This window comes from Heteronotia binoei, chromosome 15, assembly GCF_032191835.1.
Source record: "Heteronotia binoei isolate CCM8104 ecotype False Entrance Well chromosome 15, APGP_CSIRO_Hbin_v1, whole genome shotgun sequence".
In the NCBI taxonomy this organism is placed as follows: domain Eukaryota; kingdom Metazoa; phylum Chordata; class Lepidosauria; order Squamata; family Gekkonidae; genus Heteronotia; species Heteronotia binoei.
The window spans coordinates 56,018,102-56,089,082 of NC_083237.1; the positions used below are offsets into that span (position 1 = coordinate 56,018,102).

The window sequence follows — 70,981 nt, forward strand, 5'->3', positions numbered from 1 at the left end:
CACAGCAAATAAGGAAAGACAAATATATGAGAAAGCTTATCAAGGCCCTGGGCTTTTTATTACCATTACGGCATATTAATAGGCAGTCAGTCTCAAAAGTCACACACACAGGACAGTCTTTTGACGAAGTGCAGCTTGAGCACCTCTTACGAAACATGGAGGCAGCTCATTTAAAAATCAATTCCAACCCTGTGCTGCTGAATTGCCAATCTTTTTTGCAGCGGCATACTGGCCAAATATTTGAAGAGGCATCCCTGAGTCACCTCTGTTCTTGGAATTCATAAGATGCTGTCTGCATGCCTTGTAGGCAATTACAAATGGGTATTTAGAGCCCCACTATCAGCCCTTGTGTGAACAAAACAGGATGTAACATTATGTGGTGGCGGTTCACCCATTCACGCAGTAGCAGTGTTTTCTCTAGTTTACTAGGTATACAAGGAAGCAAGTGGTGAAATAACAACCCCTTGATCAAGACAATTTACACAAAATCAGGGCTTTTGAAGAAAAAGCCCAGCAGGAACTCATTTGTATCTTAGGCCACACCCCCTGACATCACCATTGCTTCACACAGGGCCTTTTTGTCGAAAAAGCTCAGCAGGAACTGATTTGCATATTAGACCACACCCCCTGATGCCGAGCCAGCTGGAACTGCGTTCTTGTGCATTCCTGCTCAAAAAAACCCTTGCACAAAGGTCTTGACAAAGTAGATTTCTCAGCAACTTGAGCCATAATGTACTCTTATTTCGCTCCTGATCTGCTGTACTAGCACAACAGAAGCAATTTAAATTCTTATTTAAGGAATATTAGTATTTCCAAGACATTATGAAAACAGTTTCCATACCAAATGCCAGCTTTATCTTCCTTTCTTCTGAGAGTAAACCATAAGATATCCGGTTAACCAAAAAGAGGTTGGGTCCAGCACTGAAATGCCAGCTTATTTCCAAGGGCCTGAGAAAGATCCACTTAGGGAAAGGCAAACACCCAATGAGAAAATTCATTCCCATATTGTGCAACTGCTCCTATAGATCTTCTCCCCATTTCCTACTAAAGGCATTTTTTTAGTGCCCAAAAGTACAGCTAAGAACAATATGTGCCCCGGTACTGGCTGAGGACCCCCATGGCAAAGTGGTAAGTTGCAGTCCTGCAGTCCAAGCTCTGCTCCTGAGTCTGACCCGAGTTCAATCCTGGCAGAAGTTGGGTTCAGGTAGCCAGCTCAAGGTTGACTCAGCCTTCCATCCTTCTGAGGGCATTAAAATGAGTACCCAGCTTGCTGGGGGTAAAATGTAGATGACTGGGGAAGGCAATGGCAAACCACCCTGCAAAGAGTCTGCTGTGAAAACGTGAAAGCAACTTCACCCCAGAGTTGGAAACAACTGGTGCTTGCACAGGGGACTACCTTTACTTTTTAAGTATTGGCCAGTTGCTTTGAAGCCACCTGAAGTCTTTTAACTAGTCATGAGAAACTTTCCAGACCTCAGGAAGCCTTCTGCCACCAGTGATCCCTCTGAGTTGGCGTGAGCTAGCTCACATTTTTGTCTTAGCTCAGGAAGGATTGCCCCAGAGCACACTAATTTATGCAGTAGCTCACAAAGTATAATTTTTGCTTATAAGACTCAGCAGCTTAGAGGGAACATTGGCCACCACATCCATGCCAAACCTGCAAGCTTTATACCAATTTTGCTTCCATGCTTCACCCACCTCTAGGAATTATCACTAAGGATTTCTGTGAGGATGAACTAGTTTTTAAGGACAGTAAGGTTCTAAATAGTTTTGCATCATTTGCCTCCCTTTTTTGAAGACAAGAAGCTAGCAGGCAAGAAGTGTATACCCCTTGTTGCATGGCTGGTCAATGTATTATATTGTATGCATTCCCAACTGGGAAAGATATACACCAGAAGATATTGGATTTATACCCTGCCCATCACTCTGAATCTGATTCCGAGCAGCTTACAATCTCCTTTACTTTCCTTCCACACAACAAACACCCTGTGAGGTAGGTGGGGCTGAGAGCTCTCACAGCAGCTGTCCTTTCAAAGACAGCTGTGAGATCTATGGCTGACCCACAGCCATTCCAGCAGCTGCAAGTGGAAGAGCGGGGAATCAAACCCAGTTCTCCCAGATAAGAGTTTGCACACTACACCAAACTGGCTCTCCCAGGGTCCCCAGCGTTTTGAGGCTGTAGGCATTTTCAGATTTGGCACACGTTGGTATTGCCACAATGGGTGGAGGTGGGAAAAAAAGGTAAAGGTAGTCCCCTGTGCAAGCACCAGTCATTTTCCACTCTGGGGTGACGTTGCTTTCCCGTTTTCGCGGCAGACTTTTTACGGGGTGGTTTGCCATTGCCTTCCCCAGTCATCTACAAACCAGCCACCAAATGGCTGCTGCAGCTTATCTTCAATTGCAAGATGAAAATTGTTTTGCTGTGGTGCTAGCTACTGCCAAAGCTCTCTAAAGAAACTGCACAGCCAATCAAATCTCCAGTAGCCAATAATTGCACATGGCTCCACCTATGTTCTCAAACATTTGGCTGGCACCAGGAAAGGTGTCCAAAAGCACCACGATATCCATGAACACTGAGAACTCAATGTACCCAGCCTTGTGTAGAAAGAACAAAGCTGGGTGTTTCTCCCTCATGTAATACAAGCCTGCTCTAAGTAGCACTCCCAATTTGTCAAAAGATAAACAAGTTTTTCAAGATGAATGCATTTTAGCTGCAAATTACAGAAAAAAAGGCCTAATGGTCTATTTTGGATCTGATTAAAATGGATATAAAAATTCCTTTCTAGCTCAATTTAGCAAGCCGATTTCTATTTTAATGTGGAGCATTGAGGCTAGCCTGTTGGCACAAGGGTTTCAGCTTCTGCCAGGCCAGTGTGATCCTTAGCTTCAAATAGGCATTTTGCCTTCAGAGGTCTGCAGGTATGCAGCCAGGTACACATCAAGCAGAAAACGTAAGCTTAACATGGTTAGCCTTGTTAAGTCTACCTGTAGCAGAAATGAGAGTCCAGTATCACCTTAAAAACTAACAAAATGTGTGATAGGGTATGAGCTTCCATGAGTCACTGCTCACCCCCTGCCACAAATTATGCTACTGGACTCATACTCTACTTCCACAAGCTTGTTTTGCAAGCCATGTTAGGATAATACAGTACACCATCAAGGTCATCTTCACAATTATGATGCAACCACAAGGTCATCCAGCTAATTGTGTCCCTGGGAGCAGAGACACCACCGTTGCACTCTTACCCCTGGTCTTTTTAAGCAGCTGTTATATTCCGCCATCCAATGCGGCTCTAAAATTTGCATGCCAAGAGCGCGGTGTGTTAATGTCTAGCTTTCACTGCCACAGGGTGTTAGGATGGCTAATAACTCGTCCAAAAGAGGACTAAATAAATTCACAGGCACCAGATCATCAATGACCACTAGCCACAATAGAAGATGATGATATTGGATTTATATCCCGCCCTCCACTCCGAAGAGTCTCGGAGCGGCTCACAATCTCCTTTCCCTTCCTCCCCCACAACAGACACCCTGTGAGGTGGGTGGGGCTGGAGAGGACTCTCACAGCAGCTGCCCTTTCAAGGACAATCTCTGCCAGAGCTATGGCTGACCCAAGGCCATGCTAGCAGGTCAAGTGGAGGAGTGGGGAATCAAACCCGGTTCTCCCAGATAAGAGTCTGCACACTTAACCACTACACCAAACTGGCTCAATGAATAAACGGAACTTCCATGCTCAGATGCAGTAACCTCTCATGGCAGGGGATAACAGGGGATCTTTGGCTTTTTACTCTGGTTGTAGGGCTACCAAAATTGTTTGGCCATTATGTGAAGTAGGATACTGAGCCGTAGATGCACACCAAGCAGTGCTGGTTTTATTACTATCTCCTTCCAAACGGCCACTTTTAAGAAGGTGTATCTGATACACTAAGAATCTTAACAAAGATGAAATCAAGTACCTCTGTATGCAATCTGAAAAGGTTGCTTCCAGGATATTATTTTGATGCCCTCTGCAAAAAAGACTATCCTTTAGAAAAGTAGGGTTTTGGTGGGCTCTTCCCTTTATGAACTGCTACCTGAACTGACCAAAGAACTATAAAGCTATAAGTACCCCTTTCAACAAGGGACTGAAAGCACAAGCCGAGAGTTTCTGAAAATTTTTTTTATTTAAATAAGTGTTTAAATACATTACACAGAACATCAGGATTCAAACCAAGAACTTGCTTCACAGCACTGTTAGTTGCTAAAGCAGCGCTGTGTGGTGACAGCGCTAGCTTAATACATCTCCTTCCTCTTAACTCTGAGCTGCAGATCCCAAGCCTGCTAACTGCTGTGTCTTTGGGTTTGGTCACTTCAGTGCCCGTCTCTGTATAAAGGGGGGGTTTGGTTTCTGCATCCCCAATGACTTTTCTCCAGCTAGGTGGTGGTATAATTCAGACCCAAGTCCTGACCTCTGCCATTTAGTGTCACAGTTCACTAAGGACAATGACAGGAATCTCTAGGTATCAGTCTCAGTTGCTTATGAAATAAGGCGGGGTCTGAATATTTGGGGCAGCTCCGGACACAGCCAGAACATCCATTGCGCCTTACTAGGAATTTCTTGTGTCGAATAAGCTTCTGGGCTGGACACCACCACAACAGGGCTGTGTTTAAATGAGGGACAGCCAAGACGAAACAACATGGGCTCTTGTCAGTTTATTACATTGCTAAGTTACACTGGACTAAAAAGGGTACCTGATGTGATTACATTATGCAAACAGGCTCGTTTTTAAACTAGTGACATGGGACACAAAGGTTTCTCATCAGAGGGAAGCCTTCTCCCTCGAGACTTCAGTGACCCGCTGGCATTTAAAACCCATGGACCTTCAGCTGGTCGTCTTTAGCCAGTCCGATCTGTAAAATGAAAACATGAAAGGGGTTTCACAAAATAAATCCAAGAACGCAGAATGAGCAACACGCTAAGTGTTTTAAGCACTTATCACAGACAGCTTCAGCTTTACAGGAATGTGTGGCTTTTTGCTTGTATTTCAAAAAGAGGGTGGGTTTTGAATAGTAACAGTACAGAGAATACAGTACTAATTCAAGGAACTGGGGAATTTAAAGTGCTCCTTACCTCAATGAGAAACTGACATATGTTTTTACGCTGGTCCCCCTGAAGCTGAATCACTTCTCCATACTCTGGGTGCTCAATCACAGTACCATTACAGGCAAACTTCTACAAGGATTAAAAAAAAAACAGATTTAAGGAACTGCAACCACCTCAAGCTCAAAAGACTTGCTAGCTGCCTTTCTAGAAATTTGGTTGCCACAAGTCGCTAAGGCAGAGACTTACCTTTATACAGGGCTTTTTGTAGCATGAATTCCTTTGCATATTAGTCCACATACCCCTGATGTAGCCAATCCTCCCAGAGCTTACAGTAGGCCCTGTAAGCTCTTGGAGGACTGGCTACATCAGGGGTGTGTGGCTTAATATGAAAAGGAATTCCTGCTACAAAAAAAGCCATGCTTTTACACCACACATCACTGGTCACTCCCCATGCTCGATCAGACTCTTTTTAAATAAAATGTGAGTGCATTGCCCTTCTCAATCCCACTCACCTTCTTGAAGGCCTTCACCAGTTTCTTTTTATCATAATCATCGGCTATGCCCTGGACAGTGGTGAGGGTTTTTCTGCCGTTTCGCTGCTGGATCCTTATATGGATGTAGTCCTCAGTCCCAGCAGGAAGTAAGTCATCACCCTTACTTGCATCAGCAAAGGGGTCTGAGAAAAACAAGAGGAAACATTTAAGCAACAGAGCTCAATGCTGAATGAGGCACACATCTTGCAGTACCAGATGTCTCCTGCAGGTCAGAGAGGGAGGCAGCTCTCACCCTACATCACATAAGGAAAGGGGGCTACATCTTTAAACTGGAGATAAATCTATAAAACAACTTTCCAAGGAGACTTTATACAAAGAATTTTGCAATTCTAACGTTCCCATCCATGAGCTTAAACTGACCTCAAGCTGGCACCTACAACACACCATATCAAGCAAAGTGCTTCTTCCCAGCTTCCCCCACAAGGTTATGAAAGAAAAACTGTCCTTTAGCAAAATTACACAATTTTATAATGCTGTTTGCTTAGAAATGGACTCTTGTACCCTAGGAGCTGGCAGAATAATTAGAAGCTTTAGAAGCTGTTTCAGCTGTCTGAGTGCAGCTTCTTATCAGCAGCTAAGACCCAAGAATGTGGAAAAATCCTTCTAGACTTGGCCAGTATGCTACAGCGACACTAGCAAACATCTGCAGATTGAATAGGTCTATCAAACTGTTGAACTATATAATCAGTAGGAACGGAGGCAATGTGGAATTATACGAGTGTAAACATGGTATTACAGAGAAGGAATTTTTTTGTAACTTTTTGCAGCTAGGCAAAAAGCATAGGAAAGTCTTTCCTAACTATCCCAAATTATTTTAGAGCCATCTATGGAATTTCACAGCTCACTCTGGTTACAACGAGATCAAGACTCCTTATTACTCAGACTTTGTTTTTATTCTCAGGGGGAAACTGCTGATTTAATACAGTATCTTATTGGAGAGTCCTTCAGAGATAGATTTCTAACACAGCACCTAGATAATTTTTCATCTTCGTTCAACACAAACTGGTTTCGCTCCTTTTGATCTGACAGACTCCCTAACCTTATCCTTGCTAGATTTCCCCACTGACAGCCTCAAGTCTAGACGCTGCTTTGAAAGGAAAAAAAAAAAAAGAAGAATTTTGGACTCCAAGACTTTTAGTCAAGGAGCTTTAATCAAACGAAACGAGAAAAGAATGCTTTTGTAACTTTTGTGGTTTGGCAGGATTCTTTGACCATGGCACAATAACAACGCCATAGAAACCGGCTACTGGATTAAGAACCCCTGGTTAGGACCCAAACACACCACCGTCATTTCAACCCTCCCGCCGGCCAGCACATCTGTAAGCAGCTGGAGCTCCCGCTCTCCTTCCTGAAACCACCCTTTCTCCATCGGCCCACGTGACTCCCCACGGCCGCCCCTCCCTGTCCCAAAGCCCCGCCTCTTCTCGGGCTGACGCAACAACCAGGAATTAGCAACTGCGTCACCGAAGGAGGGGAAAAGAGAGAAAAAGAAGGGAGGGGGGAGCTGGAGAGGAAACCAGCCGAGGGCCTCGACCGAGGCCTTTTCAGCCGCACAAAGGCCCAGCGCTCAGCCGCAAACCAGACTCTATTTGGTTCCTCCCAGCTCCTTCCCTCCCCCGCCATCGTTTCACTACTTCCTCAACGCCCCCCCCCCCATCCTCCACGTTGCCTCTTATGCGACATCTACGCCTCCCATCTAAAACATTTAGAGCTGCTATACTGCCAAGGCCGTACTTCGACTGAGCCCCCCCTTTTCCATTTGTAACCATTTGGCCTTCGCTCTATTGGCGTCTTCCTCCTCTCCTGCACTGGCTCCCCCTCGGGGCTCCGCACATGCTCCCCCCTCCCCTCCAGGGAAGCTCTCCCCCCGCCGCGGGGAATCAGGCCCCGCCTCCTCAGAATGCTGAGAGCCCGCAAGGCCCCGCCCCTCGCTCAACGTTCGAAGGCCGCCGCCCGACTTGGCCCCGCCCCTTTTGCCTCAGTCGCCCCCCCCTCCTTCCCCTCACCGTTTCCTTTCTCCCGCCTTTTTAAGCCCCCCTCCCCACTGTCTCCTCACCGAAGGAGTGGAGGTTCTGGATAGCGGACATACGACGCGCTTCGCTTCCCTTCCTGTGTCGGAGGCGGCGGCGGGGGCGACGGCAGAAGGCAGTGGCGGCGAGGGAGGCGACGAGGGAGCTCTTCAGCCTCCGAAAGAGGGGACGCCAAAAAATGGAAAGACGGCAGGAAGGGCGGGGTTTAAACGGCCGTCGGTTTATATAGCGGGGCCGCTTTTGTGACGTCAACGCGCACCGAGAGACGAGAGAAGGGATTGGCTAAGGGAGGGAAGGGGGGAAAGGGCTGCGGCTGAGCGTCACTCACGCACTGCCTGGCCGAGCCCCAAGGCAACTGACGCGCTTGCGTACTGTGTCATGCAGGCAAACAAGGGTGGCCTTGGTCACGCTCCAGATGATGGTGAAGGGGATTGGCTGTAAAGAAACGGGAGGCGGAGAAAGTTACTGTCGGTCTCTTTCACGTCTTTCGATTCGTGGGTTATAGCGCAGCAGGGAGCGCTTGCGCACTTCGTGATCTCTCACTAGGAGAACGGGAAACTCGCGTTCGGGGGCGGGAAACGACCAATTAGCGCATGCGTATGAGCGAGGGTAAGGAGCCTCTTCGGGGCTGTGCAGCGAGGAAGGTCAGGTCTGCATGTGGTCAGAGGCCCTTATCTCCTTTTCTGTTAACCGTGTTCTGGTACACATGATGAAATGTGTGCATGCACACAAAAACTCATAGCAAATAAATTTTTGCAGATCTTAACTTCATTGCAATACATTTTGTTTTACGATTACAAGGAGAACCAAGGCAAAGGGGCCGGTAGACAAGAACCCAATAGTTCCAGGAAGACTTTTGACTTCCCCGGTAAATGCTCATATTTTAGAACAAGGATGGCCAAACTTGTTGAATAGAAGACCTGCACAGAAATGTCAGATGTCTGAGAGCTGCAAGACAAGAACATCGATGTTTAAGAGAGGAAGGAAGGAAGAAGTAGATAGGAGAGGTGGAAAGAAAGCAGCTTTAACTTAAAATGCATTCTCCAAGCTGCAGGCTGGCTTGACTTTGGAGGTTATTTAAAGAGACAAATGCCTTCTCTGAGCCTGCAACGCCACATGTGGCTTCGGAGCCACAGTTTGGCCACCCTGTCTGTAAATGTAGGGTGGCCAACCTCCAGGTGACATTTGAAGAGCCGCTATTACAATTGATCTCCAGACACCCAAGATCAATTCTCCTGGAGAAAATGGCTGCTGCTTTGAAAGGTAGACTGTGCGGCATTCTACCCTGCCAAGGTCGCTCCCCTCACCAAATCCTGCCTGCCTTATTTCCCAACCCAGAGCTGGCATCCCTTGATGAGGTCCAGTTGGCCGCTGAAAGGGAACCATGTAAGGTTACTGCCTTGTATCCATCAGGGTTCTGTTATTTTTAAAAACAGTTGGGGAGCAGTCAGAAATTCTACAAGCGAAGCACTTTATATGCACCTGATGACATTTTTGCTTACAAAAAGTTATGGTGTGATAAATTTTATGGTCCTTTAAGATACAACCGATCTTCTTTCACAGTACTGCATCCTTATGCTGGGTGGGGGGGGGGGGGCTGGGAAGGAATAGCTGAATTGCTACCTGTCGTGGAGATGTTCTTTACAAGGAAGGGAATGCTAACTGCACTTCTGCTCTGACTCAGTAATGTCCTGTTTCTTTGTATATCTGACATGCTTTTGGTGGCAATGTAATAATAATAGTCATAATGCCCTTGAGGATACACTCCAGGGATGTTTCTCTGGGCTGCTAGAACTGCAGGAAAGCAGTGGCAACCTAATCTGTACTTCTTAATGCTGTTATGTAGTGCGGGCCCTTACAATGCCATCCAGAAATAGAAACATCTGAGCCTGTTTCGTCATCCTTTTAATCCAGTTGGTATCTTGGCAGTTTGAGCCAGTTGTGCTTGCAAAACCAACACTGGCCTCAATCCTGTGCCAAAGCTTTCGTGAGCCTTTCACACTGCTGCCCGAACTACCTGGGATCTGGAGAGCGATGATACAAGTAAAGGGGGCAGCCAGTGAGTTCATTGCAGATCAGACTAGATTATCTGGGTACAGCTTGAAATGTATTTCCCTGCTTTTCAGACACCATTTGCATGTGTGGAAGCTGTAAAGGTGTCTGTGGAACCTGAGCCCTGCCTCCAAAGCAGGTCCCAGACTGGTCTTTTGAGTAGGTAACACCTAGGGCTCCCAAGCTCCGGCCAGGGGCGGGGGATCCCCTGACTGGGAGGGCCCCAAGCTGCTGGCAGGGAGCAGGCCGCCGGGGGGGATCCCCACCCCCGAAGAGCCCCGTCAGTGTGTGCCATCCCCGGTGACGTCATCGTGCGGGGATGTCATGACGGGGACACTCTAGGACTTGCGCTAAAAACTCTATGGTACCATAGAGCTTTATGGTACCATAGAGTTTTACTGCAAATCCTAGAGCATTTCTGGTGTGACACAGAGGCAGAGGGGCTCGGCAACCCTAGTAACACCACACCAGGGCCAAGCTGCCTCTACACAATGCAGGTGGACTTTGTAGTTCTCTGAAATACCCAGGGCTGCCCCTAGACTGTCTGGCAGCCTAGACAAGGCTAACTTCTGGCACCCCACCCCCTGCACAGAGTCACCCAGTTCGGGTGCCCTCCGGAAGGCTGATGCCGTAGGCAATTGCCTAGTTTGCCTGGTGGCAGGGATGGCCCTGGAAATAACCCATTGGGGCTTAATACAAACATCCCGTTTGATGATTTTCAGAACTGAATCAGGAGTTTAGAATAGCTCATCAGTACAGCCAAGTATATGAAGGTAGGGGGTGGAATCCAGCCTGTAACCCTCCTCTTTTGCTTTATTTGCCCCTCCAGCAGTCCTGAGGCTTCATGTATGCTATATTGGGGTGGTGGTGGTGCTGTGAGCAGTTATGGAATTCTGAGAATAGTTTCTGGGTGCCACTACAGATCAGGGAGACCATAGCCAACTGCAGGGCTGCCATGGAATCTGGGCATTTCCTAGAGGTACCCTCTGTCACTTTTCTTTTTTTTAGGAGAAGTGATGTGATGCCAGAGCCAATGTTGCCCTCCACTTAAGTGGCAGCAGGAGCAGTGGATTCTCATCCCAACTTGCTTCGCCTATAAAAGATTGCGGATTAGGAGGGCGGATTTTGTGGCGGGACTCCACAAGCCCTGCCCTCCTCAGGCTCCACCCCCAAATTTCCAGAAATTTCTCAGCTAGGATTTGGCAACCCTCCCTGGGGCAGTTGAGCTGGATTTGGCCCTGGGGAGAATACTTGTCTGACCTGTACGTATCGTAATGCAGAGAGACAGAGGTTTTGTGGCCTCCAGTAAGAACTGGAGAAAACCTGTCCAAACCTGGTTTTTGGAGTGTGAAGTATATGAACAGCAAGGTTTTGTTGGTTAACCTTGTGCCGGGCTGTCTATAAGCCCTTCCACGAAGGAATGTGACCCAGTCAGTCTCTATATAGGTTCAAATGTGAGGATGGATTAACTCTTTCCACGATGGCTTTAAGGAGGGTCTAGGCCCTGGAGCTTGCTTTGCTAAGATGTACAGTCCAGGTTAATAGGTGCAAAAGAGGACTAGGTTGTCACTGAATCAGCTGCTGTGGGAATGCAAGCTTGCAGGTTCATCGCGCTTGAGGGCATGGCATTCTCTGTACTCCCCTCCCTACTGCATGGGGAGGAATGAGTTAGATGCTGGTTAAGTGTGAAAGGAAGTGGGTGCTGCTGTAAACAAATTAAATGGAGGATAATGGGTGGGTGGGAAGGAGTTCCTGCAAGATTATACTGATCCACATCTTTGGATTCAGCAAGGAGTTTTCTTGCATTGCTGTTCCTGCCTTTCTCTGCAGTTTGATCCATGAGGTGGGGGAGTAGGGTTGGAAATAAGAACATAAGAAGAGCCCTATGGGATCTACTGGACCAACAGTCCATCTAGTCCAGCATCCTGTCTCACACAGTAGCCAACCAGTTCCTCTGGAGGGCCAACAACAGGACATAGAGACTGAGACCTTCCCCTGATGTTGCCTCCCGACTCTGGGATTCAGAGGTTGTTGACTGCCTTTGAATGTGGAGGTTCCCCTCAATCACCACAGCTAGTGGCCACTGATAGACCTATCCTGCATGCATCTATCGAATCCCATTTTCAAGCTGTTTATTCCTGTGGCCACCACCACATCCTCTGGCAACAAATTCCACATTTTTAATCACTTTCTGTGTAAAGTAGTATTTCAGTTTGTCTGTCCTGAACCTACGGCCCACCAGCTTCATTCCATACCCCATGCATAATTTTACACACCTCTATCATGAACATATGAAGCTGCCTTATACTGAATCAGACCCCTGGTCCATCAAAGTCAGTATTGTCTTCTCAGACTGGCAGCGGCTCTCCAGGGTCTCAAGCTGAGGTTTTTCACACCTATTTGCCTGGACCCTTTTTTGGAGATGCCGGGGATTGAACCTGGGACCTTCTGCTTCCCAAGCAGATGCTCTACCACTGAGCCACCGTCCCTCCCCGAATGTCCCCTTAGCCGTCTCTTTTCTAAACAGAAGTCCCAGACTCTTTAACCTTTCATAGAATCTTAAAGTTGGAAGGTGCCCTAGGGTCATCTAGCCCAACCGCCTGCACAATGCAGGAAATTCACAAATACCTCCCCCTAAGTTCACAAGACCAGCATTGCTGTCAGATGGCTATCTAGCCTCTGTTTAAAAACCTCCAAGGAAGGAGAGCCCACCACCTCCTGAGGAAGCATCGGTTTAAACAATTTTATTGATAACATATGGTAACAATATCTAATTATATCATTACTATCTCTAACCCATATGATATTTTCCAATCCCCCCTCCCTCCGTTACTCGACTCCCTCCGAGGTTATATACTTAAGTTCAGTTATAAAGGTACCCTTAACCAAAGTTCAATATCTTTTCTCATATTCATGTTAAAAAATTGTCCAATGTCTTTTTACATTCCACTCTTTCTCTATGTATCCTCTAAATTTCTTCCACACATCCAAATCATAGTCTCTTAAAGTTCTTGTTAATTTGTCCATCTCACTCCACGATAAAACTTTCACAATCCAATCCCATTTCTCTGGTATTTTTTCTTGCTTCCACAACTGCGCATACAATGTCCTAGCAGCTGAGAGCAAATACCAAATTAGAGTTCTATCTTCTTTTGGAAATTTTTCCATTTGTAATCCCAGCAGAAAAGTCTCTGCAACTTTCTTAAAGTCGTATCCCAAAATTTTAGAAATTTCTTGTTGTATCATCTGCCAAAACTTTTTCGCTTTTTCACAAGTCCACCCCATATGAAAAAAAGAACCTTCATGATTTTTATATTTCCAACATCTATCCGACATTTCCGGAGGAAGCATGTTCCACCAAGGAACCGCTTTGTCGGGCATTTCTTCCTAATGTTGAGTTGGACACTTCTGATTTAATTTCAACCCACTGGTTGTGGTCCAGCCTTCTGGGGCAATAGAAAACAATTCCGCACCATCCTGTATATTTTCTCATAGGGATGGTACTCCAACGACCCCTTAATCATCCTGGTAGCCCTTCTCTGTATTTTTTCCAGCCTCTCTCATCCCTGGAGAAAAAAAAAATTGCCCTGTCTCTTTAATTGAGGCTTAACGTGTGGAAATGGTCAGTTGAAGCTTTTAATCAACTGAAGGCAAATAACAGCACCTGATAAATAACATCCCATTAAGTTTCGACTGAGGCACAGGGCATTTTTTTCTCCAGGCAGATGAGAACTTTATTCCCTTCCCTAGCAGTATCTGCCTTTAGAGAACATATGCAAAATATTTGCCTTGGCCGGCCGAATGCCAATGCAAAACAATGACCAAGCAAGCAGGTTTTACTACACGTATAGAAAAGGTACCCTCCCCAAGCCAGAAATGCATGTGCAATAAAGGATGAAAAGGAGACATGTGTGCATAAGACAACCCACTGGGAACATTCAGTTTGGTGAGAACATCTGAGAACTGTTTAGGCTGGAAGACTCTCCTGGTTGATTATCTGCTGAGCTATTCTCTTGTATTAAACGTTAAGAAAAGATGAATTTTGTTTTGCGTTTCCATTGGTAAATACCCAAGTGTAGATCAGTGAGGATCCAATGCTATGGAATATTAGAATCTTCCCCATCTTGGGTTTGGGAGGGAAGGAGGCACCCACCGACGTTCAGATCCTTGGGACTTCACACCTCTGTTTTCAGGTACCCTATGTCCTTGGAAGAGGGGCTGTCTTACAGTTTTTGAGAAATGCTGCTATACTGGAGGGATGTCCTGGATGGTGGTTAACCACAAAGGCATCTAGTCTCTGTTTTATCTTGTCCCCTCGCTCTGGAACAGCCTCGAGGCAAAACATTCCTTCCAACCAGCTTTTCTTCAAGGTTCTTTCCCCTCTTCATCATAACCTCAGCCTTGCTCCCTGGAATGTCTTTGCAACCAGAGATCAGGGTGGGTTAGAGTTGAAGAAACGCTTGGCTCAGTCAACATGAGACTCCATGGACCGTTTCATTCCCTGCCCCTGATAGCTGTGACCTTGAACAGGTCAGAGTGGAGCAAGGCACTGGATTGGTTCCAGCTTGTACTGTTGATTATTCTGGAAGCCGGTCACTTCAGAAGCAGTTGGGTTGGATTGTGAAAGATATAGCACGGGCAAACCGCCTAGAAGAAATGGTGTCTCATTCGAGGATCACTATTTTTTTTTTAAATTCTTTAAACGCCCCCAAACAAACAAAACCGTGAAAAAAACCAGAAGAAATCCATAAGAACTCCCCCCTCAAAATCCAGAAACTAAACACAGTTTAAAGAAAGATACATATACTATAATATAGTGGGTTCTATGCATCGATGAGTTGAGGTAGTAGTGGTAAATAGCTCTTTATTAAGTACAGCGGCATGGTAGATGACTGCATTAGCAAGGCTGGCGAATGGGGCCCACTGGGCCAACTATATACTACACTGGGTTCCCACGCTAGCATGTTATTGGGTCATTCAAGCCAGCAGGGGCCTGTGATTGGAGCAGGGCAGTCTGTACCTGGATCTGACTGCCCATTGCTCCCAAGTCCCCAGCTCAGTCCTTCAGGCTCCTATGAACCAGGCAGGAACACCACTGATACAACATTGGTTTTCATACATAACATATCCATACTGAAAAAATATAACAGTGGTGGCAGATCTACACATACGTTTCTATAAACGGTTTCCAATGATCTAAAAATAATTCCATACTCAATTGTTATCTATATGCCATGTGTTCAAACACTGATGGAGTTGGGCAGCCAAATCCAGACATACGTGGTGGCCGGCTGCTAGGGCTTGGGTGGATCTACGGCGCCGCTTGTTGGCTTCCAAAGGGGAGACGTTATGCCACGCTTGGAGAGGGAAGAGCGGCCCAATGAGCGAGAGAGAACCCGTCACCATGGTGATTCTGCCCAGGCGCACGCCATTGGCCCGCTGCTTAGGTGGGGGTGGGGGAGGCACAGATTCGCACGGGACCACGGGATTGGACAGTCCATTGCATGTGACCGGGCGAGGAGGTGGAAAGCCCGCGCCTGAGAGGCCGTCAGTCCCCCCACTCCGTCCCGCTGTCAGAGACTCTGCCGGTGGCGGGCTGGCGGGCGGAGGCATGCGCGGACGAGCAGGAAGTGCCGAGTGCAGGAGTTCCCTGTCCTAGACAGTGGCTGGAATGTGTACCTTGGAGCGGCCAGACCAAGTCCGAAAGACACCTCCTGGAGCTCCCCCCTCGTGTTGCCCTGCTGCTGCCCCCTGCTATGTGCAAGGAACACCTCCCCTGGGGGCCGCAGAACTCAGAGTGCGAGCCCCTGGGCATGCATCCACTTCAGTGCCCTCCCCAAGTGCCCAGCGCACAACAGCCCTGTGCGGTCGGGTAGGCCATCAGCCCGGGCAGGCTGAGGGGCGGCACTCCCTCTCCCCCATCCAGCCACGCGGGGGGCAGCGTGGTGGCTCATAGCCCATCCCCCCCAAGAACCAAGTCTGCCCACCCTCCCAGGCATTCCCTCGGAGAGGCCACTGACGAAGGGGGGTGGGTTGCCCCGGGAACGTGCAGCAGATGCCAAGCAGGAGAGACAACAGAGGGCATAGCTCAGACTTTATTTTTCTGGAACAGAGTGCAACAGTCTCCCTGGAGCGTGCTAGGCAGTCTCGCCATGGGCGAGGCTCCATTCCTAGCGGCAGGCAGAAGCAGGTGAGGGGTGGTGGTGGTGGAGTAACACACACGGAAGCCTCTGTGTTGGAGTCCCACCTGCAAAACGGAGATAGAGATCAAGAGCACCTGCAGGGGCGGCGGCTGGAAGAGCAGGCTGCATTTCAGCCGGGCACTCTCTTAAAGGGACAGTCTCTGACCCACCTTCCTGCAACGGGGCAGCTGCCACACACACGCACACACACACCCGTGCCCTGGCAGGGGTTGAGAATGCATCAGAGGGCAGCACAGGGGAGCAGGGTCAGCAAATGTCCCCTGACGGAGCCCACTGCCTGGTTCAAGTGCCAGAGACACTCGCACACCAAGCGGTCGAGAGCGAGGAGAGGGGGAGGCTTGTGGGGGGACAGTGGAACTTACCCAGCCATGGGTGACAGTCATCGCATGCAGCGGGAGCCCAGAACCTGTGGAGACCTGGAAACAAGAGCAGTTAGCCCCAGACCTCTCTCTCCCCCTCGTAAGTCAAAGATACTGTCAAAGCAACAGCGTGGTGCAAAACCATCACCAACGTGTCTGCCTGTCCCTCTAAGTCTGTATGGCTGGGAGCTCGCTGGCAGAACTTCCAGGCACGCACTCCTCTTCTTAACAACTGAGTTGTGCGAGGCCAGAGTGGAAGTACTTCTAGGAGGAGGGAGACCGCGATTGGGTGCTGGGGAGGGGGTGAGAGGGTATCGGTGAGGCAACCACGCCGCTCCCTAAGGGGTTTGCAAGCTTCCGCAGCGGTGGAGGTGACCTTTGTTTTTGGTTTCAACGAGTGCCTATGGGACACGCCGCTGTTTTTGCAGGCATAAAGTTCTGCCTCTTGGGGGGGGGGGGGCATGTCATGGGCCAAACTGCTCAGGAAGCTGCCTAAGCCTGGCCACGCTCCCAACTCCACCCCCTCCGCTGCCTGAACGCCACGCTCCGCCTCACTTCTGCCCACACTCGGGCACAGCTCTCAGGCGCTGCTGCCCTCGGACGGAGCAGCGCTCGGGCAGCCCCCCGCCCATGTAATTCCCCCTCGCTGTGGCGGCGCCAGTCGTATGTTGGTGCAAACCCTTCCTGCACCCACATAGCAGCTCGTCTGCTCCCAAAAGACTTTCTGCCCCCCCCCTCTCTGGATTTTGCTGCTAAGGTCCTCAATCTGTTGATCTACAGAGGTGGGCTTTTATCTTCCCAATGTTTTAAAACGAGTCCTTTAGCTGTAGCAAGGGCATGGAAAATCCATTTTTGTTGACCATCAGTTAGTCTCCAAGAGAAAGATAGTTTAAAAGGACATACTCATCCTCAAAATCAATGAACGTGCTAACGCAAAATTGATATAGGTGGTAATTTCTCCCCAGAAAAACTGAATGACTGGATGTGGCCAAAGCACAGGTTTAAGGGATGAGTCCTGTGAGTTCCAACACCAACAGTTAGTCACTTCACGTAGTCCTTTGGTAAAGAATCACTGTCCAGTTTATCCTAACACAATTTTTTTTTACCTTATGATCCATGGAGAAAGCATATATAAGGCAATATCCCATTGCTTTGGCAAAATAGAGCGATCTAGCTTCTTATTCCATTCATTCCTGAGATTCTGCGTATCATATTTTTAAATCAACGCCAAATATTTATAAATACTGTAGGTTTTTTATTCTGTATCAATTCAATTACAGTTTCTTGGAGCAAAGGGGACTCTGAAACATTTAATGCCAATGGGCCATATTTAGATATGAACATAGCTCACAGCAGGGCTTTTTTTGTAGAAAGAGCCAGCAGGAACTCATATGCATATTAGGCCACACCCCCTGATGTCGCCATTGTTTCACACAGCTTTTGTGTAGAAAAGGCCCAGCAGGAACTATTTGCATTTTAGGCCACACCCCCTGATGCCAAGCCAGCTGGAACTGCATTCCTGTGTGTTCCTGCTCAAAAAAACCCCTGCCTTATACAGCATTGTTCTGAAGATGACATGGAAGCAGGGAAAATCTTGTATGCCTTCTGTGTCTTTTCTTACTTCCATTACACTCAAAATGACTATTATTCCTAATATTATTTTATATTTTACATGCATTTCCATTCTATATACCTTGCAGAGAGGGCTTTTTTTGAGCAGGAACGCAGTTCTGGCTGGCTTGGCGTCAGGGGGTGTGGCCTAATATGCAAATGAGTTCCCGCTGAGTTTTTTTTCTACAAAAAAAGCTCTGCTTGCAGATAAATTCATAAAAATTAATACTTTGTTTTGGAAATGTATGTGAGGTCCCTCGCCACTCCAAATTTCTGTAATGAATAATACAGTCCAAAGAAGAAGAGTTTGCAAATTAGAGTAGCGGAGTATGGCTAACTGGGATGAATGAATTAGAGATGCCAGCCTCCAGGTGAGACCTGGGGACCCCCAGAATTACAGCTCATCTCCAGTCTACAGAGATCAGTTTCCCTGGAGAAAATGGCTGCTTTGGAGGGGGGACTCCATGGCATTGCGTCCCACTGAGGTCCCTCTATGGCATTGCGTCCCATCTTCTCCAGGCTCCATCCCCAAATCTCCAGGGGTTTCCCAACCTGGATCTGGCAGCCCTCCCCCCCCACATCCCCTGCTGGTGGCCAGGGGAATCTGGCAATCTTGGGGGGAGGGGGAACCCAAATTTCAAGGATGCTACTCCGTCATTACAGACGAGTTCAAGATCTGGTGCCTGTTTGAACATTCTTTGAGTTGTTTGAACTCGGGTGTCTCTGATTCAGGTCAAACACTTTATCTACTCAATCCACACCCTGTGATCTGGAACATTTCTGTTCAGTGTTGCAACATTTAACATAGGACTGGCACCCAGAGACATTCCTCATGTGATAGATTGCACTGGAGTAATGTTGCCAAAGTTCGAGGTATACACCAACTATGGTGGTGTCATCACTGTTTTTTATTTACACAAACAACTGAACTGTGGTTTGTGTTGCTGACTCCAGGCTGTGAAATTCCTGGAGATTTGGGGATAAAGCCTGGAGATGTGGGGTTTGAGAAGGGGAAGGACCTTAGCTGGATATTAGGGAAAACATTTTTACAGTCAGAGTTGGCTTGGAGAAGTGAGTTAAAGAGAGAAATGCCTTCTCCAAGCAGGCCGACGGGGGGGGGGGGTCATCAAGAGCCACACAATATGTGTGAAAGAGCCACACAATATGTGTGAAAGAGCCACATGTGTCTCCCAAGCCACAGTTTGGCCACCCTTGCTCTAGGCTGATCCTGCATTGAGCAGAAGTTTGGACTAGATGGTCTGTATGGCCCCTTCCCACTCTGTGATTCTGTCCTACGATTCTACGATTTAAACATCAGCGTTGGGCCGTACCATACATTTAAAGCAATTGCCTGTTTCCTGATATGTCATCCAAGTGTTAAAAAGGGAAAGGAAAGGTCCCCTGTGCAAGCACCAGTTGTTTTCGACTCTGGGTTGACGTTGCTTTCACAACGTTTTCACAGCAGGCTTTTTACAGGGTGGTTTGCCATTGCCTTCCCCAGTCATCTACACTTTCCCCCCAGCAAGCTGGGTACTCGTTTTACCGACCTCGGAAGGATGGAAGGCTGAGTCAACCTGGAGCCGGCTACCTTGCAGCACCACAAAATGGTACAGCACCACGAAATGGTTTTAAATTGTAATTATGTTCTATTAGTTTTAACTTGTAAATATGCATGTTAGCCACCCTGAGTCCGCTTGCGGAGAGGGTGGGATAGAAATTTAAAGAAATAAATACCTGAATCAGCTTTCGCTGGGATCGAACTCAGGTCGTGAGCAGTGGGCTCCAACTGCAGTACTGCAGCTTTACCACTCTGCGCCACGGGGCACCTTCATCCAAGTGTTAAAAGGGTGATTTCCATACCAAATGCTCCTACTCTTCTGCTGTTCCCAAGTGAAGATGAAAAGCTTGGAACGGCACGTTTTGAATTTCAAAGCAATCTGATTTAACGACTCTCAGTGATGAGAAGGGGAATCTTGCTCCTCTTCAAGAATAATCTTTTGGATTGTGTTCTTGATTGGCTTATACTGGCCAAGGGGTCAGGGTTGCAGTTTCTTATAAAGTTAGCCAGATAACCGTCTGACACAAGTTTTCATGCAGGGCTGAATAGTACCATCAGGACCATTGATGGATCAAGAATCACCTTGTTACTTCGCCTACTTGCTGCTTTGTTACTTTTGCTGATTTGAAGACGTCGCAACCTGCTTGTCTTCACGTCTGTTCGGTGGACACTAGGAAGCCAGCATTGTTATTTTATTGAACCTGCTCATTCTTTGATGCTTAAGCCTGAACTAGGCTTCCCAACCCTCCCGCCCTGGCGGGGGATCCTCGAATTTTCAGCCTCCTCCCCCGCTCTTAAAAAATCTGGGGGCAGGGGGAGAGAGAACATACCTGTAGGCATCATGTTGTTTTACAGCCTGGGATCCGTTTTTAAAATGTGTCCCTTTAAGGCTGCACAGGAAACAGGAATGGCCCCTCCCTTTCTTTTCCTGTGCAGTTTGCTTTCGTTTTCACAGCAAGCAAATTCTGCTGGAAGAAAACCAAGTACAGTAAGTATTTGTGTGTGGGGGTGTAAGAGAGAGGGAGGGGGCAGGGAGGGGGGATTCCCTGGTATGGAGGCCCCCCCTTTAGAAAGCGTGGAGGGGGGAGGGAAATGTCTACTAGGCACTCTATTATTCCCTATGAAGAACGATTCCCATAGAGAATAATAGGGAATTGATCCATGGGTATTGGGGGCTCTGGGGGGGCTATTTTTTGAGGTAGAGGCACCAGATTTTTAGTATAGCAGCTAGTGCCTCTCCCCAAAATACCCCCCAAGTTTCAAAAATATCGGACCAGAAGGTCCAATTCTATGAGCCCCAAAAGATGGTGCCCCTATCCTTAATTATTTCCTATGGAAGAAAGGCATTTAAAAAGGCGTGCTGTCCCTTTAAATGTGATGGCCAGAACTCCTTTGGAGTTCAATTATGCTTGTCACATCCTTGTTCCTGGCTCCACCCCAATGTCTCCTGGCTCCACCCCCAAAGTCTCCTGGCTCCGCTCCCAAAGTCCCCAGATTTTTCTTTAATTGGACTTGGCAACCCTAGCCTGAACCTCTTCTTTAATCCTTTCAACAAAACCTGTTGCTTTTATTGGTATATTATGAAACGTGTAGATCCAGGGGGGTAGCCGCGTCAGTCTGAAGCAGCAGAACAGAGTTTGAATCCAGTGGCACCTTTAAGAACCAATTATGTTTTATTCTAGGTATGAACTTTTGAGTGCAATTTGAAGCAGTGTGCATGCACACAAAAGCGTATACTTAGAATAAAACATTGTTGGTCTTAAAGGTGCCACTGGACTTAAGTGTTCGCTTTTACACACAAACTAAGGAATGTCCTTTAATCCACTTTCAGTGCACTTTGCAACTGGAGTTTACTGTGTGAAATGACAGAATCCACTTGCAAAAGGTTGCTGAAGTGGATTGAAACTGCATTATATAGCATGTATATGCTGGAATCCGCCCTGAGCCCTTAGGGGAAAGGGCGGAATATAAATTCACAAATGAATGAATGAATTAATGTGTGAAAGCTAGGGTTGCCAGATCTGTGTTGCAAAGTACTTGGAGACTTTGGGGGTGGATCTGGGAAAGGGGGAGTTGGAGAGGAGAGGGGCCTCAGCATGGTACAATGCCATTGAGTCCACCCTTCAAAGTAGCCATTTTCTCTGGGGAGCTGATCTCTGCTAGCTGAAGATCAGTTGTAAAAGCAGGAGATCCCCAGGCCCCACCTGGAGGCTGGCAACCCTAGAAGTGCCTTTGTTCTGCCGCACATTTAAGAATCCAAACTCAGCCTCAGTCAAACTGCCAGATGGGGATTTATTCCAGGGTTCTAGATTTGGGGACAGGAGAATCGAATCATCCTTACAAAGATGTGGTGGGTTGGGAACCCCCCCCCCCATCTTTGATGACATCATCACTCGGCTGTGGATCTTATTGGGTGATCTTGGGCCAGTCGTTCTCTCTTGGCCTAACCTACCTCACAGGGTTGTTGTGAGCATAAAATGGGGGCCAGGAGAACCCTGAGTGCTGCCCTAAGCAGCTTTCAAGTAGGGCAGAATAAAAAATCTAATAAATATGAAGAGCTCCCTGTGATTCATAGGCTTGCAATTTGAAGATAACTGTGAGACAGAAGACTCAGAGGATGGGAACAAAACTTGATCGGCAAGTCTGAAATCCTATACATTAATTAACCTCGCGATAAGGATCAACAGCATTAAAGCAGAGCAACATCCAGGATGAAATTCAAGAGGGACATTAAATTATTTCATAAAAGCAAGTTCAACAGGCAGTCTGCTGAGCATGTAAAGGCAGGGATGTCCATCACGAAAGCCTTAAGGCGTATTTAAGGTCAGTCTTTATGTTGAAGGAAGAACTCTGTTCTTCCCCGCTCTCTGCTTCTCGGTTTGGAAAAGGAGAATGCCTTTCGTGAAACAAGCTTCATTACTCAGGTGGCACCAGAATCAGGGCCGGCGCGTGGGAGTAGGCAGGGTAGGCGGATGCCTAGGGCACCACCCCACATGGGGTCGCCACCAGGTGCCCCCTTACTCCCCTTGCCCCTTCCCCGGTGCTGCTCGGCCGCTGCGCTCTTTGGAGGATTCCTTAGAAGCCTCCGAAGAACGCTGTGTTTTAGCGCCGCCCAGCTGCTTTCAAGTTGAAAGTGGCCACTGCCCTATTTGGAGGCTTCCAAGGAAGCCTTCCAAAGAGCATGGTGGCCGTTTTCGGCTTGAAAGTGGCGAGGCTCAGTAGGGGGAAAGCCATGGTGCGGCAGCACTCTTGTGCACTGCCCGTCGCCCTGCACAATGACATCACTAGTGCAGTGCGACATGGGAGAGAGAGCGACGGGTGGCGCACAAGAGTGCTGCCGATTTCCCCCTGCTGTGCTTGGCTACTTTCAAGCAGAAAGCGACTGCCATGCTCTTTGCAGGCTTTCGCGCGTGGGGAAAATAGGGGGGAATGGGGGGGGCACGGGCGTCTGCCAGTAGCAGCAGAATCCCTAGCGCTGGGCCTGACCAGAATACTTCATGTTATCATTTGCAACCGTAAACAGAGATGCAAACCTCCAGGTCCACCTTCCAAATCAGTAGGGTTGCCAGGTCTTTTTCCTGGCTCCCGGCAGGTGGAAGTTTCTCAGATCCAGAAGTGACATCATCGCGCTGGGAATGTTGCGTGGGGATGCTCTAGCAGTTTGAGAAAAATATTCTATGGTGCCATAGAGTTTTGACCCAAATTGCTAGAACATCCCCCCTGCGACATGCCTGGTGCAATGACATCACTTCCGGGTGATGTCATTGTGCCGGGCACGTTGGGTGTGATGGAGCTCTTTGGGGGTGGGGATCCCCCCCCACTGGCCAGCTCTGTGCTGGCGGATTGGGGGCCCCAAAATGGGGGGAAACTCTGCCCCACAGTGGGAGGCTGGGAACCCTACAAAGCAGCCATTTTCTCCAGGGGAACGGATCTTGGTCATCTGGAGATCAACTGTAATAGCGGAAGATCCCCTGGAGGTTGGCAACCCTATGTTCTGTTCCTTCCCAGTGCATGCCAGCCCTTTTCTGTTTAAAAGCAGGGCAGGTGGGAAGAAGCACCTTCGCCCTTCCCTCCACATCACTTTCTTATCCTCAGTTGTCCCAAAAAACTGCCATTGGCTTTGTTGTGAAAACTGCATTACTCTCATGGCGACTACACCCAACTTTTGCAATGGAGCCAACAGTGACTCCGCAGTTTTTAACCCTTCCATTCCATAATATATATATATCTGCTTTGCTCCAATATGATTTGACATCCCCCCGCTACCTTGAAGGCTTTTAGAATCAGGACTCTTCAGCCCAGCTGACTACTAATTCTGTTCTAGCCAGTTGCAGAGAGAATTCAGCCTTGGAAGATTTATGACAGGATCCACAGCTATTTCCCTCAACTCCTGCCTTTTTTATGTAAAGGATTTACACTTGAAAAACTTCGGACAGATTTCACACCCTTAGTGGTTACCGGCCTGAGTTGATTCTCACTATCAGTCTGCAAGGATCCAACCACCCCTGTTCTCTGATTCTGATTTGCGGTTTTGAAGAGACTGATAGCTAACCTGCGCTCCCTTAAGCGAAACAGGAATGGAGGATGCTGTTTGATTAAAAACAGCACTGCAGTTACAGTCTGCATCTAGATTCTTACCCTCGGGGAAACAGCATTAAGGGTAGATATTTACAGCTCTACTTAGCTGCACTATCACCAGTCAAATGTAAACGTGCAGGATATATTTTTTTTCTTAAAGGGAAAGTTGGAACCGCATATTGGTACATGATTGCAATTCACATGCACAGCATTCGCCAATAAAGCGCACTCTTGCATGTTCCTTCTGTGTGCACACGTGAATAGTTGCTCAGAGTCATATTCCGTGACGTTTAGCTGCTTTCCCAGAGCGGGAGAAAATCCTCAGCGCTGGGAATTTGACAGCTCTCACGCCAAAGCTTGTTATATTCAAGCCAACGTAAGACAACTTTTGCATGATATGAATTTTGGAACTGTACAAACGTTCCTTTGGAATCACACATCTCCCCTCCGTGCCAATGACATATTTTGTGACTAGTTGCACATTAAAAAAAAAAAAAAGTTATGCAATGTATAATATGGTGGGTTCAACGCAAGGAAGAGGCGAGGTGGTCATGATCATAGCTCTCTTTATTCAGTACAGCATAGCAAGGGCTGAACTCAAGAAACTGGAGAACTGGGCCAATGGGGCCAACTATATACCCATCACGGTTTCTGCGCAAGGACGCCATTGGATCATTCAAACCAGCAGGGGGCTCGTGATTGGAGCAGGGCGGCAGGGATCTGGATCCTACTGCCCATTGTTCCCAAGTCCCCAAGCTCAGTCCTACGGGCTCCAAGCAGCCAGGTGGGAACACCATTACGATTACACAACTTTAGTTCATATACAGTATACACAACACAATGCTACGTTAGAAAAGATATATCCCCGGTGAACTGCACCAACTGAAGAGGAACAAAATTCTTGGAGGGATAAAAACATAATGCAGAAGAGGAAGAGTGTGCTAATGAGTTGCAGCTGTCTCATGGTGACCCCAACCCTGGGGGTCTCAATGGCCTACCTCCACATAGCAACCTCGGTCTTCCGAGGTGGTCTTTCATCCAAGTACTGACTGCGGTTGACCCTGCTTGACTATGGAGAGGCCAATTGAGAGAAGTCACAATCAATACTCCCTGTAAGCTGGGGAGTCTTGTGAGCAAAAAGTCTACTTTGTGAGCTACTGGCATTAAAGTTGTGAGCTGCTGCATCAATTAGTGTGCTCTGGAGCCATGTATATCCTAATGGTAGTCCACCCAATCTACTTATAATATACTTATAATCTGCTTATACGGATAAGTAGATTGGGTGGACTACCACTAGGATATACATGCCCTTTTGTGATTTACCTAGATTCGCAGAAACACCATTTGGCAGGGAACTTTATTACCTTTTATTATTCTGGAGAGCCAGTTTGGTGTAGTGGTGAAGTGTGCGGACTCTTATCTGGGAGAACCAGGTTTGATTCCCCACTCCTCCACTTGCACCTGCTGGAATGGCCTTGGGTCAGCCATAGCCCTGGCAGAGGTTGTCCTTGAAAGGGCAGCTGCTGTGAGAGCCCTCTCCAGCCCCACCCACCTCACAGGGTGTCTGTTGTGGGGGAGGAAGGTAAAGGAGATTGTGAGCTGCTCTGAGATTCTTATCATCATCCAATATCATCATCATCATCATCATCATCATCATCATCATCATCATCATCATCATCATCATCTTCTTCTTCTTCTTCTTCTTCTTCTTCTTCTTCTTCTTCTTCTTCTTCTTCTTCTTCTTCTTCTTCTTCTTCTTCTTCTTCTTCTTCTTCTTCGGCTATCCAGACCAAATGGCCAAGCCACACTGTTTTATGTGACCATGTGACCAGTTAGTTTGCCCTCCTAATCAACAAACTGCATGTATTCCAGCCACAATACCCTCGTCTGATGAAGTGTGCTTAGAGAGCACACAAAAGCTTACGTTCTAAATAAAACTTGGTTGGTCTTAAAGGTGCCACTTGACTCCTGCTTTGTTCATCTGTTCTTCTCACTGGTTCAAACCAGCATGAAAAGGGGAGGGAGGCAGCCCTAACACACCAGAGCTTTTACATCCCCTTTCCATATCTCCTTGGAATGATGTGGGGACTGGATAGGGTGGGAAATGGCATGCTGGACATTTCTTCTGGGCTATCTGGGTATCCATCTGACACTGACAAATCGGCCACGATTCCAATCTGATCAGTGGATGTTGCAACGGCCTTGCAGATTTGGCCGGGGGGGAAAGCAGGGTGGGGGGAGAGAGGGAGAAAGCATTACTTTGAGCTCCATTTCCAAAACAAATGCCTTTCTTGTTGTCTGTCCATACGGAGGAGAACGGGTTGATCCAGCGGGGGAGCAGGCCGGGGTTAGCCCTGCCCCTCGGCTCACCTATATAAGGGGATTCTTCAAGGTTTTGTCTTATTGCCAGCTTCCCTTTCTGCATCGCCTTCAGCTGCGGGAACCATGACTACTTTCTCCAGCCATAGCCAGTCCTTCTTGAGAGGAGGCCAGGGGCCCAGAGGAGGGAGTCTGCTCGCCTTAACCGGATCTCAGCCGACATCCAATGTCTTTGGGGGGAGTGGGGTCGCTAGGAGCTTCTCGTCCCCGACGAAGCGTTATGGGCAGGAGACCAACGTCCTTGATATGAACGAGAAGGGCACGATGCAGAATTTGAATGACCGCCTCGCCACCTACCTGGAAAGGGTGAGTAATGGAATGGCCTGAACCACCAGTAGGGAAGCCAGCCTCCAGAATTACAGCTCCTTTCCAGACTGCAGAGGTTCATTCCCTGGAGAAAATGGCTGCTTTAGAGGGTGGGTTCCGTGGCATTGTACCCTCACTCAGGTCCCTCTCTAGGGATGCCTGTCTCCAGGTGGGGCCCGGGGATCCCCCAAAATTATAGGTCCTTTCCAGATTGCAGAGATCAGCTCCCCTGGAGAAAACGGATGCTTTGGAGCAGAGGTGGCCAAACTTGCTTAATATAAGAGCCACATAAAATAAATGGCAGATGTTTGAGAGTTGCAAGATGGAGGAAGGAAGGAAGGAAGTTGGGGGAGGGAGGGGAGTTGGAAAGAAAGCAACTTTTACCTTTAAATGCATCCTCCAAGCTGTTCGACTTTGAGAGCCACACAGTATGTGTGAAAGAGTCACAGTGTGGCCACCTTTGTCAAAGCCCCTTTAACTAAGCTGCGGGGGAGAGGCAGGAGAGAGGTAAACTTGGTGACAACGCCAGCAGCAGCCACACCAGGCCTCCAAATAGTGCGCCGGCTGCTTTCGACTTGAAAGCAGCTGGGCGGCGCTAAACCACAGCGTTCTTCGGAGGCTTCTAAGGAATCCTCCAAAGAGCGCAGCAGCCGAGCAGCACTGGGGAAGGGGCAAGGGGAGTAAGGGGGCACCTGGTGGCAACCCCACGTGGGGTGGTGCCCTAGGCAGCTGCCTAGCCTGCCTACTCCCACGCGCTGGCCCTGATTCTGGTGCCGCATGAGTAATGAAGCTTGTTTCGCGAAAGGCATTCTCCTTTTCCAAAATGAAAAGCAGAGAGCGGGGAAGAACATGAAGACTGACCTTAAATATGTTTTAAGGCTTTTGTGATGGACAGCCCTGCCTCTACATGCTCAGCAGACTGCCTGTTGAACCTGCTTTTATGAAATAATTTAAATTTATGTCCCTCTTGAATTTCGTCCTGGATGTTGCTCTGCTTCAATGCTGTTGATCCTTATCACGAGGTTAGTTAATGTATAGGATTTCAGACTTGCCGATCAAAATTCTTTTCCACAGCTCATGTTTAGAATCATGTACATACACATAGGATTGTCCACAAGAAGATGATGTCTTGTTTACCTTCTTTACCTTTTCTCTTTTTTTAATTAAACTTTTAAAAACAATATACAAGAAGTGCAGTCAAATATTCACAAAATACTTGGCCCTTTAAATCCCCCTCCCCCCCCAGACAAAAACCTATAATAATACTTATTATTACTTATACCATTATCCTAGGATCAGCTCAAACAGGCAAAGTTCAAGACGTAGATACAACAAGAAGACAATATGCTCAAAAATAAAAAGCTGCGTAATAAACTCCCTGCACAGAGAATACACACTGACGGAGTTCAAAAGAACTCATTTTATAGAATGCGTGGAATGCACAGGGTGAACTAACTTCCCAGAAGAGGAAGGGGAAGGGGAAAGGGGGGAAACAAACAAACAAAACCCCATATATACAACAAAGCCAAAATGCAAAAGTTAAGGCGCGTCACTGCTTTTCGAACAATATCAGATTATGATAAAATTTGTTTTTTTGACAAAATGTTATGGGTCAGAGAGGTACGTAACAATACGAAACCATAGCTCATGAAGGCTTCCTGGGGTTTGGGTGTGCGTGCTGGAGAACTGTAAGAGGATATTTTCCCAAGTATAAAATAATCCCAGAGCTGGATGCTCCAATCATTGACTGAGGGCATCATGCAGTTCTTCCAATGTTTTGCAAGGGCCACCCTTGCCAGTGTTAATAATAGTGCAAACCTTTCCATCATCAGGGAGGGATGGTGGCTCAGTGGTAGAGCATCTGCTTGGTAAGCAGAAGGTCCCAAATTCAATCCCTGGCATCTCCAAAAAAGGGTCCAGGCAAATAGGTGTGAAAAACCTCAGCTTGAGACCCTGGAGAGCCCCTGCCAGTCTGAGAAGACAATACTGACTTTGATGGACCGAGGGTCTGATTCAGTAGAAGGCAGCTTCATATGTTCATATATATGTTCATATGTTCATCACAACCCTGCTATTCCAAGGATGTCTTGCCAGGGCCAGCCACCTTGCTTAACTTCCAAAAGATCAAGGTTGCCCAGGTCAGAGCCCAGGACCATATATTTCCTGTTTACGGAGCAAAAAACTTCACAAGCAGCCCTGCCTCCTTCGGAAACAAGAAGACGAAGACTGCAGATTCATACCTCGCCCTTCTCTCTGAGCAGAGAGCCTCAGAGCAGCTTACAGTCTCCGCTATCAGGGGTGGCCAACCTTGCTCAACGTAAGAGCCGCATAGAATAAACATCATATGTTTAAGAGCCGCGAGACATGAACATCAGATGTTTGAGAACTGCAAGATATGGAGGGAGGGAGAAAGAAAGGCAAATAGATGGGTGGGAGGAAGAGGTGGAAAGAAAGCAACTTTAACTTCAAATGCATTCTCCAAGTTACCAGCTGGCTTGGCTTGCAGAAGTGTTTTAAAGAGACAAATGCATTCTCCAAGCCAGCTGACTGGGTGGGCAGTGGGGGCTTGGAGAGCCACACAATATGTGTGAAAGGGCCACATGTGGCTCCCAAGCCACAGTTTGGTCACCCCTGTCCTATATCTTCTCCCCCCACAACAGACACCCTGTGATGTGGGTGGGGCTGAGAGGGCTCTCACAGCAGCTGCTGTTTCAAGGACAGCTCCTGCAATAGCTACTGCTAACCTCAGACCATTCCAGCTGCTGCAAGTGGAGGAGTGGGAAATCAAACCTGGTTCTCCCAGATAAGAGTCTGCTCACTTAACCACTACACCAAAACTGAGAGGATCTTCTTTTACTCTGGCAAGGGAGCTTATGTACACTGGCAGATGACCGCTGGTTTACTTAGTGTAAACTTAAGACAGTATTTATTATATGGACAGAAGAATTTTCAGAGGTGTGTTTCAGTGCTTGAGATGGAAAAGCCATAAGAGTCCCTCCCAGGCGTTACCACTAGTTAACCATGGGCAGAATTAACACATTGGGGTGTGTGCTGGTGAACTTTCCAGTGGTTTGTGCTCCCATGTGCCGGATGCTCAGTTCATCTCTTAGCCTTCCCGTCTTGTGTGTGAAGTACTGTCTAGTCACAGCTGACTTCTGGCTCTCTGTAGGTTTTTTAGGGTCGCCAGGTCCGACTCAAGAAATATCTGGGGACTTTGGGGGTGGAGCCAGGAGACTTTGCGGGGAGGGGTGGTGGAACCAGGAGCAAGGTTGTGACAAACACAAGTGAACTTCAAAGGGAGTTCTGGCCATCACATTTAAAGGGACTGCACATCTTTTAAATGCCTTCCCTCTTTTGGAAATAAGGAAGGATAGAATTGGACCCCCCGGTCCAATAATGAAGGATAGAATTGGACCCCCTGGTCCAATCTTTTTCAAACTTGGAGGGTGTTTTGAGGAGAGGCACTGGATGCTATGCTGCAAATTTGGTGCCTCTAACTAAAAAAACAGGCCCCCGCAGCCCCAAATACTCACAGATCAATCCTCCATTATACCCTATGGGAATTCATCTCCATAGGGAATAATGAAGTGCCCAGCAGACATTTCCCTCTCCTCCTGCCCTACATTCTTATGACCCTGAAGTGGGAGAAGGGCCTCCAAACTGGAGGATCCCCTGCCCCCACCTGGGGATTATTATTATTGGCAACCGTAAGGTTTTTCGAAGCTGAGATGAATAGAGGTAGTTGGCCATTGCCTGCCTCTGCCGAGCAACCCCGGTATCAGGGCCGGATTAACAATTAGGCCAAGCAGGCACTGGCCTAGGGGCCTCCATGCCTTTAAGGGCCCCAGGCTGGCTTCTCCCCCCGGTTTCCCCCCTGCTTGCAGCCCTCCCAGCCTGCACAGGCAGCCAGCAACTGAGCTGCTCTTTGCCTGACTTGCCTGGTATGGCTGCTGCTGGCATAGGGTTGCAAAGTCCAATTCTAGAAATATCTGGGGACTTTGGGGGTGGAGCCAGGAGACATTGGGGGTACAACCAGAAGCAAGGGTGTGACAAGCAGAAGTGAACTCCAATAAAGTTGCCAAGTCCAATTCAAGAAATATCTGGGGACTTTGGGGGTGGAGCCAGGAGACTTTGGGGGTGGAGCCAGGAGACATTAGGGGCGGAGCCAAGATCAAGGCTGTGACAAGCATAATTGAACTCTAAAGGGAGTTCTGGCCATCACATTTAAAGGGACGGCACACCTTTTCAATTCCTTCCTTCCATAGGAAATAATGAAGGATAGGGGCACCTTCTTTTGGGGCTCATAGAATTGGACCCCCTGGTTCAATCTTTTTGAAACTTGGGGGGTATTTTGGGGAGAGGCAATAGATGCTATACTGAAAATCTGGTGCCTCTACCCCAAATAATAGCCCCCCTCAGAGCCCCAGATACCCGCAAAGCAATTCTCCATGATTTTCTATGGGAATAAATCTCCATAGGGAATAATAGAGTTTCCAGCAGACATTTCCCTCCCCTCCCCCCGCTTTCTGATGACCCTGAAGCGGGGGGAGGGTCTCCAAACCGGGGGATCCCCTGCCCGCACCTGGGGATTGGCAACCCTAAACTCCAAAGAGAGCACTGGCCATCACATTTGATGCTGGCGTCACCACCAAGTTTGCCTCTCTTCCACAGATTTGTCAAAGGGGCTTTTGAGAAGGTGCCTGCAGGCTGCAGCTGGGTGGCAGGCAGTGGGGCGGCAGCTTCAGCCCTGAGGTAATTTGTGAGCCCCCCCCCCCCCCCCGCTGAGATTTTGACTGCCCAGGGGCCTCCACAGGGTTTAATCCGACCCTGCCTGGTATTCCTTGATCATTTGTCATCCAAGCAAATCCTCATCCGGGCTTGCCAGGGGATCTGTTAGCAGCCACCATTTTCCAGCAGCTCCCACCTTTGAAAAGGCATAGATGCAACCTTGTATTAAAAAGGATCGAGGTCTTGGAATGAAAGTTGGACAGTGAAGAAAGCTGATTCGTTTGATATGTGCTTTTGGAGGAGAGTTTTATGGATCTCCCGAAGGACAAAGGAATGGGCTCTAGATCAAATCTCCTCAGGTTGCCAGCCTCCAGGTGGGACCTGGAGATCTCCCACTTTCGCAACTCTCTCCGGCTGACAGAGATCAGCTCCCCGAGAGAAAATGGCTGCTTTGAAGGATGGACTCTGTGGCATTGGACCATGCGGAGGCCTCTCCCCTCTCCAAACTCCGCCCTCTCCTGGATCCGCCCTCAAAGCCTCCAGGTATTTTCCTACACAGACCTGGCACAGGTCCTACAATGACTAAACTGAGGCTACCACACTTTGGTCACATAAGGAGAAGACAAGGGTCACTGGAGAAGATGATGCTGGGAAAATTCGAAGGCAGCAGGAAAGAAGAAGACTGTAGATTTATACCCCACCCTTCTCTCTGAATCAAAGACTCAGAGCGGCTTACAATCTCCTTTATCTTCTTCCCCCACAACAGACACCCTGTGAGGTAGGTGGGGCTAAGAGGGCTCTCACAGCAGCTGCCCTTTCAAGGACAACTGCTACGAGAGCTATGGCTGACCCAAGGCCATTCCAGCAGGTGCAAGTGGAGGCGTGGGGAATCAAAGCTGGTTCTCCCAGATAAGAGTCTGCACACTTAACCACTACACCAAACTGGCTCTCCAGTTGCAAAAGGAGAACTCAGCATGTGATAGATTGATTCAATCAAGGAAGCCAAGGCCCTCCATTTGCAAGACCTGAGAATGGCCATAGGTAATAGGGTCAGTGTTCCCTTTGCAGGGGTGTCAAACTCATTTGTTTATGAGGGCCGAAGCCGACATAAATGAGACCTTGTCAGGCCGGGCCATGTGTGTCAGAAAAGGTAGCAGAGTGTGTCAGCCAGGTAGCAGAGACAGAAATTTTATAAAGGACACAGACAAACACAATTAGAGATTTAAAAAACCTTTAAACTTACTTAAAGGATTAGCACTCTTGCAATATTTTGTTTATTTAAGTTTCTGATAATTGATACCTCTTGCTCTGAATTACTGCATCAAAATCTGGAGATAATGTCTGTGTTGTAGCAATCTTGAGTATGCTGTTCAGGTGTTGTTCTGGTGTGTATCTGTTAAGTTGCAAACCTACTTTTAATTTATTGACATTCATTACAGAAATTTCATGGTCAATGTTTTGAGCCTAAGACCCAGGGGAAAACATGAAATAGCTGGGCATTGTAAATGTATGTCATAAGTTGCTTTAAATGCTGGTTAGCCAATGGAGAAAACAGAGGCTTTGCTCTGTAGCTCCTTTGCTCTGTAGCTCCTGTGTGATTGAGCAAGCCTGGCAAAGCAAACTGTGATGCAGAAGAAAGCAAGAAAGAGAGGGAAGTAAATGGCAGTGAGTTGTTTGTGGACCTGTTAGGAGCCCTCTGGAGGCCTGATCCGGCCCTTGGGCCGCATGGTTGACACCCCTGCCCTAAGGTGTGCACATAAACGACCACTCCTTAACACAAGGAGCCCTGCTCAGCAGCAATCTGGAGCCATGCAGGGTCTTGCACTGCCCTTTGCCCATTTGAAGATTACAGCATTTCTGTTTTGCTCAGGAGGTGAACTGCTCCTAGGGTTGCCAAGTCCAATTTAAGAAATATCTGGGGACTTTGGGGGTGGAGCCAGGAGACATTAGGGGTGGAGCCAAGATTAAGGCTGTGACAAGCATCATTGAACTCCAAAGGGCGTTCTGGGCCTCACATTTAAAGGGACAGCACACCTTTTCAATGCCTTCCTTCCATAGGAAATCATGAAGGATAGGGGCATCTTCTTTGGGGGCTCATAGAATTGGACCCCCTACTCCAATCTTTTTGAAACTTGGGGGGTATTTTGGGGAGAGGCACGAGATGCTGTACTGAAAATTTGATGCCTCTACCTCAAAAAACAGCCCCCCCAGAGCCCCAGATACCCGCAGATCAATTCACTATTTTTTTCTATGGGAATAAATCTCCATAGGGAATAATAGAGTTCCCAGCAGACATTTCCCTCCCCTCCCCCTGCTTTCTGACGACCCTGAAGCGGGGGGAGGCCTCCAAACCGGGGGATCCCCTGCCCCCACCTGGGGATTGGCAACCCTAACTGCTCCATTCAAGGGGGTGGGTGGGGAATTAGAGGGAACATTGCCTAGGCTAAGGTCGCCATAAGCAACTTGAAAGCACTTGATGCATGCACATTAAAAGGGAAACGGGTGAAGTGGTTATGTTTAACAATTGTACTGCAAAGGAAGTCCTTCGCTGTATCAGGGCAACCTTCCTTCTTTTCATCCCCCCACCCAAAAGGGAAACTGGTAGTTCTCAAAAACCTCCCAACTGCTCCCTCTAGTGGTCATGTTTAACAATTGTACTGCAAAGGAAGTCCTTTTGTGTATCGGGGCAACCTTTCTTCTTTTCATCCCCTCACCCAATTTAACTCTCTCTTGCTTTCAATGTCAGGTGAAATCTCTGGAGGAATCCAACAAAGAGCTGGAACGATGCATTCGGGAAACCTACGAAAAGCGATCGTCCGCTGGGCCTTCTGACCTGAGTGGGTATTTCAACACTGCCAGTGAGCTGAGGGCTCAGGTAACCTGGCTTCTTCACCCACTATCTGAGGAAGGGATCTTTGACTCTCAAAAACTTCTACCCTGGAGATCTTGTTGGGCTCTAAGGTGCTACAGGACTTTGATCTTGCTCTTCTACGGCAGACCAACAGGCTACCCACCTGATATTAGAATTATCAGAGGGACTGAACTTCCTATTTGCAGGGGTGACCAAACTTTCTTCATATAAGAGCTACATAGAATAAATGTCAGATGGAGAGCTGCAAGACGTGAAGGTCAGATGTTTGAGAGAAGGAAGGAAGGGAAAGAAGGAAGGCAGGCAAATAGATGGAGGAGGGAGAGAGAGGTGGAAAGAAAGCAACGTTAACTTTAGATGCATTTTCCAAGCTGCTGTCTTGCTTGGCTTCTCCAAGCTGGCCAATGGAGTGGTGGAGGTTTCGAGAGCTGCACAATATGTGCGAAAGAGCCAGGCGTGGCTCCTGAGCTTGTGTAGATTTGTAGGTGTGTTTGTGTTTGTGCAGGTTTGTAGGTGTGCATCTGTTATGCAAAGCCCTCCCCCCCCCATGATGATACCCACCAGCTCCTAAGGTAACTCTAAAGACAGTGGAGTCTTCACCCATCTATAGATAGGGTTTGTCAGCTCTGGGTTGGGAAATTCCTTGGGGATGGGGGTGGGGGAGAAGCCTAGGGGAGGGGGAGGGACCCCACTGGGGTAAAATGCTATGGAGCCCACCCTCCTGAGCAGCCGCTTTCTTTCTCCAGGGGAACTGATCTCTGTTCTCTGAAGTTCAGCTGTAATTTCAGGAGATCTTCAGGCCCCTCATGAAGTCTAGCAACCTTATTAGAAGCTTGTTCTTCAGGAGATGGCGCTATGGCTCATGAGTGGTGCCAGCATGCAGATTTGCCCAACAGAGTTTCTTCTCCTGCTTGGCAACTTCCATATCCTCCTGGCCATTCCATGGCCCCCCCTGGGCAGTAGCTCTTTTGAGACAAGCTGAGCTCTTCTCTCTCTCTCTCTCTCTCTCTCTCTCTCTCTCTGCAGATCCAAGAAGAGGCCTCAAGAAATGTGGGGCTGCTTCTCCAGATTGACAACGCCAAACTGGCTGCGGGTGATTTCAGAGTGAAGTAAGAGCTCTTTGTTAACAGCCCCCCTCACTTCTGGATTATTGATGTAATATTTCAAGAAGGGAACCCGTGAGAACAACAAACCAATCTCATTCTCCCACCAGGCCAGGACACGCACCCCACCCTCTTCTGGTTCCGCTTCTCTCATGGATTCCCATGAAAAATTCTGGAAGGAGCTATGTGAGGTCAAAACAATTGGCAGAGCAGAAGTTTTATCTTCCTTGGTTGGTTAGCAATCTTAACTGGCAACAAGATCTCTGGCCTGCAGGGGCAGACTGGAATGGGGAGGCGGAAGCCCTGGAAAAGGCCCTTCCCTGAAAGAGGGAGGGAGAAAGAACCTGCCCTCCCAGCCTTATGTCATAGGCCTAGAAGGGCTTACTTCTAGGAACAAATCTGAATTATCTAGACACCCTTTTAATTGGAATTAGCTTGCAAAGGAGCTCAGGCTTTACAAAGAGCTGGGTTCTAGTAGCTCAGGTTTTGCAGGTATTCTCCTTAAGTATCCATGACCTCTAGTTAAATTGGATTTTGGGGGTGAGGGAATTCTTGGATCAAGCTCTCTGTTTTGCATCTAAAATGAAAGTCATGAAGCCTGATCCATCAGTAATCAAGAGGGATTTGGATTAATTTCTGGAAGTATTCTTTTCCTGGTTTAATTGCAAATTGGACCAGGGTAGGGTTGCCAAGTCCCCCGTGGGCTCCGGCAGGGACTTTTTTGCATACATGATGCAATGACGTCACCCGCGACATCATCACACCGGCAACATCATGCCTCGGCCGCTCCAGGCATTTCCAGGAAAACTTTACGGTTTTCCCGGACACCTATTGTACCATAGAGTTTTTCCTCCCAAATTGCTAGAGTATCTGGGAAAATCATAGAATTTCCCCAAAAAGGTGTGGAGAGGCCAGCGCACGATGTCGCCGGCACAATGACATCGCTTGCAGGTGACATCATCATGCTGGCGACGTTGGGGGTGGTTTTCTCTGCTGATGCTATGCTGCCTCTATCTAAAAAAAAACAGTCCCCAGAGCCCCAGATACCCCAAGGTCAATTCTCCATTATACCCTATGGGAATCAGTCTCCGTAGGGAATAATGGAGTGCCCAGCAGACATCCCCCCTGCTTTCCGATGACTCAGAAGTGGGGGGAGGACTCCCAAACTGGGGGATCCCCTCCCCCCCACCTGGGAATTGGCAACCCTATAAAGATGAAAGAATGTGTTGGGGCATACCTAACTTTTGTGATCCCCCCCCCTTCATCTGATGCATGAAGTGTTACCTCCAGTTATACCCCAAGCTATCAACTGTAGAAGAGTGGGGAGACTTATTAAAAAGAGAGGCTAGATGGTCCAGTTTCCCAGAACAAGTTGAGTCCATTGGAGAGCTGTGTTGAAAACATGATCTTAGAACTGCTGTGAGCCATTAGCAACTGTTGCTGAATTGCATAGTTGGACGAATTACTGGAATATTGTATTGAGCAACACTGTAAAGAATGATTACTTTTTGTAGTGAATGAAGGCATCGTATTTAACAATGGTTTAATTAAACTAAATTATGGTTAGTGTGGTGGTCTGACCAGTTTGAACTTTGTTTGTTAACCACGGTTACTCTTAAATATGCGTCATGTGCTGTATGAGTTCAGACTTCCCGGCTTAATTCTGGTTTCTTCCCCAGTGTTCTGCTTGTAGCAGGGCTGGGCTGGGCTTCTATAGGGGAGACAGCAAAGGCAATGATCCAGCATTTGAACAGGCAAACCAGGGTTTTAGTGATCATTTGCAAGCCAAATTCTGGTTTCACAAACTAATCCTGGTTAAAACAAGCCATGGGCTTTTCTGCACTCATATCTGCCTCATTTATATGTTCCTGTTTGTTTGTGTTCTGCACATGCTTTGCTCCCTCTAGTGGTCAGTTCAATATTATGCCACTTTATGTCCAGCATATCTCCCTGCTGTTAAGCTGCAAGGTTTTATGCCAGACATAAAAAATGTAATATCAAATCGACCACTAGAGGGAGCAAAACACATATAGAACAGACCTCTCCCCCCACAAAAAAAAAAAAAAAAAAACACACCAGGAACTCACAAGTGAAGAAACTGATAATGCAGAAAAGCTTGATGATTTCACATGCAGTCTGAAATGAGTCCCAATCTGATAATATGAAATCTGCATATAAATTCCCACTCAGCAGCTCCCTCTTGAAGTCGCCACTTGAAATTTTTCTGATGCACAGAAGTGGGCATGGGAAGGGGGCAATGGTTATGATCCTGCTCCTCCCTTCACTGTGTTGATTATCCTCAACTTTTGTGCCATCTGTACAGAAACTAAGAGATGGGGTTTAAAAAAAGGCAGGGAAAACAAAGAGAATACCCCCCCACACACATGTGGATGCTCTTGCCATTGCAAATGCCTCTGAATGCACATCAGAGAATCAATTCCATTGGAAGCAGCCTCAGTCTGTGGGTGCTGCTTCCAATGGAATTGATTCTCTGATGTGCTTCCAATGGAATTGATTCTCTGAAAGTGTTAGCACATTCATTATGGGGGAAGCTTCCATGAACCAAATGGGCTCTGGGCTCCTGAGTGTTTATTTATTTATTTCAATTTGCTAGGCTGCCCTTCTCTACAAGAGGGTTCAGGGTGGTTTACATCTGGTTCCCAGACCTTTGAGAACTCTGTGTGTGTGTGTGTGTGTGTGGAGGAGACATATGTTATCCTGAACCCTTTGTGTCTTCCCTCCTCCACAGGCTAGAATCGGAGCTGGCCATGCGCCTGTCTGTGGAGGGAGACCTTGGCGGCCTGCGCAAGGCATTGGAGGACCTCAAAACAAGCCGAGCTGGTCTGCAGCTGCAAGTAGACAACCTCCAGGAGGAACTGGCTTTTCTCAAGAAAAACCACCAGGAGGTGAGAAGGGTGTATGAAAAAGGCCTTGGCAATATGTGGGTCAGGTGCAGGGGTGGAATTCTAGCAGGAGCTCCTTTGCATATTAGGCCACACACCCCTGATGTAGCCAATCCTCCGAGAGCTTACAGAAAAGAGCCTTGTAAACTCTTGGAGGACTGGCTACATAATGGGGGTGTGGCCTAATATGCAAAGGAGCTCCTGCTAGAATCCCACCCCTGGTCAGGTGGATACTCCTGCTCGCTGCTTTGCTAGCAGTTGCTTGCGGTTGAATTATTTTTTTTCTTGGAGTAGGATTACTAGTTCTCTGGATCTGACCTGACATTTTAGGGACTTAGCTTTCTTTTCAAGGCCTCCCAGAGAAGAAATAAATTATCTGATAGGGAGAGGACACCAACGTCTATGAGGGCAGGTTATTTTGGGTCTGGTCGGAGGACAGGCTTTGCTTTTGGACCTGCCACCATGACATTCGGGCGACACCCCTGAGCTGTCAGACATATCTGTGTTTTGCCCTTTGCCCACCTGCTATGATCCTCTGCCTCCACCAGGTACTGCTAGAATCTGTCCCTGCCTTCATAGGCTTCCCCTCGCAATCTGTTGCGTACTAACCCACACTCCTTGGACTCTTCTGCACTCTCATTTTTGTTGCTTATGTGCCCCTATTGCTTCAGGGTTTTTCCCCTAGCCCGCTAAAATGGCAGGGAGACGGGCTTAACATATAGTGATGTAATACTGAATCAACCACTAGAGGGAGCAAAACGCATGCTGAAAAGGAAACAAAACACAAAGCAAGAGAGGTACACAAGTGAGGAAAATGAGAGTGTGGAAGAGCCGCTTCTCTGTTCTGATGACGTATGGAAATGGGCTGAGAAACATTTAACTTTGCATTTTTATTTGTTTTTGCGATCAAGTCACAGCCAACTTAGGGCAGCCCTTCAGGGTTTTCAAGGCAAGAGATATTCAGAGATGGTCTGCCATTGCCTGTCCCTGCATAGCAACCCTGGACTTCCTTGGTGTTCTCCCATCCAAATACAACCCAAGGATGACCCTACTTAGGCCAGAGATGTTCAGAGGTGGTTTGCCTCCCCATCATGACCCTGGTATTCATGGTGGTCTCCCATCCCAATTTTGTATCCCAGGACGACCTTGCTTATCTTTCAAGATCTGACGAGATTGTGATATTGACCTCTGTATCTATCCAGCCTCTGCCCACCATTCATACATAACCCTCATGCTTTTTGCCCTGTAGGAAGTCGCCTCTCTCCAAGGAAGGCTGGGAGGCACCATCAATGTGGAGGTGGACTCCATGCCCAGCATTGACCTGCAGAAAATCCTGGCTGAGATCCGCGACCAATATGAGCAAATCATGGAGAAGAACCGCCAGGAAGCTGAGGCATTGCACAAGGCCCAGGTTTGGGAAAGGAAGAAGGGGGAGAGGGCCGTTGGTCAGTATTTACAGGATCGTATGCAATGGGGGTTGTGTGGGAGAAGAAAAGAATAATGTTTTAGAAACAGGCTTTAAGTTATCACAAGATTCTTGTGTAGGTATAGACTTCCCCGTTACATCCTTCAGCTGCTCTGTATTGTGGCCTATTTTTACAGGGCATGGAGATCTAGCCGTTTTTAGTTACATCATTAACATACATTTACCCAGAATCCCCTTCTTCTTTTCATTGTTTCTTGCCATTTGCATTCAACTTGTGGACAAAAGCAAGGCATTGTTCTAATTTCTTCATAGAAACAAAGGGCTCCACATATAGCTCATCTTGCTTAAGCAATACTCTGCATCTCAGCTTTCATGTCAAGCCAAACCAAGCCCTTCTTGACTTGCTTCTTCTACGCAGCTCAACCCAACTGGTAGGATTGTCGTTTCCATTCTCCTCAGCCCCTAGCAATATGAATGATGGGGCTATTCCTGCTGGAAGGACTACACATGGTCCCCAGTTCCCTGTCATAGAACAGAGGAAAACCCTGAGATCCAGAATCCTTCTCCTGAATATGGGCCTCATAAGTTGGATAGATGCAGGTAGCTCTTGGTGTGGTTCTGAAATCTGTTCTGGTTGCAGATTCCTGGCAGGGATGCTGACGACTGGCAGGGGGTGCTTTCTGCAAGGATCACAGCACAGAAACCGTATTGAATGCAATGTTGCTAAACAGCAGAGCCCTGTGCCAACCTAATAGTGACCAGTCCAGTGGCACAACCGTACCAACTGCAGTTTTGGGTCCTCTCTCTCAACCCCCCTCCCCCACAGCACCCTACATTATCCTATGTTTTGCCATTGGCTTCAGTGGCACCCTCTTTGGATTTTCCTAGAATTGGACCCCCCGGTCCAATCTTTTTGGAACTTGGGGGTTCTGTGGGGGAGAGGCTCCTGCAGCTGTCCTGCAAATTGGGTCCTCTCCCTCAAACCCCTGCCCCCACCTTTCCTAGATTATACCCTATTTTGCCTTTGACTTCAATGGCTCATAGGGCATAATGGAGCCGAATAGCTGCTGAATTTTGGTGGCTATTCACAACTGCTGTATTCAGCAGCCGAATCTGATTCGGCTGTCTTTGGCTCAAATACAGTTGAATCAGCTGTTTTTCAGGGTTATTATTTGGTTCGGCTGAACTGAATTCACATCCCTAGGAAGAACATAAGAGAAGCCATGTTGGATCAGGCCAATGGCCATCCAGTCCAAAACCCAGTGTCACACAGAGGTCAAAATCCAGGTGCCATCAGGATGTCCACCAGCATGGCCAGAATTCTAGAACCCCTCCTGCTGTTGCTCCCCGCCCCCGCACCAAGAATACAGAGCATCACTGCGTCATAGTGTCTCATCTGGTTAATAGCCACTGATGGACCTCCACTCCATATGTGTATCCAATCCCCCCTTGAAGCTGTCTATGCTTGTAGCTGCCACCACTTCCTGCAACAGTGAATGACATGTGTTCATTACTCTTTGGGTGAAGAAGTACTTCCTTTTATCTGTTCTAAACCTACTGCTCATTAATTGTATTGTGAGAAAGGGAGAAAATTGCCCACAAGGGAGTCAGGAATACTTTGTTTTCAATGCTCCAAGAGTCTCCTTTTGTCTAACACAGGGGTGTCAAGCATGTGACCTGGGGGCCAGATCTGGTCCCTGGAGGGTTCCTATCAGGCCCACGAGCAAGTCTGCTTCCTTCTCTCATCCTGTTGCTTCCTTCTGTGTCACAGATTGCTTTGCCGAGTATGCTCAATCACACAGGAGCTACAGAGCAAAGCCTCTGTTTTTTCCATTGGCTGAGGCTCCTCCCTTGGAGAGGAAGAGGAGCTTGGCTCAGAGCTACTGAGCCAAGCCTCTTTTCCTTCTGTTGGCTGAGACTCCGCCCCCTCCTCATCCCCTGGGGAGAGAGGGAAAGAGCTTTGCCCAGTTCCCTCAGTCATGCAGGAGAGATACAAAATATTTAATTGTGTTTATGTCCTTTATAGCATTTATGTCTCCGCTACTTGGCATTACATTTTATGACACATGGCCTATGTCTGATCTGCCCTCATAACAAATGAGTTCAGCACCCCTGGTCTAACAGATGCATAATAAATGACGGGAATTACCCAAGCAAACAACTTACAAACGCATTTAAATGTGTACAGCCTATTGAGGTTTCAGCAGGATCGACCACAGAAGTGGGTGGTGGGATTGGCACAGACTATGGAATGATGGTGCCAGGGCTGTGGACTGAGGGCTTCCCTCTCTCTCTTGCAGTGTGATGCCATCAGCCAGGAGGTCGCAGTCAGCACGGAAGCCTTCCAGGCAGCTCAGGTGAAGATTGCAGAGCTGAAGCGGCTGGCCCAGGCCTTGGAGATCGAGCTCCAGTCCCTCCACAACACGGTCAGCAGTGGGCAGCAACTCGCTATCTCCGGAGGGGGGTCTAAACCTGGCCCAGTGCTGGGAGTCCTGGGTCTGGAGCCCCCCCCTGCATTTAAGAAGAACAACAACTCAGTTACCAAGTGCATGGGATGGGGGCTACAGCATGATTTGGATCTGGACCAGGGCGTGAGGATGGGGGTGGGACACGGCCCTTTCTTCCCCCACCACTTTCCTAAGGAGCTTCCGTTTCCCAGGAAGCAGCTGTTTGCCTCACTGGGGAGCAGGGCTGTAGCCAGAATTTCGTGTTTGGTGGTGCCCACAGCAGGAATTGTTGGGTGCGGAGGGGCAGGGGCCACCCATTTCGGTGGCCCTGGGCTCTTAGCACTGTAAGCTGCCTTGAGTTCCACAAGCTAACCCCCCTTTGCCTGGGCAGTCACAGCAGCTCTGCTCCCCCACCCCTTTCTTATGTGCCCCTCTCCCGGAGAGACAGAGATCTCTTGACCCCCCCCCCCTGCCTTTTGCTCTGCACACTGTGTTAGGGAAGGGGAGAGAAAAAGTGAAAAGACCAGCAGCAATGATATCACTAGTTCAGAGTGGCAGTGAGCAAAGGAGACAGATTGGGGGCCCTCTGATGGAGGGGCCATACAGTTGGAGGGAGGGGTTTGGAAGGATGGGCCTGGCCCCTCCCAGGCCCCCCTGTACCTCCGGGCCTGCTGGGGAGACACAGGAGTGTCTGCGTGTGTCTCTGCGCGTGAAGTGCCATCAAGTCATAGACAGCTTATGGTGACCCCTTACAGGGTTTTGAAGGCGAGGGAGCTTCAGAGGTGGTATGCCATTGCCTGCCTCCACGTCATGACCCTGGACTTCCCTGGTGGCCTGACCCTGCTCAGCTCTGGAGATCTGACAAGATCAGGCTAGCCTGGGCCTCCCAGGAGCAGTGTCCCTTCTGATTTCCCCCCCTACGGAAAGGAGCTGTCCCGAACAGAATATAACCTCTGTGATCTCCAAATAGGCAAAGGGCAGTGCAAAACTCTGCATGGCTCCAAACTGCTGCTGAGTGGGGCTTCCTGTGCTAAGGCGCGGCCCCTCATGTGCGTGGCTTAGAGGGAGCAGTGCTCAGGAGGACACCTGTTGTAGTGTCTTGTGCTTAACTAAAGCACCGCGCGGCCATGCAGCAGAGGCGACCAGGGGAAGTCCCTTGGTCACTCTGCGCAGCGCGCGAAAAGCCTCCACCAATCAAGATCAGTGGCGGGAAGTTTGACTGGCCAGGATTGGACTGGCCAGCTGGAGGGCTGTTCCGGGTAGAATGTATATAAAGCGGGTCCCAGCCCGCATTGCGCTGTTCTGTGATGTACCATCCAATAAAGCATGTTGCCTTCCACACGTCTCGTCTCTGAGTACATTACATCTGTGAATGCTGGTGTGTTTGCCACGACAAGGCCATTTTAGACTGGGAAGATGGCATGTGTGAGAGGAAGGCTTATCCCCCCCCTCCTTGTGCCAAGGTCCCAATCCAAACTGTGCCCCATGTGCCTGGTAATTAAGTTTAAAAAAAAAACCCAGAGAGTTCTGGAGAGAGGAATGCAAAAATATAATTGGTGTTTTTGGGGTATATTGCACCCCGCCCCAAAAAAACCTTAGTCCCTTTAAATGCCTTTTGCAATCCCTTCAAACACCCTTTAACTTTAGCTGTCTGGCGGTCCCTCCTTCTTTCCAGAAAGCAGCCCTGGAAAGTACCTTGGCGGAGACCGAATCCCACTACGGCATGGAGCTGTCTCGGCTGGGGGACCTCGTCGCTGCCAGGGAGGCTGAGCTGCTGCAGCTGAGAGCCAATGCCCAGAACCAGGCTGAAGACTACCAGCGACTGATGGGCGTCAAGGCCCGGCTGGAGCAGGAGATCGCCACCTACCGGCGTCTGCTTGAAGGGTGAGCTCAGGAAGGGGGCTGGAGGTGGGCACGGTCCGTCCCATGGGGCTGCATGAGAGCTAACAACACCTTGAATAAAACTTTGTTGGTCTTAAAGGTACCCCTGGACCCCCGCTTTGTTCTGCTGTTTCAGACCAACACGGCTGCTCACCTGGATCTAACAATAATGCCCTTATTGGCAATTTAAAATACTTCACATATGTCATTTTAGGAATGCTTAACAACAATCCTGTAAGGTAGATCTCACATTTATCCCCATACTGCAGATGCGGGGGGGGGGGACATAATAATAATAAGATATTGGATTTATATCCCGCCCTCCACTCAAGAGTCTCAGAGCGGCTCACAATCTCCTTTATCTTCCTCCCCCACAACAGCATGTTGGTAGAAAGTGGAACCACACAGTTGTATACCAGTCTGAAAGTGGTTTATGTTTGCAGTATGTATGTGAACCTATATCAGTGTGTGGGAGGGCTTCAGGTCGGGGCGTTTGCACATGTATTTGCACTGTCTATTCAGTTCTTGTTTCAGGAGCTTCTAAAGCATGCAGGCCTTTAATGGGTCCAATGTTATTTCTCTCCCTTTAGATCAGAAGCGGACCCACCAGTCGTCCTAGGTAAGCCTGGCTACTTATACATTTTCTCAGAGCTTTTTTTTTTGTAGCAGGAACTCCTTTGCATTTTAGGCCACATCCACCCCTGATGTAGCCAATCCTCCTGGAGCTCACAGTAGGCCCTGTCCTAAGAGCCCTGTAAGCTCTTGGAGGATTGGCTACATCAGGGGGGTGTGGTCTAATAGGCAAAGGAGTTCCTGCTACAAAAAAAAAATCCCTGCATTTTCTTATATTACAACCATTTTCGTTTTTGATGTAATTTTCACCATTACATCACTCTTGGCTTCTGGCGTCACTGAATTTCTCTGACCAAGCGAGAAAGTTACACAACTGAATTATTTTCATGGGACAGTGTACCTGACCATGGCAGCGAACTATCAAGAATGAGGTTTCTGATTAATATTTTTTGCCTTTCGCCACAGACAAAAATAATTTAAAAACTTCATCTTGGTCAACGGATAAGAAATGATTGCTGCACTGTAATATCAGGAGTAATCCTGCAATATCACTTGCTTGACCACAGAGGGATGCATTGAAAGAAGGTTGCTTGGTGCCCCCCCCCCCCCGGCCACTGGTGGGGAGTGGGGGGATAGGTTTGCTAGCAGTAGTGGAAGGGGCCTAAAAATATCGGTTGCCAGGAGACAAAGAGGGGCCACCCACAACTATACGGCTATCCTTTGATTTGTATGAGAAATAAATAACATTTTGTAAAAAAAAACTAAGTGGGAAAAAGGTACAATTAAAACTTTTGCGAAATAAATGTGTGTGTGTATGTTTTAGTAATTATACTATACATATATAGTACATTTTACTGGCAGTATGCAGCAGATGTTAAATGTAAATACAGATTGCATGTTCTCCAGGGGAGCTGATCTCTGCCAGCTGCAGATCAGTTGGAAAAGCAGATCTCCCAGGCCCCACCTGAAGGGTGGCAACCCTAAATACAATGTCAATTTTAGTTGCATTTCAGTAATAATATTGGAATTTCTATTAAATTTTCAAGCTACTAAAAGGACATTAACATTTTAAACATATCTAATACATGTTTTAAACATGTCTAATGTTTAAGGGGGGCCACCTGCCATTGCGCAAGCTGACACCCTGGCCAGTCTGCCACTGGTTGCCAAATCCAGGCTGGGAAACTCCTGGAGATTTGGGGATGGAGTCTGGAGAGGACAGGTTGCTGTTCCTTTTTGTGGGATTTATCCACTAGGGGGCAGTGTGTCACTGGTACAAACATCCTAGGTGCCATTCCAAGCATCACAGCTGGGGAAAATAATCCAGAGCTGTATAGTTCCTGTAAGTTTTATTCAAGGTATAAACTTTTGTGTGCAAGCACATTACCTCAGGTTCAGGAAGTGTGCTTGCACATGAAAAATTATACCTTGAATCGGGGGTGGAATTCTAGCAGGAGCTCCTTTGCATATTAGGCCACACCCTCCCTGATGTATCCAATCCTCCAAGAGTTTACAAAAAGGAGCCTTGTAAACTAAGAACATAAGAACATAAGAGAAGCCATGTTGGATCAGGCCAATGGCTTATCCATTTCAACACTCTGTGTCACACAGTGGCCAAAAAAATGTGTTTATACACACACACACACACACACACATATACATATATATACACACTGTGGCTAATAGCCACTGATGGACCTCTGCTCCATATTTTTATCTAACCCCCTCTTGAAGCTGGCTATACTTGTAGCCGCCACCACCTCCTGTGGCAGTGAATTCCATATGTTAATCACCCTTTGGGTGAAGAAGTACTTCCTTTTATCCATTTTAACCCGACTGCCCACGAGTTCTTGTATTGTGAGAAAGGGAGAAAAGTACTTCTTTCTCTACTTTCTCCATCCCATGTATAATCTTGTAAACCTCTATCATGTCATCCCGCAGTCGACGTTTCTCCAAGCTAAAGAGCCCCAAGTGTTTTAACCTTTCTTCATAGGGAAAGTGTTCCAAGCCTTTAATCATTCTAGTTGCCCTTTTCTGGACTTTTTCCAATGCTATAATATCCTTTTTGCGGTGCGGTGACCAGAATTGTACACAGTATTCCAAATGAGATCGCACCATTGATTTATACAGGGGCATTATGACACTGGCTGATTTGTTTTCAATTTCCTTCCTAATAATTCCCAGCATGGCGTTGGCCTTTTGTATTGCAATCGCACACTGTCTTGACATTTTCACTGAGTTATCTACCGCGACCCCAAGATCTCTCTCTTGGTCAGTCTCTGCCAGTTCACACCCCATCAACTTGTATTTGTAGCTGGGATTTTTGGCCCCAATGTGCATTACTTTGCACTTGGCCACATTGAACCTCATCTGCCACGTTGATGCCCACTCACCCACCCTCAACAGATCCCTTTGGAGTGCCTCACAATCCTCTCTGGTTCTCACCACCCTGAACAATTTAGTGTCATCTGGATACTTGGCCACTTCACTGCTTACTCCCAACTCCAAATCATTTATGAACAAGTTAAAGAGCATGGGACCCAGTACTGAACCCTGTGGCACCCCACTGCTTACCGTCCTCCATTTCGAAGACTGCCCATTTATACTCACTCTCTGCTTCCTATTAATTAGCCAGTTTTTGATCCACAAGAGGACCTGTCCTTTTACTCCATGACTCTCGAGCTTACTAAGGAACTTTGATGAGGAACTTGATGAGGAACTTTATCAAAAGCTTTCTGGAAGTCAAGGTAAACAACATCTATTGGGTCTCCTTTGTCCACATGTTTGTTCACCTCCTCAAAGAAATGTAACAGGTTAGTGAGGCAAGATCTTCCCTTACAGAACCCATGCTGAGTCTTCCTCAATAACCCATGTTCATCAATGTGCCTACTCATTCTGTCCTTGATAATGGTTTCTACCAACTTTCCCAGTATTGAAGTCAGACTGACTGGCCTGTAATTTCCCAGATCTCCTCTGGAACCCATTTTAAAGATGGGGGTGACATTGGCTACCTTCCAGACCTCAGGAACGGAGGCAGATTTCAATGAAAGGTTACATATTTTTGTCAGAAGATCCACAAGTTCAACTTTGAGTTCTTTTAGAACTCTTGGATGTATGCCATCTAGGCCTGGTGACTTATTAGTTTTTAATTCGTCTATCAGCTGTAGGACCGCCTCTCTTGTCACCTCAATCTGACTCAGGTCTTTCAACACCCCTTCCAAAATAAGTGGTTCTGGAGCAGGCAAACACTTCTCATCTTCCACAGTGAAGACGGAGGCAAAAAATACATTCCGCTTCTCAGCCATTTCCCTATCCTCCCTCACTAATCCTTTTACCCCCTGGTCATCCAAGGGCCCCACTGCCTCCCTAGCTGGTTTCCTGCTTCTAATATATTTGAAGAAATTTTTATTATTGGTCTTTGTTTTTTTGCAATATGCTTCTCATAGTCCCTTTTTGCCTGCCTGATCACAGTCTTGCATTTGATTTGCCACAGCCTGTGCTCTCTTTTATTAATCTCACTTGGACTAACTTTCCACCGCTTAAAGGAGTCCTTCTTACCTTTTACAGCTTCCATTACTTTGTTTGTTAACCATGCAGGCCTTTTCTTATACCTGTTTGTGCCTTTCCTAACTTGTGGTATATATTTTATCTGAACTTCTAGGATTGTAGTTTTAAATAGCCTCCAAGCTTCCCCAAGGATTTTGACTGTATTTACCTTTCCTTTCAGTTTCCTCTTCATATGCCTCCTCATCTCAGAGAATTTACCCCTTTTAAAGTTAAACGTGGTTGTGCTTGTCTTTTGGGGCAACTCTCTATTTATACAAATGGTGAAATCAATAATGTTTATGTTCACTGCTCCCAAGCAGTGCGATCACTTTTACATCTCTCACCAAGTCTTGGGTATTACTTAGGACCAAATCCAGGATCGCCTCACCCCTGGTAGGTTCTGTGACCATCTGCTCCATAGCACAGTCATTGAGAGCATCTAGAAACTCAATCTCTTTCTCTCGACCAGAACACATATTGACCCAATCAATCTGCAGGTAGTTAAAATCACCTATTACAACACAGTTTTTATGTTTAGCCACTATCTTTAAGGACTCTTGGAGGATTGGCTACATCAGGGGTGTGTGGCCTAATATGCAAAGGAGCACCTGCCAGAATTCCACCTCTGCCTTAAATAAAAACTTTGTTGGTTAAAGGGGCCAGTGGACTCCAACTTTGCTCTGTTGCTTCAAACCAACATGGCTACTCACCTGAAGAAGTCTTGGTTTATTAAGTGATAAATATAAACAGGGCTTTTTTTGTAGAAAAAGCCCAGCAGGAACTTATTTGCATATTAGGCCGCATCCCCTGATTCCAAGCCATATGGATATAAACATGCACATATATCAAATTCAATGTATTATAAAAGGAAAAAGTAAAGGTAGTCCCCTGTGCAAGCTCCAGTCGTTTTCGACTCTGGGATGATGTTGCTTTCACAACGTTTTCACGGCAGACTTTTTATGGGGTGCCATTGCCTTCCTCAGTCATCTACACTTCCCCCCCAGCAAGCTGGGTACTCGTTTTACCGACCTCGGAAGGATGGAAGGCTACCTGAACCAGCTTCCGCTGGGATCGAACTCAGGTCATGAGCAGAGGGCTCTGACTGCAGTACCACTCTGTGCATTATAGCCCCATTTTATCCTTACAGTGATCTTGCTGAGAAGGCTGAGAGAGACTGAAAAGCCCAGCGTTTCCCAGTGAGTTTCTTGACAGCACGTGGGATTTGAACCCAAGTCTTAATCCAGCAGTATAACCATGACACCACACTGGCTCTCATGCCACACACTAACTGCTGGGTACCTTATGTTGGTAGGCTGATGATTTCTTAAAGATGGAAAATCAGTAGATTGCATCCTGGAAGTGGAATCTAGTTTAGCAATGAAGAAGAAGAAGATATTGGATTTATATCCCGCCCTCCACTCCGAAGAGTCTCAGAGCGGCTCACAATCTCCTTTACCTTCCTCCCCCACAACAGACACCCTGTGAGGTGGGTGCGGCTGGAGAGAGCTCTCACAGCAGCTGCCCTTTCAAGGACAACCTCTGCCAGAGCTATGGCTGACCCAAGGCCATAATAGCAGGTGCAAGTGGAGGAGTGGGGAACCAAACTTGGTTCTCCCAGATAAGAGTCCGCACACTTAACCACTACACCAAACTGGCTCTCCACACCAAACTGGCTCTCCAATGAGGCGAGTATTCCAGTTCTGTTAGGATGCTGGATTCGGTTCGGTATGTTTGATGGAGAATCAGACATCCCTGAAGTGGAACCAAGCCCCCCAAGATCTCTGTATCTATCTATACCAGAATGACTGGAGGCTCAGGAAGGAACCAGATACCCATTCAGCATCTTGGATATTGCACAGGCGTTTCTGTAGCCTCACCGTCTTGTCTATCTCTTTGCAGAGCCTTCTTCCACCCGCCGGGTGAAGACCCTCATTGAAGAACTGGTGGATGGCAAGGTGGTCTCCTCTCATGTGGAGGAGGTTGAGCAACAGCTCTGAGAGAGGCTGGCTGGAGGTGAGGGTGGTGGGGACTGCACAGTCTATCCCGTGCCTGCAAATAAAGGAACTGCCAGTGAACCATCTTTGTTATCATTTCAGAGAACGGCTTTTCAACGAATCCCTGAGATTTAGACACACCTCTGTGGTCTCCCAGCCTGCTGGCTCAGTGTTCTTCCTCTTACGTCTGGTCTCCACCCAGTCTCCTACAATCAACAGCACAATCTCTTGAATGAATCCTACAGTGTAAAGTTCACACTTTCTTAACCGCTGGAATGAAATCGTTCATCATAGACAGACTCATTATTAATTCTAGGCATCTCTGGTCTTAACTTCTTCTTGCCAGTAGGTGGCAGTAGACACTACATAATCTACCTGCTTCAATTCTGGGCTGATATACACCAGAGATTCCTATACGGTTTGCATGAAACAATCTGGTATGGAAGGATCAAAAGTTGCTTTGCAATATCTTTGAATATCAACAACAGGAGAGAATAAACATCTAGAATAAAAAAAAAATCTGTTCCTTTGTAGGGGAGGCGGCAGGGGGAACTATTGCTTTATCAAAGCCATCGTAAGCAGACTTGACTTCAGTGGATTTAAAAGGTTGAAACTCTGCATAGAATTGCACTGTACCACATCTACAGCAGAGCCAGCTTAAGCGGCAAGAGTATGACTCGCCTCTCGATAGAGTCGACGGTCCCCTACTGTCGCTTCCCTGCTTCTAAACCATCCAGAGTTCAGGCTAGCAAACTTCGACGACACAGATTCACAGTTAACAAGGTGAGACAAAGAAGTAGAGCTGGGAATGTCTGGGTTATTTGAATCGCAGTTTAAAATACAATGTGCAGTACAATGCAAAGTAAAGGGTAGGGTTGCCAAGTCCAATTCAGGAAATATCTGGGGACTTTGGGGGTGGAGCCAGGAGACATTAGGGGCGGAGCCAGGAGCAAGGGTGTGGCAAACATAAATGAACTCCAAGGGAGTTCCAGCTATCACATTTAAAGGGACAGCACACCTTTTCAATGCCTTCCTTCCATAGAAAATAATGAAGGATAGGGGCACCTACTTTTGGGTCTCATAGAATTGGACCCCCTGATCCAATCTTTTTGAAACTTGGGGGGGTATTTTGGGGAGAGGCACTAGATGCTATACTGAAAATTTGGTGCCTCTACCCCAAAAAACAGCCCCCCCAGAGCCCCAGATACCCGCGGATCAATTCTCCATGATTTTCTATGGGAATAAATCTCCATAGGGAACAACAGAGTTCCCAGCAGACATTTCCCTCCCCTCCCCCCCGCTTTCTGACGACCCTGAAGCGGGGGAGGGTCTCCAAACCGGGGGATCCCCTGCCCCCACCTGGGGATTGGCAACCCTAGTAAAGGGGTATGTATGGGGGGGGGTGCAGGACCAGCCCTAGACTGTCTGGCACCCTAGACAAGTCTAACTTCTGGCGCCACCCCCTTGCACGGATAACATCACCGAGTCACACGGGGCACCCAATTCAGTGCCCCAAGAAGGCCAGCACCCTAGGCGATTGCCTAGTTTGCCTCGTGGCAGTGCTGGCCCGGTGTGTGGGGTGGTGGTGGTGGAGAGGATTGTTAATTGCATGATAGCAGCAAGGCCTTGTGCTGTTCCACTTAAGGCCATCGGGTGTCAGTGCAGCCTGCATGTTTGGAAGGCCAAGTGGAGGATGGAAGGCCAAGTTGCTGCCCCACGGACAGCTCACCAGTTAGGGGCGCCCTTGGACAAGGGATGTCTACAGTTAAACCACACCCAGGCAGCTGAAGCAAGGGGTGGAGCTCAAAGATCCTGGTGGGACAGGGGGAATGCCAGTCTGCATTTGAAAAATGCTTCTTGTCTTTGGAAGGGAGTAGGATGGGAAAACACACTTTGCCCCCCCACTCTTTGTATACTATGCTGGAATGCAAGCTCCTGGTTGTGCCACCTCCACATTCACTAGTTGGTGAAGAAAAGGAAATTAACAGAGGAGAAGCAGCTTTCCTATGAGCTTTTCAGGGCACAGTCGGAACCAGCAAAGGGCTCATACCATAGACTCTCTGCATATTGCATGAGAGTCCATTTCCCAGTCTATGAATAATTACTGTGTGTGTCGAGTACCGTCAAGTTGCTTCCAACTTATGGTGACCCTATAAATCAACGTCCTTCGAAGCATCTTCTCATTAACAGCCTTGCTCAGGTCTTGCAAACCGAGGGCCTTTGTGGGTTCCTTGACAGAGTCAAATCAAGACGGGTAGCCGCAGGGAAGATATTGGATCTATATCCCACCCTATACTGTGAATCTCAGAGCATCAGAGCCGTTACAATCTCCTCTACCTCCCCCCCCCCTCCACAACAGACACCCTGTGTGGTAGGTGGGGCTGAGAGAGCTTTTTACAGCAGCTGCCCTTTCAAGGACAACTCCGACAAGAGCTATGGCTGACTCAAGGCCATTCCAGCAGCAGCAAGTGGAGGAGTGGGGAATCAAACCCGGTTCTCCCAGATAAGAGTCCATGCACTTAACCACTACACCAAACTGGCATGAAATTCTAGCAGGACCTCCTTTGCATATTAGGCCACACACCCCGTGTAGTTTCAAGAGCATACAAAAAAGAGCCTTGTAAGCTCTTGGAGGATTGGCTACATCAGGGGTGTGTGGCCTAATATGCAAAGGTGCTCCTGCTAGAATTCCATCCCTGGGTAGCCATGTTAGTTTGTCTGTAGCAGCAGAAAAGAACAAGAGTCCAGGAGCACATTAAAGGCTTAACATAATATGAGCTTTCATGAGTAACTGCACACTTTTTCAGTCCATCTCGTATTGAGTCTTCCTCTTTTTCTGTTGCCTTCCAACTTTGCCTTGCATTATTGTCTTTTCCTCTGACTTTTGTCTTCTCCTAATGTGACCAAAGTACTTTGTTCTATCTTTCCCAATATGCAAAACCATTTTGAGGACTTTCTGATAATTGGAATAGTGCTGTGCTGTGTACATTTCTTAAACAAATGGAATGATTTTTTAAATTGCCACACCCTGGCTTGCTCTCAAAGTGTGGGTCTTAAAGATGCCACTGGGCTCAAACTTTCGTTCCAGTGTTCTGGGTAGCACATCACTTCCTAAACCGTAATTTCTCTCCTGCCAGAAGCAAGCGAAGACACATATGCACGCAGTTGCATGCCTTGCATCTTCCGCTGCTGTTCTGCCCCTCGAGCCTTGTCCTTGAAATCCTATTTCCTCTTTCTGCTTGCCCTCCTGCAGTCAACAGCTCTTCGTCTCCCCTCCTCTTGTTTAATTGCCTGATTCTGCTGCAGATCCAACCCAGTTTAACAAGAGTGAGACTGGTTTACATCTGAAGAGCAAACACCTTGTAAAGATAAACCTCTTGCTTTCCTGCACAAGGGGTTGTTCTTTTGTGTCCAACCACTCACGACATAGGAATAGGATCATTCCAGAGAGGGAATATATTTTCTAAACAGAGGCTAGGCGGCCATCTGACAGCAATGCTGATTCTGTGAACTTGGGCAGATCATGAGAGGGAGGGCAGGAAGGGCTGCATCAGGGCTTAAATTCTCGTGGCCCTTTCTTACATGCCCAGGGAAATGCTGATCAACAGTTTGGGGTCAGGCCGCAATTTTTCTCCAGGCCAGTTTGGCCAGGGATCCTGGAGCTTTTTTGCAATCTTCAAGGCATGGAATAGGAGCCACTGGGTGTGTGTGTGTGTGTGGGGGGGGGGAAGTATTTCTGAATTTCTTGTGTTGTGCAGGGGGTTGGACTAGATGACCCTGGAGGTCCCTTCCAACTCTATGATTCAGTCAAGCCTGGATTTGTGTTTCAAATCAAATGATGCACACTTTAGAAATTTCCCTCTAGGTGCGGGAAACCTGAGAGTTTGCATATTGTTTTGATTTTCCATGCATGTTTTCAGGCTTTTGCCGGCTGACCTGCGTTGCTTCCCCTAAGTCACTGGCAAAACTTGGTACTTAAATCTGACTATGATTGTGGTCATGCAGCCATGAAAGATAGACACTCTGCAGAAGCTTGGAGATACTCCTGCATCCACTCCCCCTTTCTCCCCAAAGCCACTAACTGCAGCCCTGGTGCAAGTCCAAAGCCAGCTTCAAGAGGGGACTGGATAAACATATGGAGCAGAGGTCCATCAGTGGCTAGTAGCGACAGCATCTTGCTGGAACTCTCTGCCTGGGGCAGTGATGCTCTGTATTCTTGGTGCTTGGGAGGGGCAACAGTGTGAGGACTTCTAGTGTTCTGGCCCCACTGATGGATCTCCTGATGGTGCCTGGTTTCTTTGGCCACTGTGTGACACAGAGTGTTGGACTGGATGGGCCATTGGCCTGATCCAACATGGCTTCTCTTATGTTCTTCTATGACACAGAGTGTTGGACTGGATGGGCCATTGGCCTGATCCAACAGGGCTTCTCTTATGTTCTTCTATGACACAGAGTGTTGGACTGGATGGGCCATTGGCCTGATCCAACATGGCTTCTCTTATGTTCTTATGTGACACAGAGTGTTGGACTGGATGGGCCACTGGCCTGATCCAACAGGGCTTCTCTTATGTTCTTATGTGGCACAGAGTGTTGGACTGGAGAGGCCATTGGCCTGATCCAACATGGCTTCTCTTATGTTCTTATGTGACACAGAGTGTTGGACTGGATGGGCCATTGGCCTGATCCAACATGGCTTCTCTTATGTTCTCTTATGTAAACAAACATGAGTGACACCAGACCTCCAAATAAAAATCTTAACCCTGGGATCAAAGAACAGGGAATGGATGCCACCTTCATGCTGTGCTTGCAAGTGTAGAAGCATCTGGCTGATGGACAACTGAACATAAAAATATAACAAGAGTCCTCTTAGACCTTACCAGTGGTTCATCCAGTCCAGCCTCCTGGTCTCACACAGCGGCCGAAAAGTTGCCCTGGAGGGCCAACAAACAAGGCCAAGGCCCTTTTCTCCTAACTATTGGCATTCAGAGGTTGACTGCCTCGGAATGTGGAGGTTCCCTTTCGTCACCGTGGCCAGTAGCCACTGCCAGAGCTATCCTCCAAAAATAAGTCAAATCCCCTTTTAAAGCCATCTATGCCCATAGCTATCACGACACCCACCAACAGTGAATGTCAGAGTTAAATTACATATTAAATGAAGAAGTCTTTCTTTTGCTTGTCCTGGATCTGTTGCTTATGAACTTCAACCGGTGCCCACGAATTCTAGAACTATTCATCTCACTTTGTTAAGAAGCTATTTCCGTGAATCAGCAAATCAGCCCGAAGCAACTTGGCTTGAAATGGTAAAGACACATGCATATTTAACAGTTATGGTTTCCAGAATTCCTGGGGAAAGCTCGCTACGTGTTGGAACCCCACATCCACACTACCTTTTCTTTTCCCTTGACGAGAAAACCTTTTTTTCTTGTAGGATAAATCAACTTAATATAACAAAAGCTCACAAGATATTCTATCCCTGGTCAAGTTGGCACAGTTGTACTGGGTATCTAGACAAGAAAACTATTCCCTTTAAATGAACATATGAAGCTGCCTTATACTGAATCAGACCCTTGGTCCATCAAAGTCAGTATTGTCTTCTCAGACTGGCAGCAGCTCTCCAGGGTCTCAAGCTGAGGTTTTTCACACCTATTTGCCTGGACCCTTTTTTGGAGATGCCAGGGATTGAACCTGGGACCTTCTGCTTCCCAAGCAGATGCTCTACCACTGAGCCACTGTCCCTCCCCAACAAGGATACAGCTCATGCAACCAGTCTTAGCAGTGGCTATCTTTCAAAGATCACAGTGCTGAAAGGGGTAATGGCAAACTGGTATGACTGTCAGTCATAACCAGGGCTTTTTGGATAGAAAAAGTCCAGCAGGAATATTTACATATTAAGCCACATCCCCTGATATCACCATTGTTTTGCATGGGGCTTTTTTTGTTGAAAAAGCCCAGCAGGAACTCATTTGCATACTTTGCCATGCCCCTGACACCAAGCCAGCTGGAACTACATTCCTGTGCGTTCCTGCTAAAAAAACCCCAATGCCTGGTCATAACAATGGGGAAAATGTCCATGTCAGTGTAAAGCACATCTAACCTGAGCTATACTTCTCCTTGGAAAATGGTTACCTTTTTGCTTTTTTTTTTTTGCTGTCAAGTCACAGCTGAGTGTGGTGCGCCCACAGGCAAGAGACATTCAGAGATGGTTTGCCACGGCTTACCTCTGCGTCATGACCCTGGTATTCCTTGGAGGTCTCCCATCCAACTATGAGGCAGAGTTGAGCCCTGCTTGGCTGCTGAGATCTGATGATCAGGCAAGCGTGGGCCACTCAGGTCAGGGTTTTTTTTGCTATATGCACCCTCACCCAGAAAGATCTTATCACAAAGAATGCTTCAGATTTAGCTCTGTTTTCATATACTGAAAAGCCAGACCAAAGTAAATTTCACTTTCTGCTGGGCTTGTGGATCGGTGGTAGAACATCTGCTTTGCATTCAGAAGATCCCAGATTCACTGGAATGTTTTAAAGTTAATGTGATTTTAAACTCTGTATAATTTTATGAAATGTTGTTAGCCGCCCTGAGCCCGCCTCGGCGGGGAGGGTGGGATATAAATAAAATTTTATTATTATTATTATTATTATTACTTGTCACCATTTCTGTTTTTTTTTAAAGGATCAGTTAAAGGTGATATGAAATTCCTTTCCCTGAGAGCCTAGAAAGCTGCTGCCAGTCAGAGTAGACAATATTGACCGATGATTTGGCTCAGCAAGGGCAGTTCCATGTGTCCATTAGTTTAGGGTTAGGGCTGTAGCTCAGGGATAGAGCATCTGCTTTCATATACAGAAGGTCTCAGGCTCACTCCCTGGAATGTACAATTAAACGGAGGTGATATGAAAAACCTCTGAGAGACACTACCAACCAGAATAAGCCATCATGACTTTGACAGCCTCAGCGTAAGGCAGCTTATACTGATACTTCTTGTCAGAAAGGATGCAACACAGATAACTGGATTAGCACAAACTGGTTGACAAAATAAAGTTTGGCACGAATTTTGGCTGGTTCATGGTTTGCAAAGCGATGTTTGTGAACTGAAGAACCGCTATGAGTTTCCACAAATTTTGATACCGTTTGTGGCAATTCATGGCGATTTGTGAAGAGCAGAAATCAGGGGTTTACCCCTGATTCCTGCTCTGCAGCTTTTTGCAGGGAGCAGAAAATGGGGGTTTAAAGAGCCCCAAGCCATGTAAACCAAACAGCTGCTCAGATTATTGGAAACCCCTGCTTTCTGCTCTCTGCAAAAAGCCATGGGGAGCAGAAAGCTGGGTTTCCAATCATCTGAGCTCAGCTCAGCTGTTTTTCATTCATAAACTTTCATTTAGAGTTTAAATGGTTCGCAAACCAATACGAACCAGGTCAATTTGCGAACCATCCTCCAAGTTCATATGGGTTCCTGGTTCAGTGTGTACTTTGTCCACGAACCACAAACTACCCATCCCCCAGTGTACCCTCTAAACTGCAGAGTCTTGTGAGCAAAAATTCTACTTTGTGAGCAACTGGTATTAAAGTTGTGAGCGACTGCATAAATTATTGTGCTCTGGGGTCATCCTTCCTGAGCTAAGACAAAAATGCGTGAGCGGGAGGTTAAAAATCTGTGAGCTAGCTCACGCTAACTCAGCTTAGAGGGAACACTGGTCCCTACATAGAACTGTAATGTGTCCCCCCTCCCTGCGTATCTTCAGACCAATATGACAATCCGTGTACACAGCCAATAAACTTTGTATCTCTCAAGACCGTTTCTTGTTATAAATACATTGTGAACCTGTAGAAAAAAGCAAGAGTCCAGCAGCACCTTAAAGACTAGCAAAATCTGTGGCAGGGTGTGAGCTTCCGTGAGCCACTGTTCGTTTCTTCAGATCTGGTGAGCGTGAAAAATGTAAATCAAAGTGTTTTAAAAATACACAGACGTTGGGAGATGGACAGCAGAGACACCTTGGAGATCTTCCAGGGTCTAAAGCTCTTGAAATGGCTTTTCAGAAGAGAGGCAGGCTTCATTCATCCGGGAAGACAAGAGTCTCTCGCAGGCGCCAGGTGGGGCGATTGTTTGCACACGTCTTGCAAAAGGGAGTGACTGGCAGGCTGCCCTCCTTGGCCCCGAGAGGAAGCTCAGTGTGGGTGGGAGCCCTGCCCGTCCGCCTGCCTGCTCTCCCCCTTTGTGTGGCCCGGCTGGAATTCAGCCAAGGAGGCAGGTCGAGGCTGGAAGTGTAGCTGAAGGAGGGCCAGCCATGGCATGATTCTCCCTCCTGTAAGAAGGAAAGCCCCCGGTCGAAGCCTCATGATACTACGTCCAACCAGCTTGTCCCAAGGAGTCAAATGGGGTTGAATACGCCAAGAGGTCAAAGAAGACCTCTGACCATCTTTAGCATTCTGTCCAGGGCTTTTTTTTTTGGTAGCAGGAACTCCTTTGCATATTAGGCTACACCCCTCTGACATAGCCGATCCCTCCAAGAGCTGACAGGGCTCTTCTTACAGGGCCTACTGTAAGCTCTTGGAGGATTGGCTACATCAGGGGTGTGTGGCCTAATATGCAAAGGAGGTCCTGCTAGAATTCCTTACAGGGCTCTTAGTACAGGGCCTACTGTAAGCTCCAGATGGATTGGCTACATCAGGGGTGTGTGGCCTAATATGCAAAGGAGGTCCTGCTAGAATTCCTTACAGGGCTCTTAGTACAGGGCCTGCTGTAAGCTCTTGGAGGATTGGCTACATCAGGGGGTGTGGCCTAATATGCAAAGGAGGTCTTGCTAGAATTCCTTACAGGGCTCTTAGTACAGGGCCTGCTGTAAGCTCCTGGAGGATTGGCTACATCAGGGGGTGTGGCCTAATATGCAAAGGAGGTCTTGCTAGAATTCCTTACAGGGCTCTTAGTACAGGGCCTGCTGTAAGCTCTTGGAGGATTGGCTACATCAGGGGGGTGTAGCCTAATATGCAAAGGAGTTCCTGCTACAAAAAAAGCCTTGGTTGTGTCTCATCCCAGCTCCACAACAGTATCCGTTAGGATGCCAGCCTCCAAGTGGGACCTGCAGATCCTCTTCCAAGAATTACAGCTTATCTCCAGGCTTCAGAGATCAGTTCCCCATGGCTTCTCTTAGGTCCTTATGAAAACCCTACTGCGTTGCTGTGAATCGGCTATGACTTGATGGCACTTTACACACACATACAGACACACGCACTCAGTTATAAGATGGCTCCTTGCCTTATTTGGCTCCCGTTTTCTCTTACTCAGTTTGGGCCTTTTGTATTCTACAATGTTACCTACATGTTATGCTTTCCTCAGTTCTTTTCCACAGGTCCTTGTGTCTTTCCCACCGTGACTGCTGTGAGTTTTGCACTCAGAACTCAATTCCCGGGCAGCCCACAGGGGCAGATCTCTCGCTATTACAACTGTTCTCCAGACAATAGAGATCAGTTCCCCTAGAGAAAATGGCTGCTGCCAAGTGTGGACTCTATGGCATTGTACCATGCTATGGTTGCCAGCCTCCAGGTGGGGCCTGGCGATCTCCTGCTTTTGCAACTGATCTCCAGCTGGCAGAGATCAGCTCCCCTGGAGAAAATGGCTGCTTTGAAGGGTGGACTTTATGGCATTGTACCCTCCCCTCCCCAAGTCCACCCTCTCCTGGATCCACCCCCCCAAATCCCCAGGTATTTTCCAACGCAGAGCTGGTAGCCTTACTTACAGAGTGGAAATGGGCAGTCGAAGCTTTTGATAGCACGGAGGTCAACAACCTCATCTTGGAAACAGCATCCCATTAGCCTCTATTAAAGGGACAAGCCTTTGTTCTCTCTCCAGGCAGTTGGCAACATGAGAAGAGAAGCCACAGAACCCAGAGAGGAGCTTTGCCTGCAGGAACTCTGGGCCCCAGGCCTTCTCAGGGCTGAGTCGAGCCTGGGCTATCCCATTTCTGATTGCAAAAAGGGCGTCTCTTGACTGACTGCTCCTCCATTTTAAAAAGGGCCTAGGGAAACGGTGGGCAAAAGGCTTATAGCATAACTGTCTTCTTTGGCAAGCTTGTTTTTTGCACCAAGGGACATTTTTAAAGGAGGAGGACTCCCACCCACCTGTAGTGCAAAGCGGTACAGCCCCAGATTTAGAGATGCCAGCCTCCAGGTGGGACCTGGAGATCTGCTAGAGTTACAGCTCATCTCCAGACTACACAGAAAATGGCTGCTTTGGAGGCTGGACTCTGTGGCATTGAACCCCCATGAGATTCTTGTCCTCCCCAGGCTCCACCCCCAAATCTCCAGGAGTTTCCCAACCTGGATCTGGCAACCCTACGTCTCCATCCCCTGGGGTGACCAAGGGGCCAGATCTCAGGTTATCCCTTTGGTGAGAAGATCTCGGCCTTTCCCAGAAAGCCCTCAGTGACTACCAAAGCTCCCTCAGGGGAAGAGGTAGCTTTCCCAAACCAGGCCAGGGAGCATTTCAGCTGATGGTGCATTCTTGGACAGGGCAGTCAGTCCTCTGGCTTTAGCTGACACTTCTGTTTTTCGCTGCCCACGCCCCGGCTTAGTCACTGATTAATGGGAAGAGCTGGGTGCTCTCTCAGCAGAGCATTCTGGGCTCTGCCCAGGGCGTTCCTGTGCTTTCAGCTCTTGCCAAGGCGGTTGGGCAGGTGGGAAGGCATGTTTGTATAACCTGAGCCGCACCCTCCCAGGGAAACATAGCAGGGTTTTAACCATATAAGGAAGCCGGTTTGAAGCACGGGTGTGTTTCTGAAAGACTCTGTGCTGCAAACAGCGACTCTGGCCTGCTGCACCCTGAGGACCTGACTCAGTTGGGAGGGGGGTTCTAATACACCCTTCCCCCATTTTGCCAAGAAAAATGAGAAAAAAGTCTGGAGAGATTAAAAGTTGAGAAAAAAGTCTGGAGAGATTAAAGTGCATACCCCAGAGAAGGGGGAATTATGGGAGATGTCTGTCAAACTCTAGCTGGGCCTGGAAAGCTCACACCCTGCCAGCCTCCAGGTGGGATCTGGGGATCCCCTGGAATTACACCTCATCCCTAGACTACAGAGATCAGTTCCCCTGGAGGAAGTGGATGCTTTGGAGGGTAGACTGTGGCACCGTTGCCCACGGAGGTCCCTGTCTTCCCCAGAGCCCATCCCCAAATCCCTGGGAATTTCCAAATCTGTATTGGGTAACTGTACCCCTCCATCCCCTGCTGGTGGCCAGGGGGGAATTAGCAACCCTACTGGGCCACCATACTTCTAGTGGAGTCTGCAGGATCAGGCATGGACAGAAGGCGGGCAACTGCACCGAAGGTCTGGAACTGACGCTGCTGGAGAGAGAAGATGCAAAGAGCATTCATGTGCATCCTAGCCAGCCATTTGCGGCTAACTTCAGGAGGTCCCAGGCAGCTTATTCTAGAAGCTGTGACCCAGGATCTGAGATGCCAGCCTCCAGGTGAGATCTGGGGATCCCTGGAATTACAGCTCCTTTCCAGGCTACAGAGACCAGTTCCCCTGGAGAAGATGGATGCTTTGGAGAGTGGGCTCTATGTCATTGTCCCCCACTGAGGTCTCCGTCCTTCCCAGGCTCCATCCTCAAATCTTCAGGAGTTTCCCTACCTGGATCTGGCAACCCTCTTCCCCTGCCAGTGGCCAAGGGGACGGCAACCCTACATCTAAGCTTTTAGAAGGCTGCAGCCTCTCAAAGTCTCCAATACGTACCCCTCCGTCTTACCAGAGTACTGATTATCCAGGAGAAATCTACTTTATTTAAATACTTCGATTCTGCTTTTCTCCCTAGTGGGGAGTGAACGCAGCTTGCAACTTTGCTCTCCTCACCTTCATTTTATCTCTGTTAGTTAGGTTAGAATTTGAGAAAGAGTGATAGGGCCATGGCCACCCAGAGCAGGGATTCAAACCTGGGTCTCCAAGACTGTAGTCCGACATCTAACAGCTCAACTACACCGGCCTTCCTTTTTAAAGGATGCTAAAAATAAATGGCTTGTCCAGACAAATGCCTCCGTTTTGTGAAGGGAGATGAGCAAATGAGGATAGCCTACAAGTGTGGATTGACTTGATAAATCAGGTGGCAGAGATGCAGATGATGCAGCTGGATGTCCAGATGCACACATTCCAGATGTTCACCTTTTGAAACATATTCAGACTCATGGCAATTCCCAACAACTCCCATTTACATTACACAGTGTAGATATACGGGCACATTTCCACCTCCGCTTATGTTCATCTCCATTCACCAGCTGGATGTTCATATGCTTTGCTTAGAACATCTTGGCCCAAGAATTGATCTGCTCAGGAAATGTGGATCATGTTGGAACCAGTGGATTTGCCAGCAGCTGGCTTGTAAAATGCTTTAATAACGCTGCAGCAATGTGTCTTTAGGCCTTTGGCTCTGCTGTATCACCTTTGTCATCACCACAACTACCTCAACTATCTCGTTTTGCACTTGGGGAAGAAAGGCTGAAATATATTCATTTTCATGGCCGGGCAGGGAGCGTGAATTGAGCTCACATCTTTTGAACAGAGGGTCACAGGGAACCCTGCAAAATGTAGAAAGCGGTGTTGACAACCACTGGGAAGAATGCTTGCGCATGGCCAACTGCGTTTATTGCAAAAAGGAAAAATGGTTTTTACTAAACCCTGATAGACAAAAATGCATGAAAATGAACATGCCCAGATGACTCCACAAGGAATGAAACTGTGGAACTCACTGCCAGCGGATATACATGAATCAGATTCTCAGTCCATCAAAGTCAGTATTTTCTGCTCAGACTGGTGGAGACTCTGCAGGGTCTCAGGCTGAAGTCTTTCAACGTTGCCTCCTGCCAAATCTTTTAATTGGAGATACCGGGGGTTGAACCTGGGACCTTCTGCATGCCAAGCAGATGCTCTGCCACTAAGCCACGGCCCCTCCTATGTAGTGATGGCTGTGGACACAGATGGCTTTACAAGGGGATTAGTGAGATTCATGGGGGACAAGTCCATCACTAGCTACTAGCCAAATGACTGAAGGGAATCTCCCTGTTCAGAGGCACTAAACCTCTGAATCCCCACTGCTAGGAGGCAACATCAGGGGAAGGCTTCAGCCTCTTCCCCTATTTCTCTCTCTGCCACAGGACACCTGGTTCGCCATTGAGTGAAGCAGGATGCTGGTCTAAATTGTCCGCTGGCCTGATCCAGCAGATCATCTCTTATGTTCATACATAGAGACTGACACATCCAGATACTGTAGTTGCTGTGATAGAGTTTAGCTTATCTATTCTTATACCCTTACTTGGCTTTCCATAAGAATGACCACCCTTGAACAAGCAAAAGATCTTTGTAGCCCAGCAGTCCATCTCCAGAAGGGGTCAACCAGATGCCTCTGGGTAAGTCCCAAGTAATGCATTATGGGAATGACAGCAAAACCCTCTGGTTTGTCCCCTACTTCTCATAATCAGAAATATACTGAGACATGGGGGTTCCATTTTGACTCACTCCATCATGAATGTTGTTAAAAACCAGTTTTTTTTAAAAAAAAAAAGCAGGAATGCACAGGAACACAGTTCCGGCTGGTTTGGCATAAGGAGGTGTGGCCTAACATGCAAATGAGTTCCTGCTGGGATTTTCCTACAAAAAAAGCCCTGTACCACCTCTGCTAATTTTTTTGACAAGGAATCCCTGAAGTGAATAATACATTTAATGCAGAAATCTTGCCTTGTGTACCGCCAGATCAGTGTTACTGGATGACCCTGAGTTTGAATGGATTGACACAGAAGAAGAAGACGATATTGGATTTATATCCCGCCCTATACTCTGAGTCTCAGAGCAGTCACAATCTCCTTTACCTTCCCCCCTCCCCCACAACAGACACCCCATGAGGTAGGTGGGGCTGAGAGAGCTTTTAACAGCAGCTGCCTTTTCAAGGACACCCTCTGCCAGAGCTATGGCTGACCCAAGGCCATTCCAGCTGGTGCAAGTGGAGAAGTGGGGAATCAAACCCGGTTCTCCCAGATAAGAGTCTGCACACTTAACCCCTACACCAAACTGGCTCTCCCAAAGAATAATTGTTCCTCTCTTGTGCCTGCATTCTACATAATTGTTCAAGTTTCTATCACAATTCTATCCTGGTAATCTTATCTTGTAAAATAACATTTGGCCCATCTGAATTGCAGGAGTCAAATTGGAGTGAGGACCCTGGCATCCAAATGGTGGACTGTCTGATGAAGCCCCCCCAGTTGCAGAAGTAACTTTTTGGTCCCATCTGAGAGTCCTTGGTCGTTGCATGAAGCCAGAGATGGGAGAATACTGCTGAGAAAGTCATTTTGCATTCGGAATCGATCTCTTGCATTATCACCTGACGCTGCAGTAGACATCCCCGGTTGCTGGGAAGCTCCTTCGCATGCCTGTACATGAGTTTCAGTTCCACACCCTCAAGAAGAAAGGCCAGCAGGGATGTTCCCGGAGTTCATGCCAAGTTCCCATGTTCACAGCTTGGTACACAGAGAAAGGAGTCCCAAATGGTATCACGGCTTGGCAGGATGCCAATGAGGTCAATGAGTTATGGCTCCAACTCAAGGGGTTCTGGCTAATCATTCACACAGAATGGCCGAGCCCCCTTACCCCATGAGGCTTGTTTCCCTTTTTAGTTTCCTTTGTCAGTCATTTTTTCTTTAAGTGCAATCATTTCTGGGCAATCATGGCTACGTGGATGGCACCTTCTCTTCTTAACAGGCTTGGGGGTTTTTTTGCTGCTGGTAGGAATTATGGCCTTGATCTGGGGTCCCCAAAAGGGTGCTCACCAACACCTTTTTTGGTGTGTGCTGTTTTTAGGGAGTAGGTGAGGGCAGGTAGGGCTTCTGCCCAGCAAGTCTTCTGATTGGCTATTGAAGATTTGATCGGCTGTGCAAATTTTCTAAAATGTTGCTTTGGCCACTACAGCTTAAGGATCTGCGCGGTGTCACTGAAGTTAAGCTGGGGCAGCCATTTTGTGACGGACTCCGCCTCCTGTGGCAGCCATTTTGAGCCTGCTTCGGCGGGGAGGGCGGGATATAAATTAAAAATTATTATTATTATTTGTGGCACCCATTTTGTCGCGGAGTCCATCATGCCGTGTCGGAATTCCAGAGGTGCCCACAGGCTCAAAAAGATTGGTGACCCCTGGTCTAGATTTCATGGAGTGATCTAACTAGGAGGATAGCTTGGTTTTGCAGCTGGTAGTTCAACAGTAGGATTTTTGTGCGGGTATGAATTCAGGGAGAAGGACACAGTCTTGGGGTAATGAATGTCATGAAGTCAAGGTGAACGCCAGGCTTCCATTTACCAACTGCTATTGTACCAGCGTATGGCCAAGGTCACCTAGTGTGCTTGACTTACAAAAGTGGTTTGAACTACTAAGTCTCAGACTAACATGCCATCCATTTCACCAGTCTGCCTAACAGCCCCCCCCCCTTGTTTACTGTCTGTAATATTTCCAGATGTTGCCCTTAAAGACTTAATTTTGGGATCTCCAACCTTTCTTGAGCCATGTTTGGAATTTTGACCTGGCATGGTGGGCACAGCAACAAAATGGTTGCCACAGGAGGTGGAGCTAACCACAAAATGATTGCCACAGCTTTACTTCGGCATAGGTCTTTGTGCTGTGGTGGCAGTTGCTTCCAAACATTCTAAAAAATCTGCAGAGCCAATCAGATCTCCAGTAGTCAGTCAGAAGCCTTTCTGGGCAAACATCCTTTCTAGCCTCACTCACTTCCTAAAAACACTTGTAGCGTACCGGAAAAAGGTGTCAGAAGGCATTATGATGCCCAAAACACCTTGTTAGAAACCCTTGCTTTATAGTGATCAGATCTCTAGCAGAAGCATGGGAATGTTGACTTTTGAGCAACTGGGTGCCAAGGAAGATAACACTCTTGCAGTGTTCATACTGCTGCAAAAGTAGAAATTAAGGGAAGTCCTGTTTTTCTGAAATGGCCTTGACAAAAGTTGCTCTTAAATTTTAGGGCTGAATCAGAATGGAGGAGAGGGTGCATTCTGAGAACTGCCCCTGAGAACTCTGCATACTTAACAGCCTCCCTATCAGCAATTGCTTGGGAAGGCCTGCAGATTGAAATGAATAGCTTTGCCCATTCAGATTGAGGGTGGGAAGCATTGTCCTCCCTCTGAATAGGCTTTCAGACATCATTCTATAGCCAAATCCAATTTGCTGCATGGATCATGACACCAGTAAGATGTCCACTTTTTCTTTTTTTGGGGGGGGGAACATGACACCAAAGCTGCTGCTGAGAGGACCAGCAAAGAGACGTGAAGAGTTTTGGAGAGACTTTGTGTGGTCTTGAAACTCCTCTTATGTGCCAAATTTTTCAGGGAAAAGTGGTGCAGCCAGATTCAGGACAGCCATTTATGTTATAGGAACTTGGACTTGGTCCACACTTTCTGTCTTGTCAAACTATAGTTTAGATCAGGAACGAACAACTGCTTCAGTGTGGAGATCTGGATGCTTGCAAACCAAACCTCTTAGGGATTATAGAGCCCCCCAGTGATGACATCATCGTCCACTGCCAGTTCTTGTGTTTCTTTGGAACTGGCTGGCCAGTGCTTTCTATGGATGAGCATGCAGTGTCTCTACTCAACTGGCAGGTGCCCTCCTCCATTTCATACTCAGAAGGGGACCTCTCAAGTGAGAAATATGCGCTCCCAGAACACCCAGCTTGGCACAGGAACATGGAAGTGGGCTACATGTGGCCTGTAAACTGCTGGTTGGCTTAGAGAATGAAGCCCGTGCATGTTCTCTCCCGCACCTGTTTGGCTGGCTCAGGCTTAGTTCCCTAAGAGGTGTGGAAAGTTACGCCAGGTTAGTGAAGCAATTGCAGGGTTTCAGAGAGACAGGCCTGCCTCGGGTGCAGCTCACTGGGAAGGAATGCAGAAGCTTTGAAATCCGCACCCAGGCTGTAATTAGTTTTTGGCAAGTTTCAGCAAGGCTGATCTGGGGCCTCCTCCGCCCCAGGTGAAATGGAGAGCAAGACAGCTGAGGCAAACAGAATCGCGGGAGAAAGGCTTGCCCCTTCCCGACAAAGGAATGAACTGTGATTCACAGGGGAGTTGGTCTAATCTTCCTAATTTATGTTCTTCCCAATCTGTTCATAGACTTTTTCTTTCTTTCTTTCTTTCTTTCTTTCTTTCTTTCTTTCTTTCTTTCTTTCTTTCTTTCTTTCTTTCTTTCTTTCTTTCTTTCTTTCTTTCTTTCTTTCTTTCTTTCTTTCTTTCTTTCTTTCTTTCTTTCTTTCTTTCTTTCTTTCCCCTATTATGGAGGGGACAAGACATATTGCTTCTAGGTAGAGATGCCAGCTCATCTCGACTACACAGATCAGTTTTGCTGCACAGAGCCGGATTAACAATTAGGCCAAGTAGGTACTGACCTATGGGCCCCCATGCCTTTAGGGGTCCCGGGTCAGCTTCCCCCCACCCCAGTTTCCCCCCTGCTTGCAGCCCTCCCAGCCTGCATGCGCAGCCAGCAACTGAGCTGCTCTTTGCCCAACTTGCCCGGTGCAACGGCTGTTGCTGGTGTTGTTGCCAAGTTTGCCTCTCTCTGCCTCTCCCCTGCAGCTTTGTCAAAGGGGCTTTTGAGGAGGTGCTTGCAGGCTGCAGCGGGGGCCATGGGCAGTGGGGCGAGTGCTCAGACTCTGAGATAATTTGTGAGGGGCACCCCCCCAAGATTTTGACTGCCATGGGGCCTCCACAGGGTTTAATTTGGCACTGCTGCTGCAGAAAATGGCTGCTTTGAAGGGCGGATTCTGTGGCATTGTACCCTACTGAGGTCCTAAGGATGCCAGCCTCTAGGTGGGACCTGGGGATCCCCTGGAATTACAGTTCATTTCCAGACTTGAGAGATCAGTTCCCCTGGATAAAATGGGATGCTTTGATGGGTGGTTTGTATGGCATAGTACCCCACTAGGTCCCTGACCTCCCTAGGCTCCATCCCCAAATCTCTAGGAATTGCCAAACCTAGATCTGGCAACTCTAACCCCTCATGCCCTCCCAGTGGCCTGGAGGGACATTGCAACCTTCTAGGAAAAAATTCTTACTGATATATTTAAGATGTTTTATCTGTTTCCCAAGGCTTGAGACAGCCACTAAAACCAAAGAAAGCCCAACGGTGACAATGAATACCCCAGGTAGTGAGGCCACTGTAATACACAGGGTTGTATTGTAATGGCTGCATGACTGTTACAGGCTCCTATTGGACTGTGCCAGTGCTGTCACCGATGATCAGCAACATGATGAGCATGCCATCTTAGGAGGGGCACCAAATGGGGTTGCCAACCTCCAAATGGGACCCACTATTAAAATTGATGTTCATATGATAGAGGTTAGTTTCTACGGAGAAAATGGCTGTTTTGGAGAGTGGGCTCTATGACTATTTTGAGGTAGAGGCACCAAATTTTCAGCATAGCATCCAGTGCCTCTCTTCCAAAACACCCTCCAAGTTTCAAAAAGATTGGGCCAGGGGGTCCAATTCTATGAGCCCCAAAAGAAGGTGCCCCTATCTTTTACTATTCCAAATGGAGGGAAGGCATTTAAAAGGTGTGGGGTCCTTCTAAATGTGATGGCCCTTTGGAGTTCAGTTATACTTGTCATGCCCTTGCTCCTAGCCCCACCCCAGTGTCTCCTGGCTCCACCCCCAAAGTCCCCAGATATTTCTTGAATTGGACTTGGCAACCTTAGCACCAAAGAGGGGTCATATGGGAGCCAAAGCCAACTGCTTGTCCTTGGTCAGTTTTATCATTGACTTCTAGCCTTCAGATCTTGTCTTAAAACCATCCATTCTCATGTGAATCTGTTGTTTGCAAGCTGCGTGCCTTTGTCTTATGCAGCAAAACTCACATTGTGTGTGTGTCTGTGTGTCTAAGGGGAAGTGAGCAATAACAGCCAGGTTCTCTCCCTCCCCCACTTCCCCAGAGCAAAACGGCACTTCTTGTGGCTCTTTTCCTCTCAGCAAGACTAATCTGTGACCCACATGGGGTGGAATCAAGCTGCCTATCAGATCTGGTTCCTGTCTGGTCTGTGGAAGCAAGTGGCAGCGAGGCTTAAGATTCGTGGCGAGGGGAGCCAAGAAGGAAAAGTCCAGCACAGCAAAGATGATCCTGGGGCAGAGAACACCAACAAGTGAACTCCCCTTATTGCAGTCTTGATCTGACACCCTTAACAGGGATCAGTTCATATCCCTTGAAGAGCTGGAGAGAAGAATGCTGGCAAATGCAGTTTTTGCTCAGTCTTGCATGGTGGACACTGCTGAAAAGCAATCATTGAGGGCTGGATCCTTCCTCTTTTTTTCTTCCAAAAAATGCAGAAAGCTATGCTGGGCATTGTGGGTCCCTTTGAGCAAACATTATGTAGGATGGGGGGTAGCAATGAAGGTGGGAATCAGGCAAGATCAATAGGGAAAGCTAGTTTGTGTACAAAATGAATCGTTCAGTAAACTCCTCTGGATATAGATCAAGATGTGTAATGTGTAAGTCTGTAAGGTATCTGAAGAAGTGAGCAGTGACTCCTATCTTGTTCCCTGCCAGGGCTTTTTTTGAGCAGGAATGCACAGGAACATAGGTCCGGCTGGCTTGGCATCAGGGGGTGTGGCCTAATATGCAAATGAGTTCATGCCACAATTTTTGTTAGTCTTTATGCTGCTACTGGACTCTTGCTCATACACTGGATGTTCACGGCCTCTTGCAGGTTTGAGAGCAGTCACTACTGGAAAGTTCCCAACCTTTTCCATATAGCATCCCACATGTCCAACTTTACTTTATATGGTGACCAATCGAGGTTTTGGGGGCCTGAGGTTTTTATATGGTGACCTGAGGTTTTTTGTTGCGTTTGGCAAACTATGACCTTGGTATCCACCTAGTTCAGCATTCCATTTTCTATAGTGGCAAGCCAGATGTTTTTGATAAACCAACAACCATCACACAAAGGGCTCAGCTTCCCCCAAAATGAACCCCAAGCAAGTGGCATTTTGACATACCCAAACTTTTATACATTCTAGCCTTTGAGTACTTCTCTATTTCTTCCTCTAATCCACAAGCTTCTCACTTACTCTAGTGACTATGAGGACACGTTTTACTTGCTCAACAAACACCAACTAATGCATGGCATGGAAGGTACCATCTTCAAGGTCAGGTCTTGGTTTCGAAGAATACAAAAAAGAGCAATCGAAAGAGCAGGGGTGGCCAATAGAGAGAGGTCTGGCCCACAACCTACTTTTAGAGACATCACAACCCACTTTTGAGTCCAAATCCACAGGTTGGGAAACATTGATAGAAGCCATGATCCACGTCAAAGTTCTCCTCTGAAAGTCCTACCCTGCAGGCCTGCCCAATATCACCCAAATTACAATTGCATTGGCTACCAAACTGACTCTCAGGCTCAGTTCAACGTGCTGGTAGCCAGCGACCCTCATATCTGAAGGTCCACTTTGGAACCTCTGTGTAAGTTGTGTTCAGCCCAACCGTTCTGCACTCTCTGCAGTAGTCACATCCTCTGTTACATGCTTGATTGCTTTCTCCACGGTTGCAGAATTCGGGGGGGGGGGGGTGGTCCTGGAGGTGGTGGTCCTGGAGGTGCTGTCCTCAGCATTTCAATTGGCTATGAGCTTATGTCAGGGGGCCTCTTGCTGAGGGCTTCCATTCTTAATTGTTTTTGAGGGTTTTTATATAATGGAGAGCTGCTGGCTTGCGTTGCAGACATGATTGTATAAATCACTCTGAGCTATCTGGGAAGAGCAAGATTGAAATATTTTATAACTGAATGAAT

General features: G+C 47.7%; 2 protein-coding genes across 2 annotated transcripts; one reads left to right on the forward strand and one right to left on the reverse strand.

Moving 5' to 3' along the window:
- Positions 1-4,144: 4,144 nt before the first annotated feature.
- On the reverse strand, positions 4,145-8,063 carry EIF1 (eukaryotic translation initiation factor 1). Its single transcript, XM_060255471.1, has 4 exons — positions 7,694-8,063; positions 5,596-5,759; positions 5,111-5,212; positions 4,145-4,890 (listed from the first exon to the last, which is right to left on the reverse strand). Exons 1-4 carry the CDS (start codon positions 7,722-7,724, stop codon positions 4,846-4,848), a joined length of 342 nt encoding a protein of 113 aa, XP_060111454.1. The 5' UTR covers positions 7,725-8,063; the 3' UTR covers positions 4,145-4,845.
- Positions 8,064-26,421: 18,358 nt separating this feature from the next.
- LOC132583995 (keratin, type I cytoskeletal 47 kDa-like) lies at positions 26,422-50,186 on the forward strand. Its single transcript, XM_060255760.1, has 9 exons — positions 26,422-26,713; positions 34,188-34,316; positions 35,337-35,419; positions 38,163-38,319; positions 39,566-39,727; positions 42,043-42,168; positions 43,865-44,073; positions 44,661-44,689; positions 50,089-50,186. The coding sequence occupies exons 1-9, from the start codon at positions 26,474-26,476 to the stop codon at positions 50,184-50,186; spliced, it is 1,233 nt and encodes a 410-aa protein (XP_060111743.1). The 5' UTR covers positions 26,422-26,473.
- The last annotated feature ends 20,795 nt before the right edge of the window (positions 50,187-70,981 follow it).

Bases quoted from the DNA above. Each gene is read 5' to 3' on its own strand.
- EIF1 (XM_060255471.1), bottom strand. From the start codon at position 7,724: ATGTCCGCTATCCAGAACCTCCACTCCTTCG. The intron at 5,213-5,595 runs GTGAGTGGGATT...TAATCCTTGTAG, and splicing joins TGGTGAAGGCCTTCAAGAAG to AAGTTTGCCTGTAATGGTAC. The intron at 4,891-5,110 runs GTAAGGAGCACT...TTCATTTTACAG, and splicing joins TATGTCAGTTTCTCATTGAG to ATCGGACTGGCTAAAGACGA.
- LOC132583995 (XM_060255760.1), top strand. From the start codon at position 26,474: ATGACTACTTTCTCCAGCCATAGCCAGTCCTTCTTGAGAGGAGGCCAG. The intron at 26,714-34,187 runs GTGAGTAATGGA...TTTCAATGTCAG, and splicing joins TCGCCACCTACCTGGAAAGG to GTGAAATCTCTGGAGGAATC. The intron at 34,317-35,336 runs GTAACCTGGCTT...CTCTCTCTGCAG, and splicing joins CCAGTGAGCTGAGGGCTCAG to ATCCAAGAAGAGGCCTCAAG.